Source organism: Zea mays, chromosome 8 (assembly GCF_902167145.1).
Source record: "Zea mays cultivar B73 chromosome 8, Zm-B73-REFERENCE-NAM-5.0, whole genome shotgun sequence".
Lineage (NCBI taxonomy): Eukaryota > Viridiplantae > Streptophyta > Magnoliopsida > Poales > Poaceae > Zea > Zea mays.
This window is the reverse complement of record NC_050103.1, coordinates 42,026,149-42,097,501: the sequence shown is the minus strand read 5'-3', so window position 1 is coordinate 42,097,501 and position 71,353 is coordinate 42,026,149. Positions and strand designations below refer to the sequence as shown.

General features: G+C 50.0%; 2 protein-coding genes across 4 annotated transcripts; one reads left to right on the top strand and one right to left on the bottom strand.

Moving 5' to 3' along the window:
- The first annotated feature begins 39,082 nt into the window (after window positions 1-39,082).
- LOC115072893 (uncharacterized) lies at window positions 39,083-41,130 on the top strand. Its single transcript, NM_001371076.1, has one exon. The coding sequence runs from the start codon at window positions 39,611-39,613 to the stop codon at window positions 40,964-40,966; it is 1,356 nt and encodes a 451-aa protein (NP_001358005.1). The 5' UTR covers window positions 39,083-39,610; the 3' UTR covers window positions 40,967-41,130.
- Window positions 41,131-41,424: 294 nt separating this feature from the next.
- LOC103635125 (uncharacterized) lies at window positions 41,425-49,550 on the bottom strand. 3 transcript variants are annotated; one of them, XM_020542822.3, is made up of 4 exons: window positions 49,235-49,490; window positions 44,805-44,902; window positions 42,368-42,421; window positions 41,528-42,273 (listed from the first exon to the last, which is right to left on the bottom strand). In XM_020542822.3, exons 1-4 carry the CDS (start codon window positions 49,334-49,336, stop codon window positions 42,207-42,209), a joined length of 321 nt encoding a protein of 106 aa, XP_020398411.1. In that variant the 5' UTR covers window positions 49,337-49,490; the 3' UTR covers window positions 41,528-42,206. The 3 variants fall into 3 exon arrangements, with proteins under 3 accessions (XP_020398409.1, XP_020398410.1, XP_020398411.1); XM_020542820.3 differs by having other exon boundaries at window positions 41,425-42,421; window positions 49,235-49,550; XM_020542821.3 differs by lacking the exon at window positions 49,235-49,490 and adding an exon at window positions 48,175-49,177 and having other exon boundaries at window positions 41,425-42,421.
- Window positions 49,551-71,353: the final 21,803 nt, after the last annotated feature.

The window sequence follows — 71,353 nt, the reverse complement described above, 5'->3', positions numbered from 1 at the left end:
GGAAAATGGTGATGAACTGGTTCGTTTTGCTGGAGAGGAGACGATTCCTGAGCCGAAAGAGGATGAAGTCGTAGTCTTCAAAAGCTTCTTCAGGGCTGGACTTCGGTTCCCCTTTATGAGATGATCAGTGAGGTTTTGAAGAAGTTCGAAATCTACCTACACTAGCTAACCCCCAATGCCATTGTTAGGCCCAGCGTGTACATTTGGGCTCTTCGAAGCCAAGGAAAGAGTGACAATGCTAAAGGGTTCTGTCGAGTGCACGAACTTCATTATTAGACGAAGGCAAGAGCCAATGATCTACACAAGAACTTCGGGTGCTATAACTTTGCATACCGAAAAGATACCAACGCCCCCGTGATTGGCTACCGCACTAAATGGCCGACCGGGTGGACAAATGAGTGGTTTTACATGAAGGCCGATGAGAATAAAAGGGAGAAGCTCATGAGCATGGTAATGAGTCCCTTGAGGCTGAACTTCAGTATGACCTAACCTTTGTGCAACATGCAGCTAGGGTCTCCTTGCCAACTGGCCGAAGTGGAGTTTAGGGTCGTGGCTGAGCACATCAGCACTAGAGACTTGGTGCAAGAATACTTAGCAATAGGACATTTCTAACCTCTTGCGGTTGGGGAATGTCGAAGAAAATGGAAGAAGGGAAAAAGTATGAACTTGTTCGACTTCCCGACCGGTTCAAGTTCCAAAAGAGATTTAGTAAACCGTGCACTGAATGGTTGGAGCTGATAGAAACAATGTGCAATGAAATTCTCGGGAATTACACAAAGAAAGAAGATCAGCTGATGACAGCTGTCTTCGGCACCCGTCAAAAACGAAGGTTAAATCGTGTGATGGATGCTCTGAATTTTGAGTACCCAGATTACGAGAGACTTGACGAAGGGGCCGGAGGAGCAAAAAGGACAAGAGTTGTTAGTGTTGGAACTTGCTGCCTGGTGCAAGGGGATCCAACAGGGGTGAGTATTGACGTAAACAGGGTTCTCGCACGAGATGGCAAAAGCTCTATTGATCTAGCCTCTCAAGGGCACTGTGCGGGGGTATTTATAGGTATTTGAGTGCCCAGCGTCCTGTGTTAAGCACGCATGTGCCCTCAGACACCTAGGTTATCCCCGGAATATTCCCATAAAGCGGGGTTACAGACCGTAATTACAGGGACGCCTTTACAAATTAGGACTGTAATGCGCAGCGGCCACGCAGGGCCTGTTACAATGGGCCGGATTACACGTGGGCCTCCATGCTGGAAGAGGTCACAAGATATGACGACCTCGTCATAGGTCTTCGTTCGGTGACGTATGGGACGAAGGGTGAGCCTGCCCGTTGTCTTGTCTCCATTGGTCCAGCGATTACGACGAAGGCATCGAGCGAAGGGTGGCATCTTCGCCTTCGCCCCAACATTTGCCCTCCGAGGGACCAGTTCGACTAAGTCATCTGGTGCCGAAGACGTCGCTAGATGGTGGAGACGCTGCCCTCGCTCGAAGTGGTTCCGTGGGGGTTTTTGACATGACCGTTGATTGACACCGTATTGTTGGACTTCGGGTTTCCCGAAGCGCCGTGCCCTGGGTATAAAAGGGGACGGGGGCGGCACGTTTTGAACTTTATCTTTCCGCGCTCCGCGAAAACCCTAACCACCTTTTCAAATCTCTTGCTACTCGTCTGCCCTCCTTGCTCTTGTTCGTCGGAGATCTGGCCCGTGTGAAGTAGACCGCCCGCCGCCTCCGACGGTACGTAGCGATGCCGACCTCTTCTTCTTCTGCTGCCGCTACGCCGCCGGCCGACGCGTCGTCTGAGGAGACGCTGAGCACTGTGGCGGCAGAGGAGTTGCGCGCCGGCGATACGGTGGATTTCGATGTGTCGCGGATGTCCTCGGTCCGCGTGCAAGATATGCAGCAGCTTGGTTACTTTGGCGGCGGAGTCGCTCGTGTCCCGAGGATGGAGGAGGTCCCCGAGCTAGAAGGCGAGTTGGTTGTGTTCGAGGCATTCTTTGCCACTGGTCTTCGCCTACCTGCGCACCGATTTGTGGGAGAAGTCCTGCGCAGATTCAACGTCCAGATCCATCAGCTGACTCCGAATGCTGTGGTGGCTCTGTCGAAGTATGTCTGGGCAACGACTTCGTACGGTAGACAGCCATCGATCGAGGTCTTCGCGAAGTACTATTGCCTGCACTGGCAGAAAAGGATGATCAGAAATAAGGTTGCCCAGTTTGGGTCCTGTACATTTACGCCGAAGACCGGCAAGACCTCGATGGAAGTGGTTGAGTTGGTTCCTTGCGCCTGCAATAAATGGGGCAACTGGCATGAGTTTTGGTTCTACGTTGCGGAGGGCACAATCGAAGACCATCCGGGGCTCCCCGTGTCCGAGATGTGCTCGCATTATTACTCAGCATACCCGCAGTTTGAAGTGGCGGAGGAGGATGCAAGCGAAGGGGCCCTTCGGTGCACGGCCGGCCTGAGCAGCGGGCGCGATTTGGTTGAGGAGTTTGTGGCGTACGGGGTGTGGCCTTTGGCGCATGGCTGGGCGTTGGGCGAAGTGTGCCCTCGCCAGATGCCTTCCCATGGTGGGAAGCTGGTGCGAAGTCCCGCCTTCATACTGGATCTGCATAACCGCGATCCGGCCGCCTTTGTGCGTGAGGCGGAGGATGGGGCGGTACGGATCGTTGGTCGGTACGTGCCGAAGACGGAGGGCCAGCGTAGCTGGGATATACGCGGGTCTAATGACCGCTTGAACAGGGTCTTCGAGTTAAACCGTCTGCCGTATGGCGGTTATCCCGGGCAAGACGATGTGGATCGTCGCGGGAAGAAGCCGGCGGTAGAGACTGGAGACGACCCCGTGCCGGCGGCCGCCCCATCTTCTAAGAAGAGGAAGCTAGGTATTGCTACGGGAGGACTGGGGGTTTCCGATGCTTTTGCTAGGGAATTGATGAGGACATGCGCGGCCCCAGGGGGAAGGATGTCTTCGCCCGAGCTCCGGGAGTCTTTGGCGCGGATGCTGAGGGTTACCGGGGGTTGGTGGCCTAAGAATGTTCCTATCCCCCGCGCGGCCGGTGAAGACTTTTTTACATCTCGCATGGTTCGTGATTGGAGAGTGTTTCCTTACGGGCGAAATATTGCTGCTGTTGTGTCGGCAGTGATGGACAAGGATCGTCAGGGAGCTGCGCAGAAGCGCCAGGCGGTCATCAGGCTCCATGAGGCCAGGCCGAAGAGGCCACGGGGGACTGCGAAGGCTGCTGCCCCCGGCGGGAGCCAGCCGCCGCTGGCGGCGAAGTCGGCCGCCCCTGGGTCCAGCAGGGTGCCAGAGGCTGCGAAGGCGGCTGCCGCCGGCGGTACTAAGTCTGTCCCGGCGGGAGCCGTGAAGGCTCGAGAGTTGCCGCCGCCAGGCAAGCGCGTTGCCGACTTCGCCACCGATATTAGTGTGGAAGATTATTTGGTTGGTAAGTCGTTGGCTCGAGTTTTTTTTTCTAAATCTGTTGATACGTCGCAGGGTCGGGCGAAGGCCAACTTGTTGTTGTTCCGCCCGCCGTGTCGACCGCGGCGGCTGCCGTGGTGCCCAGGGCGAAGGGTAGTGCTCTTAGTGCCGGTGGCGAGATTCCGGCACTCACTGCCGTCAGGGACGAGGCGGGCGCTGTGTCCCGCCGGCTGAAGGAGGCATTAAGTCAGGTACGTTGAGCTAGACTTCGGTTTTTACCGGCTTCGTTGGGGCTGTGGTCTTATGTGTGTCTTGTAGGCGGCTGACTTCGCAGACCGCGCGGCGTCGGGGGCCCTTACGGCAGTTGTGTCTGCCGAAGTCGAGAGACTTTGGGCGCAACATGCTGACGCCGTCCGGGAAAAGTCGGCCGCCGACAGCAAGTGCCGCAAGCTAGCGGATAAGGTGGCCGCGCTGGAGGGTGAGAGGGCTGACCTCCGGCGCCAACTGGCGGAGGAGAGGAAAGAGGCTAATGAGGCCCTCGCCAAGGCGCAGTCTGCGCAGGCGGAGGCCAATTTGGCGCGGGCGGAGGGCAGTCTTGCCAGGCAGCGCACCGAGGAATTGGAGGAGCGGCTCAACGCTCTGCAGACCCGTGTGGAGAGGACCGAGGCTTCGACGCGCTCGGAGGTTGAGCGAACACGCAAACAGCTTATGGACTCATACCATGAGCTGGGCGCGCGGACCGCTGACTTCGAAGTGCCAGACCGAGAGCCCGGACTTCGCTCCCTCGAGTGGCTACAGGAGGAGTTGCTGGCGCTCCCCGCTATCGTGGAGGGGTTCATGTCCTATGCCTCCCTGGTCACCTGCGAAGGGGCGATGAACGCGCTCTCCCACGAAGGGTGTCGGCACTATGAGGTCTTCGACCAAACGGATGAGGATTTCGAGCGCGATATTTACAAGGTTGAGGACCCTGTGGTGAAGGAATCCGCGGGAGCCCTCTACGACCAGATGTTGGGCCCTCACGGTCGAGAGGTGGTCAGGGAGCGGACCGAGACGGCGAGGGGTCAGGTAATGTTTGACTTTTGTTTGGTGTTTGTTGAATGTGGGTTATATGTGGGTTTGCTGAATCTGTGTGCTGTGTCTCAGGCGGCGCGTGGCGAGAAGGTGGAGGACTTCTGTAACACCTCAGGTGTTACCATGGCTAGAGCACACTTGGTGCTAAGGACTATGATCACATGTGGAAGAAACTTAAGGAGCAAAAGTGTAAGGGCTTTGGAAACTAGGTTTTAACCAAGAGATGTGAATGACCAGAAGCATTACCCTAATTGAGTGCAACTATCACTTTGGACAAGGGGGGAGAAAACCCTAGACCTCTCTTGAACCCTATCTCCCAAAGTCATGGATAAGAGGGGGGAGAGGGTGAGCAATTGTGCAAAACATGAGTAACCTTTAACCAAACCTTAAGTAACCTTATAACCAGCAGTTAGGGGATGGAAATATTGCAAAAAGGCCCCTAGAGAAACCCCAAATGCAATCCCTAAGTAGAGAGAGAGCTAGAGCTCTCTAATTTTCTCTAAGTTAAAAACTACACCTACACTAAAGATCAGTCGTGTTCACCTCCAAATCCACCTATGTTCTATACCAAAAATGTGGCATACCACCTAGGGCACCCACTGGAAAAAGCTGAGCCCGAGACCTTGACGTTTGACATGCCTTGGCATGGTTTTTGTCGCGAGGTGGGCAGAGTGACACACCCGATTTGGCGACCGAAGATCTCCCTACCTAGGCCATATCTGCCATGGCAGCTCACGGATGAGATACAGCCCTAGGTGCCAAGAAAAGACTCGCGCCGGATTTTTGCCAAGATTCGCACGTTTGCGACTTGGGCGAGCTGTTGAACACGGGCAGAAGGAAAGCTCCATGTGTTCGACGCGCTCTGTGTGCGCCAGAGCACGCCCGCGCGCGCCCCGCATCGCGCCAACGGCCAGCCGACGCCATGGCCCGCGCCCGCGCCTATAAAGCCCGCTCGGGCGTCGACCACACTCTTCCGCGCACACTCAAACCTCACCGGAGCTCAGCTCACCGTCGTTTGCCCATACGCGGCGTGTCCGCAGCCACCCGAGCCACTGCCATCGTAGACCGGCCAGCCCAGCCTTTCCCAACCCCGTCCGACCCTCCGAGACGAGTGAGCACACCTCAGTGAAGCTCCCCGAGCGAGGAATCGAAGCCTGCTTCGCCGGAGAGGCCAGTCCACGGTCGCCGGAGTGCACAACCCCGCCGGAGTGCGTGGACCGGGTAATCCACTAAACCATTTTCCGATTCCTCGTGCGCACGGTCTCTACGTCACCCCGTGAAGCTCACCGTGCCATTGGATTGAACCAGATCGCCGTGGTTTGGCCGGCACACCCGCCGCCGACGAGGACACCCGCCTGCGCACGTGGATCGAGCGATTCCAGCCATCCCCGCCGGCGAGCCGTACGTCGTTGTGACCGCCAGAACCTCCCCGAGCTAAACCTACCCCTCGCCGGACTTCTGTCGTCGCCGGTAAGCCGCGCCACCCCTTTCTTCTCTGCGGATACTGTTTACACCTGGGAGGGACCGCGGGTGAGAGGAAGAGAAAGTCAGGGGGCTTTTTGAACTGTCAGCGACTCAGGGGAATAGTGGCGCAGGGGTACATTTGAGTGGGTTGATTTAGTTTTAACCCAGGGACCTCGGTGCAAACTGCTTTTTCAGAAAACCTTATTAAACCTGATTTTAAATTTGAACAGAAACTTTGAAAATCCATAACTTCTGTTTAGTTCATCCAAATTGGGTCAAACCAATTTTGTCAGACTCTAAATAATGTGACCTACTTAATAAAAATATAAAACCTCCTATGTATTATAGAAAACTTTAAGGTTCTGATTTAATTATAGTTTTGGCTAAAAGCTCAATAATAGAAAGAAAAATAGTTGTACTATTTGGCTAAGGTTAGAAAAATTTGGAGAAGTTTATGTCCACTTATTGACTTAATTAAAAATGCTAAACCTCTCTGTCCACCCAATTAAGTTAGTTTTTACCCCTTATTTTACAATATGCTTAAGATTAAGAAAAATAGAAAATGTGATTTAAATAATGAACCAGAGGGCACCCCTATTTTTGTTGAGGTACTTATTCAAAATAGTTCACTAGAAAAATCTATTATACCCTGGTTTAGTATAAAATAAGTAGGATACCTTTTATTTTAATAAAACAAGGAAAATTTAGAAAAACCCTACAAAAATAACCCCAAGGTGAAAACACCCCAACCCTTGGGATAACTAATGTTTTGTTAGTAAGAACTTAGGAAAAATATGAAAATCTGCTGTTTGACATTTTTCAAATAATAATGTAGTGGAAAGTGCCTTTTTGGCATTTAACTTTAGAAAATCATAACTAAATGACCATCCCTTAGCTTTCTGTGATTTTTAGCACAGAAGCCCATTATTACTATTAGATGCCAACAAAAATAACCCTTAGGACAGAACTCACCTAATCAAGAGATGTAGTGTAAAGTGGCCTATTTTACACAACTCTTGTTATTTTTGTTTAAAGCATAACCTTTCTATTTTAAGCCTCAAATTCTTAAAACAGGCTAGAATAGCAAATGGCAACCCACTGTAATTTTTACAGAGTTTTTTGAAAATATTAAACCACTGTCGTAGTTCAAACCTACACTAGAAACCATAAGTAGAAAATAAAGAAAGGGAAAAGTGAATAATAGGAAATTAGTGTCATCCTAAAAACTCTTTATAACTTGTCCACTGAAGTATGTAAAGGCAATACCAATTCCCTATGTTTATCCTCAATAAAAACTTAAACCTAAAAGTGATAAGCATAACCCACTAAAAGCCCCGCATGACCAAGGAACCCTAAGTTACTCCTTAACTTAGTTTTCTCCTTTAGCATAATGTTATTAAATCCTGCGTAATCATGACATACATGTTCATTGCATTCGATAGACTGTAACCTTGCTGACGGAGAGTACGTCCTCGTGCCGGAGCAAGGAGCTGCTCAGGAGGTAGCCCCAGATCCAGCACCAGAGCCTGCACCAGAGGATCTGCCTGCCACTGCTTTGGAAGGCAAGCCCCGGTTTTATGCATAACCGTTATATATGCTATTTTACTGCACTTAATGTTTGTAGGCTTGTACCGTGCACTTAAGTGTAGGAGATGAATGAAACCCTAGTTGCATGAACTCAGGATTCCCTTTGAGATGGATACTAGTATGCTAGGTCGAGTAGCTGCTTTGCTAATTAGGGATCTCGGTAGAAGTCGAGCGATTTTTCTAACACTCGCGCGAGGTCAGGAAATTGGTTTTATCCACTTTCTTATCATAATGATGTTGGTTGGTGGACAACAATCCATGGGGATTGGTTGTCCACAGGATAAAAATTGGAATAAGGATTAAGGTGTGGTACCGTGTATCAAGCGTTTGAACGTACTAAACACATACCGAGAAATATGGTAAATCGGTAAGCCTAGTACCTGAGCGAACCTGCCCGCAGACTTTACCCCTCACGCGACCTGAGACGTGGTCTCCCATTCCGGTTATGGTGGGTACAAGTGCGGTCACTGCACGACGACAGTCGGGGTCAGTGAGGCATTGTACGCCAAGGCGGTGAGCCCTGATCTGTTGCCAGGGAATCGATGGGGACGGTTGATTTGTGTGGGGACAGAGTGCCCCTACATGTCGTGTGTTTAGGTTTACCTTGCAAGGATGAAAACTCGATTCGAATCGTCTGCTTCTCGCAGCTAATGAGACTGCTTGATCCATGCTGCTACATTGAGTAACAAGTGAAATTATGCTGAGATGATACAAGATGTTGATTGCTAAAAATGTTTGCTACTATGTATGAATAGATAGTACATCTTTAGCCTTAAGAAAGTCACACTTAATTTGACAAAGTTAAAAACTTGATTTAGAAACTCAGCTAGTGCTTTTGACAACCAAACCCCACAGCCAAACAGCTGCATGTCTAGAGGTAGAGGAGTAGACTCCTCACACCGGGTAAGTCTAGCTGAGTATTAGTATACTCAGCCTTGCTTGTGGCATAATTTTACAGGTTCTCTGGAGGACATGGTTGCTGGAGTGACTTGGCCGTCCATCTTGCCACCGGGTTGGACTGTCGAGTGGGACCCTGCCTCGGCTGAGGAGGAGCATGAGGAGTGATGGGACAGGCTTCCCCATCTCTCTGTTTGTTTACCGTTAGTTTTATTCCGCTGCACTTCGAACAATGATGACTACTTTTGCAAAACTCCGATGGTGATGTAATAATTTAATACTCCTTCATGTATGGTTTTATGCTTTATTGTATTTGCTCTGTGACTCACCTTCGAGTGAGATTGTGGTACATGATCCTGTCAGTGGCCGTGTCAGACTAGATCCGAGGGATTGACGGATTATTCCCATTTAAGTGTGGTCTAGCCTCTAAGGCAGGGCTCAGGCACTTAAGTTGGAATAATTTGGGCAGTTCCGCCACAGCTGGTATCGGAGCTTGTACCACCACAGAGGAAATCAATAAAATATAAATACCATCTTTTTCCAAAGTAAAACTTGATAGAAACAATGTTGGATAGATCGTAGGACGAGCAGGATAGACCTAGGACGTGAAGCCTTAGGATGATAGAAGGGTAGCTAGGTGGCTAAGTGATTAGGCCCTACAGGCCACCTTAAAGGATGGGAGTTCTTCCCTATCCCCTTTACATTGGTGAGGTCGTTCAGGACGAGCATACATGCATTCTTAAGTTAAACAAATGGATATTTGAGTAAAGACTTAAAAACAAGATGATAACCAACTAAGTCCCCAGTACCATTTTATTTAACTAGGGAAAGGCCGAGTCTTATTTTTCTTGTTCTTTTTATAATTCTTTTCCTTTTACTTACGCTTAACCGTACACAGATGACTTCCCATGGATCCTCAGACGACGGAAATGCACTGTCCCACACTGACGGGCTTGCACGAGAGGGCTTTCCTCGCATTTTGTGGGAAGTACTTCAGGGGGCCGGATACACGACACCCCCTCAGTACGCGGTGCAGCAGTTCGAGAAGCATCGAGTGTCCCGCTGTAGGGTGAGGATGACCTTGGAGCCTCATCCCCTGCAGCCAGGCTGGCGCTCATTGGACTCCGAGTCTTGGATACCGAGCTGAGGACACGATCGAGGCGATTGCTCTGCACGGGTTGACCACTTTCTGCGGATTCCATCCCTTGGAGCTAGCTACCCACCCCATTGGCTTGTTCCCCGCCGAGAGGGAGGACGACCCAATGTGGAAGGATCAGGTGGAGCATGCCAAGGATATCTGGGCCATCTACCCAGGACAGACTGTGCACTTGACCGTACGGTGCATGAATGCTCTGTACCGTCTACAAGTGATGCGCGGTGAGGCGATATCCCATCTGATGGCACTATTGGAGGCGACCAAGATCACTTTGGACAACAGGGAGGAGCTCGTGGTTGATTTGTCCACTGAAATGGTGGAAAAGGACTTGCAGGTGGAGCAGCTATCCACTGATATCCAAGAGTTGGAGGAATTAGTGGGCACCAGGGAGAACACCATCGAGGTTCTCGAGGATCAGCTCATTAACACTCAGCAGTAGCTTGCTAAGGCTAACGAGCACTTGGATATGCATCACCAGGAGATCCAGGATATTGAGGCCAACGAGGACGTCGACATCGAGGGAGGAGATGAGCCTGCCTCTAGTTTGGACACTGCTGGCTCAGGGAGACCACCTTCCCCCGAGTCGAGTGTTGCCTCGTTCGCTCACTAGGTGTCCGGGATAGAGTTAGACGTCGGTGAAGGCAGGACTCCTCGCAGCTAGCTTAGCTTTTGCACCCTTGGGGTACTAGGCTAGATAGAGTTGAGTCTTTTTGGGACCAATGATGTAATCGTGCTAAACTCTTTTGGAAGCATGGCTGATGGATGTTGTCAGTTTTAAATTTGGAAGGAAAAATTTATGCCTTTTTTAAATCCTTTTTGTTTAAATTGGAATCTATCATTTTGCTTTTGACTCTTTTCGCCGCAAGTAAACCTTGAACTTGGAAATATGGTGTTAAGTATATATGTGGTTTTTCAGATGGCCGGGAGGCAGCGTCGTGGCCAGAATGAGCGCGTTCCTCCACCGCCGCCACCGCCTCCCACTCTGCAGGAGCTAATGGCTCAGCAGAATGAGATCTTGAGGCAGCTAGCTCAGCGTCAGCCACCACCTCAGCACTATGGTGGTGGAGACCATCAGCGTCACCCCGCGACAGCTACCTACCAGGAGTTCCTCAGTACCCAGCCACCATTGTTCACAAGGGCAGAGGACCCACTTGATGCAGATGTGTGGTTGCGAGTAATGGAATCTAAATTCCCGCTACTCCATGGAGCTTGTTCAGAGGTCACTAAAGTCAGGTTCGCCACCCAGCAGCTTTGTGGACCCGCAAGGACTTGGTGGGACCATTTTCTTGCCATGCAGACAGAGGATCGAGAGGAGGAATGGAGAGAGTTCAAGGCAGCTTTCCGGGGACACCACATACCAGCCGGGATTATGGATCGAAAGCTCAACGAGTTTCTGGCACTCACTCAGGGCAACAAGACAGTGTTGCAATATGCCCAGGCTTTTAATGACTTGTGCCAGTATGCTGGATATCACGCAGATACAGATGAGAAGAAGAGAGACAGGTTCAGGAGGGGGCTCAGCACTAAGCTCCGTGACCGTCTCAACACCGTCAGGGCCAACAGCTACAATGAGTTGGTCAACATGGCTATCTCCCAGGAGGACTGCATTACAGCTTGACAGGCAGAAAAGAAGAGGAAGACCCCTGTGGCAGGACCTTCAGCTCAGCCACAGCGCTTCAGGATTGTGTCCGACACTCAGAACAGGGGACCCTAGCAGCAGCAAGGGAGATGGGTGATCCGACCACAGCAGCAGCAGCAGGCACCCAACCGTGCCCAGTTTCCAGCTCAGAGGAACAATCAGCAACAGCAGCAGTACCGCCAGGCAAATGACAACAGGTGTTTCACATGTGGCAACACCGGACATTATGCGAAGAATTGCCCCAGGAACCAGCAGAGGCAGGGGCAGAATGTTAATCCGAATCAAGGCAAGAGACAGAAGGTGCAAGTGAGGCAAGGCAGGCTGAACTTCACCACCATGGCTGATATTCCAGAGGGAGCCCGTCATGACTGGTATATTTATAGTTTTGAATTATCCTGCCATTATTCTTTTTGATTCTGGTGCATCGCATAGTTTTATCAGTGCCAAATTTAGTGCCAAGTGCCAGCTGCCCTTTCACCACACCGATGGGGGCATTACAATTTCAACACCAGGAGGCAGGGTTGCCACCTATCAAATCAACAGACATGTGCCCATAAAGTTTGGTAGTCTAATAATTAAAACCACCCTCCTCATTTTGGGTTTGGATAGCGTGGATATTATATTGGAAACTGACTGGTTAACCAGGCATCAAGCAGTTATTGATATTGCAGCCAGGGCCATTGAGGTGCACTCACCAACCTGTGATGAAACTACATTATATTTGCCCGACCAGGGATGTACCCGTTCCTGTGCCTTCGTTATGATAGAGTCCCCAGTGGAAAAGATCCCAGTGGTCTGTGACTACCCGGATGTGTTTCCGGATGAATTGCCAGGGATGCCGCCTGACCGAGATATTGAGTTCGCCATCGAATTGCAACCCGGGACTGCTCCTATCTCTAAGAGACCCTATAGGATGCCTCCCGCGGAATTGGCAGAACTGAAAAAGCAACTGCAAGAGTTGTTGGACAAGGGGTTTATTCGCCCAAGTACTTCGCCTTGGGGATGTCCCGCCTTGTTCGTGAAGAAAAAGGATGAGAGTTTGAGGATGTGTGTTGACTACCGCCCTCTCAATGCGGTGACTATCAAGAACAAATACCCACTTCCCCGCATTGATGTTCTGTTCGATCAGTTGGTAGGAGCCAAGGTATTCTCCAAGATAGACCTTCGCTCAGGTTACCATCAGATCAAGATCCGTGCCAGCGATATTCCCAAGACGGCCTTCTCAACCAGATATGGGCTTTATGAGTTTTTGGTGATGTCTTTTGGGCTGACCAATGCCCCGGCTTATTTCATGTACTTGATGAACTCAGTATTCATGCCAGAGTTGGATAAATTCGTGGTCGTTTTCATTGATGATATTCTGGTTTATTCCAAGAATGAAGCCGAGCACACCAAACATCTGCATACTGTACTTCAGAGACTGCGTGACCATCGGTTGTATGCCAAGTTGTCTAAATGTGAATTCTGGCTGAAGGAGATTAAATTCTTGGGTCACACAATTTCTCAGGATGGGATATCAGTTGATCCTGAGAAGGTACAAGAGGTGATGAATTGGAAACCCCCGACTACAGTGAGGCAGATTCGGAGTTTTCTGGGATTGGCAGGGTATTATCGACGATTTATTCCGGATTTCTCCAGAATTGCCAAACCAATGACTGAACTGTTGAAGAAGGGAGTCAAGTATGATTGGAGCCAAAAGTGTGAGGATGCCTTTCACACTTTGAGGCAGCATTTGACAACAGCCCCAGTGTTGGCTCAACCTGACAACACCAAGCCATTTGAAGTTTATTGTGATGCTTCTGGTACAGGATTGGGTTGTGTATTGATGCAAGATAACAGAGTCATTGCTTATGCTTCCCAAGCACTCAGACCCCATGAGCAGAACTACCCCACACATGATCTAGAATTGGCAGCTGTGGTTCATGCTCTTAAGATATGGAGACACTACTTGATGGGAGCTCACTGTAACATCTACACCGACCACAAGAGTCTCAAATACATCTTCACTCAGGCAGATCTGAACATGAGGCAGAGAAGATGGTTGGAGTTAATCAAGGATTATGATTTAGAGGTGCATTACCATCCTGGTAAAGCCAATGTTGTGGCAGATGCCTTGAGCAGAAAGGCCCAGTGCAATTGTATGAGCATGGATGCAAGAATTACCACCCTGTGCGATGAATTGTGCAAGCTGAACCTGGAAGTTGTTTCTTCAGGTGACTTAAGTTATATCTCGGTAGAGCCCACATTGCAAGAGCAGATAGTCAGGGCACAGATTGAAGATAAGGGTGTTCAGGTTATCAAGGAAATGACCAAGCAAAAGGCCGAAAAATACAGGTGCTTCCGGCAGGACAACAAGGGTATTCTATGGTTTGGAGATCGATTGGTTGTTCCCAAGGACCCAGAGCTTAGAAGGAAGATACTAGACGAAGCTCATCTTTCAAAATTCTCCATGCACCCTGGTAGCAACAAGATGTACCATGATCTCAGATCTTTATATTGGTGGACCAGAATGAAGAGGGAGATTGCCAAGTACATATCTGAGTGTGACACTTGCCAGAGGATAAAAGCTAGTCACTTGAAGGCAGCAGGCCCTTTGCAACCCCTTCCCATACCATCTTGGAAATGGGAGGACATTTGCATGGACTTTATTGTGGGATTGCCCAATACCTCCAAGCACCATGATTCCATTTGGGTCATTGTGGACAGATTGACCAAGTCAGCTCATTTCTTGCCAGTACACACCACCCACAGGACAGAAAAGTATGCAGAGATCTACATTGACCGGATAGTTCGTCTGCATGGGATACCAAGAACTATAGTATCAGACAGAGGAGCACCATTTGTGGCATGATTTTGGGAACAATTGCAGGAATCACTTGGGACCCATGTAATACGAAGCTTAGCATACCATCCCCAAACAGATGGCCAGACAGAAAGGGTAAACCAGATTTTGGAAGACATGTTGCGAGCATGTGCACTACACTACAGAAAGGATTGGGATAAGTGTCTATCTTTGTCTGAGTTTTCCTATAATAACAGCTACCAGTCCAGTCTAAAGATGGCACCTTTTGAGGCTTTATATGGGAGAAGATGCAGAACCCCGCTGGATTGGTCTCAAGCAGGAGAAAGGGAAATATTTAGGCCAGATTTGGTACTTGAAGCAGAGGCAAAGGTCAGGATCATCAAGAAGAACTTAGAAGCTGCTCAGGCCAGGCAAAAGAGCTATCATGACAAGAGGCGGAAGCCTCTACAGTTTGAGGTGGGAGATCATGTTTATCTTAAGGTATCACCCACCAAGGGTGTCCAGAGATTCGGGATTAAGGGCAAGTTAGCTCCTCGCTACATTGGACCCTACGAGATCAAGGAAGCTTGTGGACCAGTAGCCTACCAATTGGAATTGCCACCTCACTTGTCAGCCATTCACAATGTATTTCATGTATCTCAGCTGCGGAAATGTGTTCGCCTACCCACTGAAATGCTACCTGAGCCAGACATTGAGATAGAGCCAGACATGTCCTACCAAGAGTACCCTGTCAAGGTATTAGATCAGAAGGAGAGATCAACTCGGGCAAGGTCAGTCAGAATGTATAAAGTTCAGTGGAGTCACCATTCAGCAGAAGAAGCTACATGGGAGGCGGAGGATTTTCTACGCTCTTGCTTCCCCGACTTTCTGCCCAAAGGAGTCGGTACGTAACCCAAAGACCCCACCCCCACCTGCCCTTTGAATTCAATTATAAGAAAAACTTAGATAACAAGGATAGTCTAAGTTGTGGATTTAACTTAAAAAGGGCTTCCTTCTGAAGTTGCAAAGAGAATGACATTCGAAGAGCAGTTAACAAGAGAAACTTGAGTATAAAGAAAAAGAGTAGCACACCAACACAACTTCAAGCACCCCTCCAAGGGACTCTACCTAAAATCTCGGGACGAGATTCCTTTAAGGGGGGAGGGTTGTAACACCTCAGGTGTTACCATGGCTAGAGCACACTTGGTGCTAAGGACTATGATCACATGTGGAAGAAACTTAAGGAGCAAAAGTGTAAGGGCTTTGGAAACTAGGTTTTAACCAAGAGATGTGAATGACCAAAAGCATTACCCTAATTGAGTGCAACTATCACTTTGGACAAGGGGGGAGAAAACCCTAGACCTCTCTTGAACCCTATCTCCCAAAGCCATGGATAAGAGGGGGAGAGGGTGAGCAATTGTGCAAAACATGAGTAACCTTTAACCAAACCTTAAGTAACCTTATAACCAGCAGTTAGGGGATGGAAATATTGCAAAAAGGCCCCTGGAGAAACCCCAAATCCAATCCCTAAGTAGAGAGAGAGATAGAGCTCTCTAATTTTCTCTAAGTTAAAAACTACACCTACACTAAAGATCAGCCGTGTTCACCTCGAAGCTGGCACCAAATCCACCTATGTTCTATACCAAAAATGTGGCATACCACCTAGGACACCCACTGGAAAACGCTGAGCCCGAGACCTTGACGTTTGACATGCCTTGGCATGGTTTTTGTCGCGAGGTGGGCAGAGTGACACACCTGATTTGGCGACCGAAGATCTCCCTACCTAGGCCATATCTGCCATGGCAGCTCACGGATGAGAGACAGCCCTAGGTGCCAGGAAAAGACTCGCGCCGGATTTTTGCCAAGATTCGCACGTTTGCGACTTGGGCGAGCTGTTGAACACGGGCAGAAGGAAAGCTCCACGTGTTCGACGCGCTCTGTGTGCGCTAGAGCACGCTCGCGCGCACCCCACATCGCGCCAACGGCCAGCCGACGCCATGGCCCGCGCCCGCGCCTATAAAGCCAGCTCGGGCGTCGACCACACTCTTCCGCGCACACTCAAACCTCACCGGAGCTCAGCTCACCGTCGTTTGCCCATACGCGGCGTGTCCGCAGCCACCCGAGCCACTGCCACCGTAGACCGGCCAGCCCAGCCATTCCCAACCCCGTCCGACCCTCGGAGACGAGTGAGCACACCTCAGTGAAGCTCCCCGAGCGAGGAATCGAAGCCTGCTTCGCCGGAGAGGCCAGTCCACGGTCGCCGGAGTGCACAACCCCGCCGGAGTGCGTGGACCGGGTAATCCACTGAACCATTTTCCGATTCCTCGTGCGCACGGTCTCTACGTCACCCCGTGAAGCTCACCGTGCCATTGGATTGAACCAGATCGTCGTGGTTTGGCCGGCACACCCACCGCCGACGAGGACACCCGCCTGCACATGTGGACCGAGCGATTCCAGCCATCCCCGCCGGCGAGCCGTACGTCGTTGTGACCGCCAGAACCTCCCCGAGCTAACCCTACCCCTCGCCAGACTTCTCTCGTTGCCGGTAAGCCGCGCCACCCCTTTCTTCTCTGCGGATACTGTTTACACTTGGGAGGGACCGCGGGTGAGAGGAAGAGAAAGTCAGGGGGCTTTTTGAACTGTCAGCGACTCAGGGGAATAGTGGCGCAGGGGTAGATTTGAGTGGGTTGATTTAGTTTTAACCCAGGGACCTCGGTGCAAACTGCTTTTTCAGAAAACCTTATTAAACCTGATTTTAAATTTGAACAGAAACTTTGAAAATCCATAACTTCTGTTTAGTTCATCCAAATTGGGTCAAACCAATTTTGTCAGACTCTAAATAATGTGACCTACTTAATAAAAATATAAGCCCCCTATGTATTATAGAAAACTTTAAGGTTCTGATTTAATTATAGTTTTGGCTTAAAGCTCAATAATAGAAAGAAAAATAGTTGTACTATTTCGCTAAGGTTAGAAAAAATTGGAGAAGTTTATGTCCACTTACTGACTTAATTAAAAATGCTAAACCTCTCTGTCCACTCCATTAAGTTAGTTTTTACCCCTTATTTTACAATATGCTTAAGATTAAGAAAAATAGAAAATGTGATTTAAATAATGAACCAGAGGGCACCCCTATTTTTGTTGAGGTACTTATTCAATGTAGTTCACTAGAAAAATCTATTATACCCTGGTTTAGTATAAAATAAGTAGGATACCTTTTATTTTAATAAAACAAGGAAAATTTAGAAAAAACCCTACAAAAATAACCCCAAGGTGAAAACACCCCAACCCTTGGGATAACTAATGTTTTGTTAGTAAAAACTTAGGAAAAATATGAAATCTGCTGTTTGACATTTTTCAAATAATAATGTAGTGGAAAGTGCCTTTTGGCATTTAACTTTAGAAAATCATAACTAAATGACCATCCCTTAGCTTTCTGTGATTTTTAGCACAGAAGCCTATTATTACTATTAGATGCCAACAAAAATAACCCTTAGGACAGAACTCACCCTAATCAAGAGATGTAGTGTAAAGTGGCCTATTTTACACAACTCTTGTTATTTTTGTTTAAAGCATAGCCTTTCTATTTTAAGCCTCAAATTCTTAAAACAGGCTAGAATAGCAAATGGCAACCCACTGTAATTTTTACAGAGTTTTTGGAAAATATTAAACCACTGTCGTAGTTCAAACCTACACTAGAAACCATAAGTAGAAAATAAAGAAAGGGAAAAGTGAATAATAGGAAATTAGTGTCATCCTAAAAACTCTTTATAACTTGTCCACTGAAGTATGTAAAGACAATACCAATTCTCTATGTTTATCCTCAATAAAAACTTAAACCTAAAAGTGATAAGCATAACCCACTAAAAGCCTCGCATGACCAAGGAACCCTAAGTTACTCCTTAACTTAGTTTTCTCCTTTAGCATAATGTTATTAAATCCTGCGTAATCATGACATACATGTTCATTGCATTCGATAGACTGTAACCTTGCTGACGGAGAGTACATCCTCGTGCCGGAGCAAGGAGCTGCTCAGGAGGTAGCCCCAGATCCAGCACCAGAGCCTGCACCAGAGGATCTGCCTGCCACTGCTTTGGAAGGCAAGCCCCGGTTTTATGCATAACCGTTATATATGCTATTTTACTGCACTTAATGTTTGTAGACTTGTACCGTGCACTTAAGTGTAGGAGTTGAATGAAACCCTAGTTGCATGAACTCAGGATTCCCTTTGAGATGGATACTAGTATGCTAGGTCGAGTAGCTGCTTTGCTAATTAGGGATCTCGGTAGAAGTCGAGCGATTTTTCTAACACTCGCGCGAGGTCAGGAAATTGGTTGTATCCACTTTCTTATCATAATGATGTTGGTTGGTGGACAACAATCCATGGGGATTGGTTGTCCACAGGATAAAAATTGGAATAAGGATTAAGGTGTGGTACCGTGTGTCAAGCGTTTGAACGTACTAAACACATACCGAGAAATATGGTAAATCGGTAAGCCTAGTATCTGAGTGAACCTGCCCACAGACTTTACCCCTCACGCGACCTGAGACGTGGTCTCCCATTCCGGTTATGGTGGGTACAAGTGCGGTCACTGCACGACGGCAGTCGGGGTCAGTGAGGCATTGTACGCCAAGGAGATGAGCCCTGATCTGTTGCCAGGGAATCGATGGGGACGGTTGATGTGTGTGGGGACGGAGTGCCCCTACATGTCGTGTGTTTAGGTTTACCTTGCAAGGTTGAAAACTCGATTCGAATCGTCTGCTTCTCGCAGCTAATGAGACTGCTTGATCCATACTGCTACATTGAGTAACAAGTGAAATTGTGCTGAGATGATACAAGATGTTGATTGCTAAAAATGTTTGCTACTATGTATGAATAGATAGTACATCTTTAGCCTTAAGAAAGTCACACTTAATTTGACAAAGTTAAAAACTTGATTTAGAGACTGAGCTAGTGCTTTTGACAACCAAACCCCACAGCCAAACAGCTGCATGTCTAGAGGTAGAGGAGTAGACTCCTCACACCGGGTAAGTCTAGCTGAGTATTAGTATACTCAGCCTTGCTTGTGGCATAATTTTACAGGTTCTCTGGAGGACATGGTTGCTGGAGTGACTTGGCCGTCCATCTTGCCACCGGGTTGGACTGTCGAGTGGGACCCTGCCTCGGCTGAGGAGGAGCATGAGGAGTGATGGGACAGGCTTCCCCATCTCTCTGTTTGTTTACCGTTAGTTTTATTCCGCTGCACTTCGAACAATGATGACTACTTTTGCAAAACTCCGATGGTGATGTAATAATTTAATACTCCTTCATGTATGGTTTTATGCTTTATTGTATTTGCTCTGTGACTCACCTTCGAGTGAGATTGTGGTACTTGATCCTGTCAGTGGCCGTGTCGGACTAGATCCGAGGGATTGACGGATTATTCCCATTTAAGTGTGGTCTAGCCTCTAAGGCAGGGCTCAGGCACTTAAGTTGGAATAATTTGGGCAGTTCCGCCACAACTTCGGGGCTTTGAACAGCGTGCAGCCTGACTCGGAGTTGAACCCAGTGGCAGCTGTGTCCGAGGGCGTCCCGGAGCCGCCCCCGGAAACCGTCGAAGGCGTTCCTGATGCCCCCGCAGCCACTGCGACCGACGGAGGCCCGTCGCCAACTGCCACGCTGAGGGCTGAGGATCCAGTGAAGATGGCGGCGGAGCCGGCAGCGGAGGATCCCGCGACGGCTGGGTCTTCGCAGGTGGCTTAGTGGGTGTGGGTAGTTAGGCAATTTTGGATATGTTGCTGAACCTTGGTTGCTGCGCAGGTTCAAGATTTTGGGCCTGCGCACGCAACCGCTGCTGCTAATTTTTTGGCGGCTTCGACCGTGGATGATGGGAATAAATCGGATGAGTCTGCATCTAAGTTTTCTGATTTCGGTGACTCTGGGAGCTCGGTTGAGTGGACTGAAGAGTCGTCGGATGAGGACTTGGACTACTTTGCGGCCTTGGATGTGGCAGCGGCGGAGGCTTCGCCGCATGCTGCGGATGCTGAAGTTGTGCCTGGTCCGAGCGCTGGGCGCAGGCGGCGAAGGGCGGTTGCGAAGCGTAGAGTGAGTGAGGCGGACTGTGGCCGGCTTCGTGTGAGTAGGGCTGGCAGGCGGGAATTGTTGTCCTTGCCGGCCGCTGTGAGTGCGGGTGAGGGGGAGCTGCGAAGTCTTTTTGCGGGTGAGGAGCTGAGTATAATGCTATTTAACTATAGAGAGATGGGAATTATTCCGAAGGTTGAGCCGATGTAAAGTGTGATGCCCTCGCTTGTACATATGTAATAGCTTGTATGATGAGGTTGTGTGCCTTCGCACATTCGGCTTTGCTCACGAAGGCGTTACGTACTTGGTCTGGTGTATTTGTTATGTTGGTCTGGTGCGCATGTAGTCGGTCTTTGCGCGGACAGTTTGGTGTAGTCTTTTTCGCACTTGTTAGGCTTGGTCCGGCTGCACCCTTAGGCGACCGTTGCACGGATAGTCTTCGCTGAAGACTTCGATTTTTCGCACTTGTTGTGCTAGTCCGGATGCACCCTTAGGCGACTTTTGCACGGATAGTCTTTGCGAAAGACTTCGATTTTTCGCACTTGTTGTGCTGGTCCGGCTGCACCCTTAGGCGACTTTTGCATGGATAGTCTTCGCGAAAGACTTCGACTTTTCGCACTTGTTGTGCTAGTCCGGCTGCACCCTTAGGCGACTTTTGCACGGATAGTCTTTGCGAAAGACTTCGATTTTTCGCACTTGTTGTGCTGGTCCGGCTGCACCCTTAGGCGACTTTTGCATGGATAGTCTTCACGAAAGACTTCGATTTTTCGCACTTGTTGTGCTAGTCCGGCTGCACCCTTAGGCGACTTTTGCACGGATAGTCTTTGCGAAAGACTTCGATTTTTCGCACTTGTTGTGCTGGTCCGGCTGCACCCTTAGGCGACTTTTGCACGGATATCTTTGCGAAAGACTTCGATTTTTCGCACTTGTTGTGCTGGTCCGGCTGCACCCTTATGCGACTTTTGCGCGGAGTTGTCGCACGCGAGGGTAGCTAGCGCTGGGCCTCGCGGTGACTTTGTATTGGTCGAATGTCGAAGACCGTCGGCGCGGTCTTTTTTCGACGTAGATTTTTGCGGGGGATTTTTCACTTGTATATTACATGACTCCGCCTCGTTAAAAACTTCACCCCCCAGGAGGAAAAGAGTGCGGGCCAGAATAAAATTGTTTTTGCGAATTACAAGGGCGAACTGGCCCTGATGAGTCAAACAAAAAATTTGCGGAGATTATCGATGTTCTAGGAGTGCTCCAAGTCTTCGCCGTTTGGCGTTGCGAGCCTGTATGCGCTGGGGGAGGCCTTCGTCTTGACAATGAAAGGGCCCTCCCACTTGGGCTCCAGCTTGCCCCTGGACTCTGTCCGAGCTGTTCGGACGAGTACGAGGTCCCCTTCGCTGAATTCCCTCGGGATGACTGCGTGGTCGCGCCATGCTTTTGTTTGGGCTTGGTATTTATTTAGAGCCTGTAGGGCGAAGACTCGGTCTCCATCGATGAGATCCTTCGAAGTGGGCTCGTCCACGTCGGGGACAGCTGACGAAACTATTCGCGGGGACCCATGTTTTATTTCTTGTGGGGTCATGGCCTCCGATCCATATAGATGGCGGAAAGGGGTGAACCCAGTCGCCCTGCACTCAGTCGTGTTTAGCGCCCAGACCGCCTCAGGTAACAAATCGGCCCACCTGCCCTTTTTCGTCGAGGAGCATATTTTTGACAGCTGTGAAAATTTTTCCATTGGCGCGTTCCACAACTCCGTTGGACTGCGGGTGATATACTGAGGCGAAGGCAAGCTTGGTGCCAATGAAGAAGCAAAAATCTTTGAAGTCTTGGCTGTCAAACTGCTTGCCGTTGTCAACTGTTAGTTCGGACGGTACTCCAAAGCGGCAAACAATGTTTTGCCAAAAGAATTTATGTGCAGTCTTTGATGTTATTGTGGAAACAACCCTCGCCTCGATCCATTTGGTAAAGTACTCGACAGCGATGAAGGTGAACTTGAGGTTCCCCTGAGCTGTGGGCAGGGGCCCGACGATGTACAGGCCCCAGCGCTGGATAGGCCATGTGTGGGCGATCAGTTTTGTGAATTGCGAGGGGCTGCCTGATCGAGGAGAAAACTTCTGGCAGGCTTCGCAGGACCTTGTGACCCGATTTGCGGCACAGATCATTGCGGGCCAGTAGAAACCTTGGCGGATCACCTTTGCGGCTAGGGCCCTTTGCCCTGCGTGAGAGCCGCACGTACAACTGTGGACTTCGTGCAAGATTTGGACGCCTTCGGTCTCGGTGACACATTTAAGCATTGGCTGACTGACCCCCTTCTTGTAGAGTTGGCCCTCAATCAGTGTGAAGTCTCGGCTTCGATGTTTGAGGCGCTTGGCCTCGTGTAGGAACAGGGTTATTGGTGCCCGCCAGTCTTCGGTCATAATAAGGTTGACTATGCGGTGGCCCTCGCTGTCATTGGTTATTTGGAGCCCTTCGGGGCTCCGGACGGCTGGCGTGCCGATAACATGGTACAACACGTCGGAGGGCAGGAATTCGCCTCTGGCGGCAGCCTTGGCCAATGCGTCGGCTTCTTCATTCTTGGCTCGGTCCACATGCTGCAAGGTGAATCCCTTGAATTGTCTCTCGAGACTTCGGATGGCCATGAGGTATTGCATAAGTGTGGGGTCCTTTGCTGCATAGTCTTTCTCGACTTGGCCGACAACTACCTTGGAGTCTGTTCTGATAATGCAGGTGGTGACACCAAGGGCCCTCAGCTTGCGGAGGCCGAGGATGACTGCTTCGTATTCTGCTGTGTTGTTTGTGCATCTGTCAGATTCCAGAGCGAAGCTAAGGCGTGCCGCATATCGGTGCTTGACCCCGGCAGGTGAGGTGATGACTGTCGCGGCGCCTGCCCCCGCATGGCACCATGCGCCGTCGCAGTGGATCGTCCAAACCTTCTCTGCGGACGGGTCCGGCTGTGTTATTGGCCCAGTCCAGTCGACGACGAAGTCTGCCAGAACTTGTGACTTGATGGCTGTCCTGGGCTCGAAATTGATGTGGTAGCCGGAGTGTTCGGCCGCCCACTTGGCAATCCTGACCGATGCCTCCGGGTTTCTGAACAATTCACCTAGTCCCCTATCTAAGGTGACCCAGACCTTGAATGCTTCAAAATAATGGCACAATTTGCGCGAAGACATAACAACTGCATAGGCAATCTTCTCCAGTTCCGTCATGTTACATTTGGATGGTGTTAGCACTTCGGAGACGTAATAAACTTGGCACTGCCTGATCACGCCATCAACTGTCTGCTCCTGTACCAGTGCCGCGCTGACTGCATGCGGCGAAGCCGCAACATAGAGCAACAGGGGTAGCGAAGAGTCGGGGCTCGTAAGGACTGCCAACTCCGATAGGTACTGTTTTAATGAGGCGAAGGCCGCTGCCTGCTCTGGCCCCCAAGCGAAGTCTTTTGCGCCACGGAGAGTTTTGAGGAAGGGTAGACTTCGCTCTGCGGATTTGGAGATGAATCTGTTAAGGGCGGCCAGCCTGCCCGTCAGGCGCTGGACGTCTCTGGCGGACTGCGGAGGCGTCATGTTGATGATGGCCTGAATTTTGGTTGGGTTGGCCTCGATGTCGCGGCGTGATACCAGGTAGCCCAATATTTTCCCCTGGCGAACGCCAAAGACGCACTTTTCGGGGTTCAGGCGAAGTCGTGCGTCCCGCATGTTCGCGAATGTCTCGGCGAGGTCAGCAAGATGGTCCTCCTTGCTCCTGCTGGCGACGACGATGTCGTCCACATATGTGAATATATTTCTGCCGACTTGCCCCTCGAGCACTGTTTTGGTAAGCCGGGAGAAGGTGGACCCGGCGTTCTTGAGTCCCTCCGGCATTCTGATGAAGCAATATGTGCCGAAGGGTGTTATAAAGCTGGTGCTAGCCTTGTCTTCCTCCTTCATATATATTTGATGGTAACCGGAGAAGCAGTCGAGGAGTGACATGACTTCGCATTCGGTCGCGCTATCGACTATTTTGTCGATCCGAGGCAGCGGGAAGTTGTCCTTTGGGTAGGCCTTGTTGAGACTGGTGAAGTCGATGCACATTCGCCACTTGCCGCTCTTTTTCTGCACCATCACAACGTTGGAGAGCCACGTGGGGTAAGCCACTGGCTCGATAAATTTGGCTTCCAGTAGGCGATGTACCTCGGCCTTGGCGGCTTCTGTCTTTTCGTCGGACATTTTGCGGAGCCGCTGTTTTTTCGGTCGCACCGAAGGGTCGATTCCCAAGCTGTGCTCAATTATGGATCGGCTGACCCCGACCAGGTCGAGGGCTGACCAGGCGAAGACATCTTTGTTCTTGGACAAGCAGCAGAGGAGTTTCTCCTCTTCATGCGAAGTGAGGTCTTCACTGATGGTGACTGTCTGCTTGGGCGTGGCCTGGTCTAGGGGAACAGTCTTGGTCCCGTCGTTGCTCTGCAGCTGTGCCTTGTCGTGTTCTTTGTTGGTTGGGCTGACAGACGCAGGGACCTCGCGCTGGGCCGTGAGGCAGTGCACATTTCTTTGCCCGGGGACAAAGTCCCGCTCTATGTTGCGCGTAGTCTACTGATTGCCGTAGACCGTGATGGCGCCTAACGGACCTGGTATCTTCATGCACAGGTACAGTCCGTGAATGGCTGCCTCAAACATGTTGATAGAGCCCCGGCCCATGATGGCATTGTACGGATACACCATATCGACGATATCAAAGGTTATTTGCTCACTTCGGGCATTGGGTGCTACACCGAAGGAGAGAGGCAGTTCTATTTTGCCGACAGGAAAAGTGCCCTTGCCGCTGAAGCCATACAACGGGTTGTCCGAAGGCTTGAGCAGGCTGTGGCTTATGCCCATGCGGTCGAAGGCATGGAGGAAAATGATGTCTGCTTGACTGCCATTGTCGACTAGGACTTCGTGCAGGTCCCAGCCTGCCACGCTGCAGTTGATAACCATGGCGTCGATGTGGGGGGCGCTGCGCAGCTCGATGTCTCGTGCGTCGAAGGTTAGCGGTACGTGGGACCACTTTGTTTGCACGACCGGGCCAGTGATGGCGACGTGGTTGATGCTGCGGTAGTGGTCCCGCTTCTGCCGCTTTGTGTTGAAGTCGGTGCTGGACCCCCCAGTGATCATATGAATGACTCTGCGATACAGCTGATCGGCGAAGTCTTCTTGTTTTGGGGCGTGGGGGTGAGGGATGTTTTGTTGTTGCTGGTGTGGAGGTGGGGGTGGGGGAGGTACGATTTGTACTTCCTGGTGATGTTGGTATGCGTGGTGCGGTGGATGCGGGGCGGGGGCGTGGATGTATGGTGGAGGGGGTTGCTGATAAGTGTGCGCGACAACTCTAGGGTTGTCGGCTGGCTGCGCCCGTGCCATCCTGTCTCTGGTGGCCTTCGTCTCTGGGCAGTCTCTGGTTTGGTGGGCGCAGTCTTCGCCATGAAAAAGACAGTAGAATCGGCGCGGCGGCTGCGCACGCCCCCGACCCCTACCACGAGTTCCATTTCCGCGGCCCTAGGGGGATATTCCTGGCGGCGGGGGGCGTCACCAGCGGGGTGTTGGTTGGCGATGTTGTGCACCTGCTGCTGATTGCGGCCGTCTCGACCGGAGTCTGGCTGCTGAGTCCTCGTCCACGTGCGGCTGGACTGTGGAGCATCTTTGGGTTTCCTGTGAGACTCAACCTTGCGCTGGTGGAGCTCTTCGGATTTGGCATATTTTTCAAATAGCTGATATAATTCCTGGAGGTTCTTGGGTGGATCTCTGATGCAGTGGCTGTAAAGGACGCCGGCGCGAAGGCCACTGATGGTGTAGTGGATGGCGATCTGGTCGTCGACTGAGGGCACCTGTGACTTGAGTGTTAGAAACTTGCGGTAATACTCCCGCAGAGTCTATTTTTCCAGCTGCTTGCAGAGTGAGAGTTCGGCCAAGGCGTCGGTGTCTGGGCGGTACCCTTGGAAGTTGAGCAGGAATTTGTCCCGGAGGCTTCTCCAGGAGTCAATGGACAGCGTGGGCAACCTGGTGAACCAGGTGAGAGCTGGGCCTTCGAGGGCGATGATGAAAGACTTGGCCATCGTGGCGTCGTCCCCTCCGGAAGATGCAACGGCGACCTGATAACTCATGATGTACTGTGCTGGGTCAGTGCTGCCGTTGTACTTGGGATAGGTCCCTGCCCGGAAGTTGGCAGGCCAGAGTGTCACTTGCAGGTGTGGCGCCAGGGGACTTCGCTCGTCGAGGTAGTTGACCCCTTGGAATGGAGCGGCGTGTGGGAAGGCGTGGTCGCGCTGGGGGAAGTGTAGGTCTTCCATTTGCGCGCGCTGTTGCAGGGGTGGCCCGTGCTGCAGGCCGAGGTGTCCTTCGCGTATGTCTTCCAGTTGTGCGCGCTGTTGCGGGGGTGGCCCGTGCTGCAGGCCGAGGTGGCCTTCGCGCTGCATCAGCGCGATCTCCCGCTCGAGGTCCTGGGCCTTCTGCTCTTCGTCACGTATCATTTGCCGCACCTTGGCTAGTGTAGACACACGCTGGCGCTTGGCCTCCAGTATCTCTTTTTGCCTCTGGAGATTGCGGTTCTTGATGCGCAAGGCGCGCAGCTGTAGCTGTTCTTCCACCGAGACGTCGAGGACTTCGCCGTCCTCGGTGAGGTCCGCGCCCTCCGGGGGGGCGAAGCCTGGGGAGGTACGATTTGTCCTTCGGGGCCGCAGGTGCGGAGAGCGTCGTCTTCGCAGGTGCGGAGAACGTCGTCTTCAGTAGCCTCTTGGTGGGTGGAGTGGGTGAGGGCGAGGGCCTTGCCCTTTTTTGTGGCTAGCAGTGCTGCCTTCGCAGCCTCGTCAGCCTTCGCGCTAGCTTTCTTGGGTGCCATCGCGGGTGGTTTTTTCGTAGCACGAACGGTGGGCGCCAAATGTTGGAACTTGCTGCCTGGTGCAAGGGGATCCAACGGGGGTGAGTATTGACGTAAACAGGGTTCTCGCACGAGATGGCAAAAGCTCTGTTGATCTAGCCTCTCAAGGGCACTGTGCGGGGGTATTTATAGGTATCTGAGTGCCCAGCGTCCTGTGTTAAGGACGCATGTGCCCTCAGTCACCTAGGTTATCCCCGGAATATTCCCATAAAGCGGGGTTACAGACCGTAATTACAGGGACGCCTTTACAAATTAGGCCCGTAATGCGCAGCGGCCACGCAGGGCCTGTTACAATGGGCCGGATTACACGTGGGCCTCCATGCTGGACGAGGTCGCAAGATATGACGACCTCGTCACAGGTCTTCGTCCGGTGACGTATGGGACGAAGGGTGAGCCTGCCCGTTGTCTTGTCTCCGTTGGTCCAGCGATTACGGCGAAGGCATCGAGCGAAGGGTGGCGTCTTCGCCTTCGCCCCAACAGTTAGCATTCTGAACAGACAGGCCATCCAGTCAGTCAAGGAAGACCAGAAGGCCATCAAGAAGCAGAAAATTGTAGTCGAGCCGAAAGATTCGGCTCCTAAGAAAGGAAAGTTCGCCAGGATATCTCCTATAAAGACGAAGGTACAAGATGTGCCAGATAAAGCTACAGGCGCTGTTTCACCTTCTTTTGCTGATATTTCGGAAATTATGAAGGTAATGACTGAACCCATCCCATTTGCACTACTAAGTCCTCTAAGATCAGATCTGACTAGCCTATTGCAGTCAAAGGAGACCGCTTTGGCTACCGAGCGGAAAGCTGGGGGACAGAAGAAATGGTGGATGATGAACGTGACGCAAGCTATTGAACAGACCCCGCCCCTAGCTTCGATGAAAAAAAGCTATTATGCATGACGATACTGAAGATACTGCCGGGGCCGAAGCTAATGAAGCTACGCCTGAAACCGATAATCTTGCTACCACAATGTTGGAAATTGACAGACTTATATCAGATGTGGTTCCTGAGAAAGATGTTGCCGAAGCGGCAATTGATAAGGGAAAGGAACTGAAGAGACCTCTTCGGAAGATAGAAATTTTGACCTTCGGCCTTTGGGTGGCCAACAACTTTCCGAAGAGGATATATCGGAGCTAAAGGAATTTGCCATATCTTGCGGGTATCAGCACGAATCCATGCTTTTTGGCGGCGTCGACGAAGAGATTTTAGGATGTATTTGCGACCGCGTCAGAGCTAAAATCATAAGTACATTATCAAAGAGCATCGGATTCCCGAAGTTGGAAAAGGACATTAGCTGCTATAGAAGACAACATATTATTGGCAGCTTATTTTACTAAAACTTTAAAGTTAAGTTCATTTGCTATCTTTTCTTTCACCATGTCGATTTAAGTATTTTGATAATGAGATTCTAACTTTAATTCATCTTTCAGAGTCTGTTGTTGAGCAAGGCCTTGAAAATGCAATAGGATCACGAAGACAAAAAAATGAGATCGTTATCGAAGGCTTGGAAGATAATATTAAAAAACTTGAAACTTCTTTGAAAGAAAAAGACAACCTGCTGCATTTAGCTAAAGGCTCCCTTGCCGAAGCTCAATCCCGAAATGAAAATTGAGCAAAGAGCTGGAAGAAGCTCAAACACTTTTGGCAAGGAACTCGGATCGCTTCAATCGCGAGTCCGAAGCACTGAACGCGACGATCAAGGCCGAGGTTGAAAAGAATATCAAACTAAACGAAACAGTTAAAATTCTTCGAGATAAATGCTTTAGTTTTGCTACTCAATGCATTGTTGGGCGAAGGGTATCTTCAATTATGTTGGAGCCGCATCTGAAGAAGTTACCCTTTCTGCTGAGGATATTTCTGGGCTCTTGAATGTGTTGAAAAAGAGGTTGACGTCCTCAACAAAGTCATAACTGGCCATAGTGATTTCTATGCGCTAGTGGCTTTTCGTGGCACGACTGCTGCTTTCATGAAAGCCGGATGTAATCATGTAAGAGTCGTTAACAGGCCAAACTTCAGTCTTTCGCTGTCGGACCTAGTTGATATTCCAGCCAAAGCTCGAAGCATAGGCAATAGATTTATCACCCAAATCTGGGCGAAAGGCGGTCGAGAGTTGGCTGGAGATGAAGCTCGAAACCTGCTTAACAAAGTATAGAAAATATCTTTTCCTTTATGCTTTTATTTTATGTTTTTCCTTATCATATTCCTCAATACCCTTGCTTTTGTCATTCTTCAGGATGATGGTGCCAAAAGCTAGTGAGCCAAAGCTAGTTCTGAAGCGTTGAAGAAGACTTCGGAAGCTCCTTTTGTTAATATCTGTAGAAACACTTTTGGAAGCTCTTTGTGCAAGAAGGTGTATTGTTTGATAGAGAATTGTACTTAAATGTGAACAAATTGTTGTAAATATTTGCAAATGCTTCATAATGCTACTTTACCTTTCACTCGTGTGTTGTCTACTTTGCTGTGGACGAAACCAATGCTCGTAGCTTTTTTAGCCAAAGGCGAAAAACACCTTCCCTTCTTTTCATTCACATCAAAGCACCTTTTGAGCTAAATAAAAGAACGACCCCCTCATATACAACGAAGTGTTTTCCTTTCTTTTTCTGAAAAAACACCTTCATTTGAGACAAAGCATCCTCGTTTATAACGAAGCATTTTCTCGTTGGAGGCAAAAAACCCTCGCCTTTCCTGTTAATGCCCTTTGCTTTATGTCATGATGCGATGATGCGATGAATCTACAGATGCCTAATGTATGTTCGTATGAATGGAAAAGATGATGTGATGAAGTATGCAAATGTATGCCGAAGGTAAAAAAACTCACGCGAATACACACCCAGAGTGGTGTGGCCCCTCCATCCGCGCCGATTGTCCACTCCACCACAGCGGATGGCGCCCTTGTCGATAGGTTGTTGAACACCTTCACGGACATTTTGCCAAGCCGATCGGCCTACCTCTGGCTCGAGGCTGCGACCACTACATCGTCCTCAAGCCTGGCTCATCCCTTGAGGCGGTATGACCGTACAGGTACCCTGCGGCTCATAAGGACAAACTTGAGCGACAGTGCACTACCATGACCGCACAGGGCATCGTCTGCCGCAGCGACTCGGTGTTCTCATCTCTGATCATCCTCGTCAAGAAGCCGGACGGATCATGGTGCTTTTGTGTCGACTACCATGTGTTGAACACGCTCACAGTCAAGGGCGCATTTCCAATCCTGGTCGTCGATGAGCTCCATGGGGCACGCCTCTTCACCAAGCTGGACCTACGGTCGGGGTACCACCAAGTATGGATGCTGCCGGAGGACATCCATAAAATGTCCGTACCCACGACAGCCTCTACAGTGTTCCTGGTGATGTCGTTCGGACTGTGCAACGCCCCGACAACATTCCAGGCTCTAATGAATGATGTATTGCGCCCCTACCTTTGCCAGTTTGTGGTTGTCTCCTTTGACAAAATTTTGATACACAACACCTCTTGGGCAGACCACCTATGTCATCTCCGTGCCGTCCACGACACCCTCTGCTAGCACCGCCTCTTTATGAAGAGGTCCAAGTGCTCATTTGGCGTCGGCTCTGTCACCTACCTGGGCCACGTCATCTCAGCGGAGGGTGTCACTATGGATCTTGCAAAGGTCTAGGCCATCCACGACTGGCCCCAACCACGGTCAGCGCGGGCCATGTCTGGATTCCTCAGCTTGGCGGGCTACTACCGCAAGTTCGTCCACAACTATGACACCATTGTAGCACCCCTCATGGCCCTCTAGAAAGAAGGAGGGGTTCGCATGGTCTGACGAGGCGACCACTGCTTTCAGCGCCCTCAAAGGGGTTGTGACGTCCGCACCAGCGCTGACATTGCTGGACTTCACCAAGCCTTTCATTGTCGAGTGAGACGCATCTACCCATGGCTTCAGGATCATACTCATATCAGAGGCTCATTCGATCGCCTTCTTCAGTCGACGCCCCGCCATCGCTCTCTAGCGGCCTATGAGCAGGAACTCATTGGGCTTGTGCTTGTCGTGCGTCATTGGGGGCCGTACCTATGGGGGTGCCGCTTCGTCGTCAAGATAGACCACTACAGCCTCAAGTACCTCCTCGACCAGTGTCTAGCCACCATTCGTCAGCATCATTGGGTGGCAAAACTTCTCGGTTTTGACTTCTCTATCGAATACAAGTCGGGCGCAACGAACACGGTGCTCGATGCCCTCTCGCGCCGCGGCACCAAAGAGGACAACACGAGGGCTCTATAGGCAATCTTGGCGCCCCGTTCGACTTCATCAGCCGGCTCCGCCATGCCCAGGCCAGTGACCCCGCCCTGGCTACCATCCACGATGAAGTCAACGTAGGCACACGCGCTGCTCCATGGGCAGTGGCTGACAACATGGTCCTCTATGATAGGCGTCTGTACATCCCACCGTCCTCGCCCCTTCTGTAGGGAATTGTGGCAGTTGTCCACGAAGATGGACATGAGGGCATCTAGCGCACCCTACACTGGCTCCAACGTGACTTCCATTTTCCCAACATGCGTCGTGCTGTGCAGGACTTTGTGCGGGCATGTCCCACTTGCCAGCGGTACAAATCAGAGCACCTTCATCTGGCAGGTCTCCTCATGCCCCTACCAATCCCCACCATCGTCTGGGTGGACATCAGCATCGACTTCGTCGAAGCACTGCCATGTGTCAACGGAAAGTCGATGATCCTCTCCATCGTCGACTACTTCAGCAAGTACTGCCACTTCATCGCCCTCGGCCACCCGTACAACGTCGGCTCCATGGCGCAGGCCTTCTTCATCGACATTATGCGCCTCCATGGCATGTCACAATCCATGGTTTCCAGCCGCGACCCGGTGTTCACCTCACCATTCTGGCATGAGCGCATGTGACTCATGGGCACTAAGCTGCACATGTCACCCGCCTTCGACCCCCAATCGGACGACCAGATGGAGGCGGCCAACCATGTCATCATTATGTACCTCTACTGCTTCACGGGCGACCGTCCTCAAAAATGGTTTCGCTGGCTACCATGGGTGAATATGTGTACAACACGGCATACCAGTCCTCGCTTCGGGAGAGATTGTTCCGGGTGGTGTACGGTTGTGACCCGCCTTCATTCCGCTCGTATGATCATGGGGAGACGAGGTTTGATGCGGTTGCACGTGACATGGAGGAGCGCAAGGCCTTCCTCATTGATGTGCGCTATCGCCACGAGCAGGCACAACTAGTGCAGAAACGCCACTATGACAAGCAACATAGGCCAGTGACCTACGCGATCGGTGACAGGGCGCTCCTTCATCTACACCACGGTGCCCCATCCTCGCTGCCACAACAGACAACGGGCAAGTTGAAGCCTCACTTCCTAGGGCCATACCGCATCATCGAGCTCATCAACGACATCACCATTCGCCTGGAGCTGCCCCCACAGGCTCGCATTCATGACGTATTCCACGTGGGCACCTTGAAGAAGTATGTGGGGACACCGCCATCAGCCCCACCACCCATGCCCGACATCCATCATGGGGCGGTCGTTCCAGAGCTGGCTCAGGTCGACCATGCTCGATTGGCGCGTGGTGTTCAACAGGTGCTGGTCCATTGGCAGGGCGAACCGACGACTTTGGAAACCTGGGAGGACCTCGACAAGTTATGTGACACGTACCTAGATTTTTAGCTCAAGGACGAGTTGGACCATAAGGGGGAGAGATGTCATGTGGGGCCGCACCTATGTGCGCCAACAGTGAGCCCGCGACACCAGGAGAGCTGAGGCGCGGGTGTCCACAGGTGGGCGCGAACAACAGCTCGCCTAAGGAAGGCATGACTAAGAAAAGTATCACCTCTAATCTCCTATCTCCTTGCATTCTTTAAGCCTATGGCTAAGGAACACCCCGCGGAGAAGACGGATAGCGACTACGAACTATGTAGCCACGGTCCAGCTGCTCGAGGGCTCAACACACTTGACATTAAGTCCATCCTTCTTCGGGTCGTCCATCAACTGCATCTTGTGGTTGGCACCACATCACTTGCACGATCATCATCTCTCAGTCCTAAATGATATGCAGGATGCATATGTATGAATATGATGGAAAATAGCACAAGATACTCCAAGTACACACTAGCGAACTATACATTAACTAGTCAGACACGTAAATGACTATACACAAACGCTAGTTATCTATACGTCATCGGGCACACGAAAACAACACCACTGGAAAGACGAAAGACACGTCCTATACTTAACCAGCTCAAACACGACATCACAAGTACAAGCTTTTACCCCATTCACTTTAATCATTCATTGGTTACTTAATATTAAACTAGTTAAGTACACATAAATTTCCTATAACTTATATATAGACAGGCTTAGTTAAAAAGAAATAGTCACTTAATCGGGTTTTACAATCATTCACAATATTCTAATTCAAGCATACACCCAAGAGATCACACATGAGGAGATAGTTTAATCACAATTAAATATTATATTACTTTAATGTGGTTGGTTACTTAGTAACATCCGGGATTAGCAAAAAGCTAAAGAGAGTACATTACTCATTTTGTTTCTCCAAATATATAACTGCACTTGCTAAGTGTTGATTAAGCCAAGCTACTTATTAGACCTTAACAAAATTAGTTCACTGACTTAGTGAGACGTGTACTACTCACTTATATATCCCTAATTATATTAGTCACTATCATTATTACTCATGTTCAATCAAAATCAAACAAGCAAGCAGTCTACTGAAGACAAACACGATGGAGTGGAGCAATCAATCACAACCAACATGTTTAGGACAACAGCACTGCAGTTACTTGTTTCAATCATAACTCACAAGATATTCATCCAAAAATAGTGAACCAATACTTTTTGGAGAGGCTGAGAAATGCTCTTCAACTTTGGTATTGTCGTCTCAAGGTGATTAGACACTTAGCAAGGTTAAATAGTGATAAATGACAGCTCTGTCCAGATTTGGATAGATTCGTACTTGCGAGTTCTGAAATTCATAAGTAGAGACTCATGCATCCAAACCAAGTGATCCTAAACTTTCTAGAAAGCTAATGAAATTGTTTACAATTAATTTGTGAATATCTCAGGTTGATTTAATATGTATCAAGGGTAAAAAAGCACTATGAAGGCCTTGGTGTCTATATTTGGACAGAATCAGTCTTCACACTCTAAACATCTATAACTTGACCTTTACACAACAAAAAGGATGATTTAAGACTTTTTGGAAAGATTAGTAAAAGTACTACATAAATTTTATAATCACCAAGAAATGGTTCCAATTTTAATCAACCTAAACAATATAGTTTTCGAAATCTATTCAGACAGTGGACAGAACACAACAATCAATTTGAAAAATTCACAACTCTTAAACTATCAGGCCTATGGTCATGAAATTTTAATACAAGCAAGAAAATAAAGTTATCTATAACTTTCCAATGACCATCGAGAACTGATTCTAATATTAACTTAAGCAAACATGCAATTTTCGAAATCTATACAGAATTTGTACAGATTCAGGTTCTGAACTTGTGATAAGCACAACTTCCAAACTATTAATCCCTAGCTCATGAAATTTTAGGAAGAGCTAGATATACAAGTTTGCTACAACTTTTATATACCATACATCTATATAAAACATGTTTTACTTTACTCAACTACCGGCGTAATTAGAATTGTATGTGCAGTCCAACAACAAGTATTTTGACTTAACTTCTAGTTATCTTCTATAATTATCATGTGCTTGACACTTCAAACAATATAACACCTTATATTAATTTAGAGCTGAAACCAACTAATATAACAAGGCATTTATATTACCAAATGATAGGAATATACATAGTAACACTAATAATTCTTACTGATGAAATACTAGAAGAACTAAACATATTCTTTGCACTACAAATTTTACCAAACTCCTTATAATTCCAGCATTATATTAACCAAAGAGGAATGCCACTTTCTTTAGTTTAGTAAGTAGAGTATTACTTGTCATGATACAATTCTATCACTATACCTTTAGAGCAAAAGACCTAAAGTGCATATATGCTAAATGCAAATGGGCTAAGAAGACAATATGAGTAGTATGGACATCATCATTCATGAAGTATATTTTACCAACACAATATTTATTCACTTATACTTCTCTAGTTGTTTTAACATTCAACCATAGTCATACAATAGGTGGCGTGATTTCTATGAAATCATGTCATCCATTCTCCATACAATCCACATTAACAAAACAATTCTAATCGAACTCGTCAACTAGTCAATTGCATTCTAACCTGTTTTTCATACCAACACTACACCACATACCGCATGCATAGAATGACTCATTCACATTTCACATATATCTATACCCAACATTCTCCGCATCGTTTGCAACTTAAACCTAAGATTTACTACAAAAACATAGGACATCTACTTCAATCACGAATATCATCATCACACCACATCGACTCGATTCAAAATAACCATACATGTTTATCATATGAACATAGCATTTCAACAATCATCCTAAAACAAACTAACTTCATCACACAACTTGCATTACGAACCTACTTGACCACCCGAAGCATCTACTTGAAATCGTGAACACAACCATACTATGACACACCACCGAACATTCCAACCATATCCATTCAATCCATTAATCAAGCCGATCAAGAGGGACATGCTTCGGCTCACCATAGACAAACCCAATCGATGTTTGTAAGAACGATGATGATTTCGATTTGCGCATAGCTTCGAACACCAGACGAGCGTAGCACGGCTTGCCTTCTTCTCCACATAAAACACGGGGTTCCTCTCTCCACAAAATACACACATACACATAATTAATATATGGAAATGATGTCGATGTGGAATCGAACAAGGAACATCATGGTCTCATCGGGGGTGAACGATGTTGTGGACGGGGCTGTCCACAATACAAAGATGACGATGGGTCCTAGGCTGCATGAATCAACAACGTTGTTGTCCATGACATAGTGCATTGATTAAAAAGTTAGAAATCTTTCTTCATCAGCTTACTACTGATGCATTTATTAAAGTTGGGATCTTTATTTGGGCAATAAGGAGCCAAGGACTAGAACTAGATGCCGATTGCTTTTGCAATATTCATGAGTTGTACTACCAGATGAAGGCCACATTAAAAGAGCAATATCATAATAACTTTGGAGGTTATACCTTCGTGTATCGGTCAGATGCTAGGCATCTCGTGCCAACCTTTCGGAACAAGTGGCTAGGTAATTATTAAATGAGTACATGAATATACATGGAATATAAAAGAGTTCATACATAACAACTCGATCAAGATATCTCTCAAGATATCTTCCTTCCTGATGTATTTCTATTAACTTTACAATTGTACCTTCGGTAATTGTAGAGAGAGAATTACAACAGAGATGTCGTGGAGAGAGAATTACAGAGCAATTGTATCGTCCACCAAAAAAGGTGCTTTATGCAGGGCACTGTTCATCTATTTATAGGGAGTCGTACAGCTTCATACGATATTACATTCATGCCCTCATAGATTACACACAAAGATTACAAATATCACTTGGACAACACTGTCATTTACTCCTAGCAACTTGGATAACACATTCTCCTTGTATCATCTTCCTGCGTCGTTGTAACAAAGCTGACTTCGTTGTGCTTCCACCGTTTTGCGTCGAAGCTATTCTGATTTCGAAGTTCCTGTAACACTTAGTAATATGCTGATAACAAATGATTAGCAATGTTTTTAAGGACCTTCGGAAGACGAAGGCCCCCAACAGTCACGAGAATCTAAAGACCAACTTCGTACCTAGAATCTGAAGTCTAAGGCAAGTTGTGCCCCTGATCACTCTTTTTTACCTAATAATGTTCTCTATTAATCACTGTGACTTGCTGAGGATAATGTGATGGGACCTAATAGGTTTCCCTAGCTTTGTTTACCCCACCCCTTGCAGACAAATGAATTATTGGATAGACTTACTATTGCTCTACCTGTTTTTGTGATTAATGTTACATTTGAATTATGATCATGTTCCAATTATGTTGTTGTTTTAATTATTGTTCATGACAAGATCATTGTGTTAATTGGAATATGGAGCTTAACTTGAGATAACAGTGCTACCACAAGGGTGGTATGGGACATCCTTGGCTGACTAATTAGGAAAGCTAGTGGAGGACTACCTTTTCCGAAAGGGGCAAGGGCAGTAGAGGAGTTGTGGTATAGAGAGGTTCTCGGATCGATCATGCTATGATGGCTTTTCGGATGAGGGATTCCTATATTGCCCTTCTCAGAAACCGTAGTGGGTTTTCTGAAACTAGTGGAACTTTGTAAAGGCCTCGTATAGTGCTACCCTGCCTCGTCTCCTCGGCAGAGATGAATGGAAAGTCGCGATCCCTTGGCAAATGGGTAACACAACTTGTGGGTAAAGGGTGCAACCTCTGCAGAGTATAAAATTGGTATATCTGTCGTGCTCACAGTCAAGAGCCACTTAGAACTCTCGCATGATTAACTTATAGAACTAAACTTAATCTGTCATATGCATTGCATTGTGGGTGTTATTATTAATTGTGATATCTTATTTAATTGAGTTGGTATCTACTTATACTTAGAAACTGCTAATAAAATTTTGACTAACTCTAAAAGCAATGCTAAGCTTTAACCATATTATTTGGTAAGTCTTACACTTCACATGAGCCCCCACAGTAAGTGAGTGTATCCACATTATTCTCCACAACTTGTTGAGCGATGAACGTATATGAGCTCGCCCTTGCTGTACTCACATTCCCCCAGGTCAAGGACAGATACTACAAGATGAGGAACATGAAGGATGTTGTGATGAATTCGTGAGAGGTATAGCCCGTCGTCTCCCAGTCAACTATGGTTGTTGAATTGTTGTCTTCATATGATGTATTTATTTATCTATTTTATACAGAACTCCATTATATATTAAAGATGTGATATTCGTTTATTTAGCATGAGTCATCATATGAGTGAGACTTGATACCAGCACACATTTGATTCACGTCCGGGTTTTGCACCTTAATTCCGAGTGTGACACATATTTTATTTATAACCCAACTATTATATATTTTCTTCTCTATATTATTCATATATAGTACTACACGGTGACTAGATAGATTGGGGTGAAATTAAATTACGCTTTATATGGCGGGCAACTGCTCTTACGTACGGAAGCATACAGAAACAGATAGCGTGCATGGCTGCAAGCTTATATTGTCTGTATATGTGTATAGGGCTGTTAGAATGAGTTTTACCGGATACCACTGCAAATAGCCTAAGATTACAGTGGCCCATCATCAAATTAATATAACCACTAGATCTAAAAATAATAAATCATCCAATAATTCTAGTAGGAGGTGGCTATTAAACTTCGGGTGAGAGCCATGTTTTTCATTCATCCGCTCTTTTATAGATTAATTTTTTTACAAGCATATAATTTATTACACGTACTCACATGTTAGCTGTTTACTAAAAGCGTCTCTGGTCCTATTCAGCTCCATCTCTATACCATTTCTGATATCCAAAAAAAAATTCACTATGCATGCTAATTATATTATCAGTTCTGATCTTATAAAGCCGAGAAATTTTGGATTAAAATATGGGAGATGCATTATCGGATCCCGTCTGTTTCCATTACTGAACTTTTTTAGGGCATGTTTGAATGAAGGCAGGAACTGTTGCAGATGATCAATTATCATATAAATTAGACAATCATTTCAGGTGCAAATCGTTTCAATGAATAAATCCTGAACAAACGAACAAACCCTTTGGTCTTATTTGACATTAGTATTCACCGTAATCTATGTGTATTAAGGTGGATTATGGTATAACTTAAACTAGTTTACACCTTAATACATCTGGACGGGAGTATTCAAACATGGCCTTAGTGAATAATTGGAATGTCAGTTGCCATTTGTCTCCCCAGCTGAGCTGGTGAGGTCGATTGGCTAACGGAGATGATGAATTGATGGCTCACATAATAAGGAAATATCACAAGTACCAGAGAGCGAGGTTTGCATATGCATACACAAATTCAAAATAAATGGAAGAACACAGCGATTTAATATAACAGCACGAGATTGTTAATTCCATGTGAAGCAAGCAATTACAGAATGATCAGTCTACAGGTATTAATAGCCTGTTACAATCACATTAGCATCCTACGACTACGACCATGCATGTCCTCTCACTCTCAGCCCTCTTCGTTCAGGTTTACAAAGGTGCCCGCTGCATTTGGAAAGTTATACCGCGTGATCGTCCATGCCGGATCTCCTCGCATTAATTGCGTCGCGAGCAATCCAGCCTCCGATCCGAGCTCAGCTCAGACGATCACCTCCGGGCAATCAGCTGCTGGACGCCTAGCTGCCTAGGCAATCATCATTACAGAAAACCCGTTGAAAGACCGTGAGAGCGAACTGCCTAGGCAATCGGTAATCGCCGGAACATGCATGGAAGCCTACGAGGCCTAGCCCCTCTAGCCCCTAGCCATGTCTCGCCCCACCACCGTGTTGCGTTTGATCCGCCGGCCGCCGCGGCACGCAGCGCCTCCTATATACACGCCGCCTCGCCTCTCCTCTTGCCTGCATCGCCAGACTCGCGAACTACTCCTAGCTAGCATCCGATCACTAGCACGGCGAGGGAACAGGGACCGTGCGGAGGAAGATCCCAATGGGCCGCCGCAAGGTTTCCATGGGGATCATCCCGAACCGGCGCCTGCGAATCTCCACGTTCGGCAAGCGGAAGGAGGGGCTCAAGAAGAAGGCGAACGAACTCGCCGTGCTCTGCGGCGTCGAGGTCGCGCTCGTCGCGGCCCCGGCGGACGGCGATGGCGGCGCGGCGGACGTGTGGGAGTCCAAGGAGGGCGTGCTGGCCCGGTACCGGGAGCTCGACCCGGAGGTGCGCGCGCGGCACACGTTCCGGGAGTACCTCTACGCCGAGCTGAGCAAGGAGGAGGCCAAGCTCGCCCGCGTGACCCAGGCCGGGCCCGACGGCCTCGACTGCTGGGACAAGGCGCTGGACGGCGTCGACACCGTGGAGGAGGCGCAGAAGCTGCTCGAGACCATCGACGCCGCCATACGGGACGCGGACGACAGGAGGAGGGCGCTGGGCTTGCCGGTCGACGACGACGACGACGAGGACGGCGGCGCTGGGATCGTGCTCGAGGGGATCGCCCCGCTCAGCTCTGCAGCCGTCGAGGACGGCTACCTGCTGGACGCGTTCGGCGGCAACGGCGACGCCAACGACCGGGCCATGGCCACGTGGGGCAATAACGGCTTCCAGGAGCCGTGCAGCGCCGCCAACATGCAGTACGGCTTCCAGCAATTCAGCAGCAGCAGCAACGGGGCCACGGTGGGCTACGACTACGACCTGCAGATGGTGCTGGACATGTACAACAACGGCGGCCCCGCCACGGGCGCCTACTACTACCAGACGCGCGATGCGGGCACAATGCAGGACGGCTACGGCTTCCCGTGCGCAAGCACCAGTGCCAGGTACTTCGGCATGCCTTCTGCCTACCAGATGCAGCCGGTGGTCGGCAGTGGCGCTGCCGAGCCCATTCTGGGCATGTCGAGCGCCGGCGAGCCATGCCACGCCATGGTACCCGTGCCAGTGGAGTACCCCTCAGCCCACACTAGCCTCAACTACGTGGACACGCAGGCGACACACGGTGTCCACGGCAGTGGTGGCACGTCCTTCGCTATGGAAACTAGAGGTAGCTTCATCAACGCACCACCAGCCTTCTCTGTCGCCACGAGCACCGGTGGTGGCGGCGGCAACTTCGTAAGCGCGCCACCAGCAGCACCCTCCCAAACAATGGGCGGCACCGTCGACGACTACACGCGAGCCCAACCCCTCCCTATGAGCCGCGGCACCGTCGACGACTTCACGCGAGCCCAGCCCCTCCGCATGAGCTACGGGGACGATATGACAATTGCCGGCACGTACGCGATGCAGTCCGGCATCGAGGAAGTGCATTACCTCAGTGACCTAGCGGACAGTCAGCTGAACCTATGGGGAAACTAACCTTTCATCTGCTGATCTGCTCGAGTAAGTACGTACTAGTGTAGTGTCTACTGTCTAGCGTCGTAGTAGGGTCAGATGCGCCACATCAGGAGTCCTGCAATTTTGGGTGACACAAGTTTGGCCGCCAGGTTCTGCTGATGCCCGGCCAGCGAGCAAGGGACAGGGTCCAGGCATATATATATAGGCAGCCCGTCCGTCATCACCAGCACCAGGTGAAGACGACGGAGACTTTGTCAGTTTGCCTGCCAGGCTAGATTAGAATCAGGCAAAACTGTCAGTTTTGCACCTCTGCTTGGTTGATGGATGGAGCAGACGATTTTAGGATTCAGGGGGTTTAATTTGTTAGCCTGCAGAGTTGCAGAAAATTTTGTACCCTAATCTCCGAAGATTATCCTGGCAATCATTCAAATGTGATATACAAATATACAATTATACAATCATACACACCCCTTTGTCTCTTTCCCTCATCAAATGCATAGCTTCAACAATGAAAATAGACACCGAACGATAAACAAATCCAAACAATATCTGAACCTTGAAAGTGCAAGTGACAGAGACTGCTTAACTTCTTAATCTAATCATAATAAAAGCACTGATATCATCTACATCACATTGCATTTCTAAGATCAAGATTAATTAGTGTCCCATCTTCTTACAACCTAGTGTCACATAAGTTCATCGAACGGGGCAGGCCACCACTAGAATACTGTTAATGGTTACTAAATTACGAACGGGCCATGCAACATGCTCCCTCCCTCCAACCCAAAATAGTATTCGTTTTAGGGTGTCAATAGATCCGCCAGGACGAACAATATATTGGGAAACAGGGAGTATTATTTATGGTCATCCAAATCTACGCAAAAAATTACCAGATATGTGATGATCCTCGACAAACTTTGACTGGTCACACCGTAATCTGATCCTCAACAAAATCCGCGTCATCAGTGTATAGAGCTCTGGCACTTAGCATCCTGGGTTGACTTTGGACAAGAGAGAGGCCTTTGGTCCAGCTGTACACCCACAGCTTCTTTCTGATCCTGTTGAAGCTCGTCAGCATGTACATTAGAACGCCCTTGTTCTCGTTCATGCACATCACATGGATGGGGGCTCTGCACCTTCATTTGAACTGACCTCAGAAGTGCGGTTCGTCTCAGATCTCCACCATAGCACATGTCATTAGGTGAGGATGGGATCCAGCCTTCCTGTTCAGTGCCACAACCACGGCGAGCAGGGGAGCAGATCACTGCTGGGAGGGAGCAGCTTGGGAGAGGGTATGGACTTGCAGAAGAGAACCAAGTGTGTGGCCTCTGAAAACGGTGTGCAGATGAGATTAGACTAGTTGAGGGATTACCCAGTACATCTGTTTGATTCCCATTGGTGTTTACTTGAGTGTCATAGTACCTATAATCATCTGACTCTTCTGACATAGGTGAGTACTGCATACTCATCTCATCCCTACAAGGATGCAAATAGAAGTCTGATATTGTAAACCATAAAAATGCAATTGATAGAATTGTAGTTAAAGTAACACAGCAATTGGAGTAAAAGAAGATGCATGCAAAGTTCAGTAATTTTGCCAACACAAGCAGAGATACATTTCAAAGATATTTACAACATCATTGATAGCATGAAGGATATTCTGAATTGTAATATATATCGAGTTGGTTTGAAGTACCAGTAGAAATACCAATATGTTTAAGTATTCAGTCCAGAGTTATGCTGGTAGGTGCTTTGCAGAGTTATGCCTTTCAACGGGTTTAGTATAGAGAAGTGCTAGGCCAAAGTACGATGGGTCAAGTTTATACCATATTGAAGGAATTATACTTAATATGTTGTTAACAGTAATGCAAAGAAATCTAATTGTCAACATTTATGACTGTCCAACAGGACAGTGAAAGAACTAAGTATTGCATATAATGCATGGATGTAATGCATTGAGCCCTTGGGCGACACAAATTGAGTTCAAGACTTGGGGAGCAAGATGCCCCAAATACATATGGCAATACACGATTAAAATATCCTTAATACCAAGTATACTCTATAACATCTCCCACAGTCATAACAGGAGCGTCACAAATGATCAGACTAGCTAGAGAAGAAACCAAAGACTAAACTCTCCCACAGTCATAGCAACATTACAATGTGGATGCTGTGACTGGAGTAGAAACCAACAAGTAACTCATGCAGATATAGCTCTTTTAGTCATGGAAGTAGTCAAGATCGAGGTGGACATTGTTGAAGCCATAGAGGGAGGCGCTAGTCCAAAACATCAACAGAGGCACACGAGTATACATAATCAACAGCTTCTCTCTGACAACCGCAGCAAGACAAAGAGACGGTCAGATGGCAAAGGTAGGCCATGCTACTCGAACACATTGACAAGCACTCACATGTCCATCTACAACACCAACAGCGTCATCCTGGAGGTGGCAGCAGTAGGAACAGACTCTAAGACTCAGGCTGAGACTGAGAGCCAACCAGAGTAACGAGGACCAACAGTATGGATGGCTTCCTGGATTGGTGGTAACCAGGAAGATGGCTGAACCACGAGCAGTGTCCTGAGAGTCAACAATCAAAATGTCGAGGGATCGGCAAACACGGCAATGCAACCCCGATCTTTGGACAGGGAAAAAAATAAAAGAACACAACAGCGTGACAACCAACCACCACAGTGGCGACCGTGCGTCCTCAACCACGGTGCCCTGACAGCCCCAATGGAAGCAGCTCCGTGTCCCCAAGGGCCTCCGCCGCAGCTATGCGTTCATGCTTGTTCATGCTCAAAGGCAGCAGCAGTCGCGTGCCGAGGAGGGCTGAGGCAGATCAGGCACGGCTAGAGAGGGTGTGGCAATTCCCGACGATGGCCACTTAGCAGGACAGCGTAGAGAATCAACAATGACAATAGTAGCGTGGTAACCCATGGATGACGGCGACTTGGCGAGCCATCCTGATGATTTGTTGCTGCTCGACAATAAGGTGGCAGATCGATTATTGGCGTATTGGCAGTAGTGGAAGCGTTGACTCAGGATCAAAACCTAAACTCGTGGTTAGTGAAAGCAAACATGATTGTGTATAATGTGTGGATATATTGCATTGAGCCCTCGGGAGGTATAAATGGAGTAGAAGACTTAGTAGGTAAAACACCACCTCAAAACACAGGATTTCAATATCCTTACCAAATATATACTCGAACACACAGGTTTGAAATATTGGAAGCCGGGGCCAAAAGGTATATCCATCTCAAGAAATAATGAGCTGTGCTTACATTCCCCCATTGCGCACACACATGTAATATTGCTATGAGATTAGCTGACCCTTACTGCCATGGTAATATCCAGGTCTCACAGGCTTGGCCTTACCCAGGCTCAGTGCTTCAATGGCTAAACCAAACCATGTCAACAATGTTAAAGGAGTAACATGTTGATTGGATTGCTAATGTTAATTGGGTAGTGCTGGTGAAGCTCCTTTTCACTCTACCGTACCACATGTAATAACATATACGTAGGACAGCTTCATAATCCCACCATTGAGAGCCAATCCAAACAAAGCCCTTCAAGGAACTAAAAAGGCAGTGTTGTTCATTAACTACAGACCCCTTCTGTTCAAATAAAATTACCAGTGAAACTCAAAAACAAATTCTCTCTTTTGTATGACCTAGAATATGAACCTGACCTGAAGAGTTCCAGTTTTTATTATGATGAAATATATAATCAGCTTTATAAAGTTACTAAATAGTGAAAATGTGACACATATCAACTTATAAGGATAACGTGTGTGATAGGACAAATAGAGAAAATTTTCTTAGGTAACGTGGATGTATAGAGAATTAAGGTATGAATACCTAATGCAAGAAGCATTCTCCACTCTCATTGGGGACCCCATGATATTGTCAGGAACTGAATCTCCAACGGACAAGCCATTCATGCTGGATGCCATTATCTGCAAGAGCCCATGCAACAGTTACCTGATGAAGACTAAAAACTGAAAAGGGAAATAGGAGAAATAAAACTCCGTCTATGTTGTCTCAATATAACAGGTCACAAGCCCCGGTAAAGGAGTAGGGTTGTGATAGGCTTGGCGAGACAACGTTAAAACTAACCATTTTAATAGGGATGAAACATGAAAGAAATCCATTAGGGAGTAACCCTCTTAGCAATGCGCCATATCAAAATCTAGGTATGGTGTTAAATGGGCAAGGGCTTGGTCAGCACCCACTTGGTGATGCATCGTCTCATGATCTGGGCATGGTGTCAAGTGAGCAAGCATCGGATTGTTACTTCCTTAGTGGTGTGCTACATCGGCACCCAATATAGTGAAAAATACGCAAGGGTCTTGACATCGACGATGGGTATGAAATGTAAGGAAGCTAGTCTAACAAACTAGGATCCTTTTAGATAGTTGGAATGTAGGGCCGCTTATAGGTAAGTTAAGTTAGTTAGTTGAAGTTAAGGGAGTTAAATGAGACAATGACTAGGAGGTGTCTAAATATCTTATGCGTCCAAGAGACTAAATAGAAGGGTCAAAGGCGAAGAAGGTAGACATTACCAGCTTCATGCTTTGGTACATAGGGACAATTGCAAATAAAAATGAAGAGTTTTAATTGATAACAGACTCAAAAACGGTGTGGTGAATGTGAGAAGGTGAGATAGGATTGTCTTAGTCAAGCTTGACGTGGGTGATTTGGTCTTGAACATAATTAGCACGTATAACCCCAAGTAGGTCACGATGAGAGTGTTAAGAGACATTTCTAGGAAGCCTTAGATGGAATGTTTGAAACAGACCCTAGAGCTATACCTATTTTTGAGAAGCTTTTCATAGGTGAAGATCTCATGGTCATGTAGGCACAATAAGTGCACATTTTGAGGTAGTTCATGGAGGTTTTGGTACAGTCGCAGGAATCATGAGGGATAGGGAGTCTTAGGGTCTGTTTGGTTGGGCTATGACTGTGAAAAAAGCTGATGTGAGCTATAAGCTGTGAAAAAGCTAAAAACTACTTGTGGAAACCACTAAAAGCCACTAAAAGTTTTTCTATATATAATTTCACAGTTCCATCCAAAAGCCGCTAAAAGCAAGTCCAGAGGTGCTTTCATTTTTGCACTGTGAGAAAGTCGGCTTTTAGAAAAAAAAACTGCTTGCTTGATCCAGCCCTTTAGTTTGGCTTTTAGGGGGCAAAAGCCAAAGCCAAACCAAACACACCTTTAGACTTTTGGGTAGCTTTTAACATATTAACAGCCAACACTTTCATTAAGAAGAGAGAATCCAATTTAGTGACCTATAGTAATGGTCAACACTCTAGTCAGATTGACTTTGTCCTCACAAGAAGAGAGGATAAACGAGCATGAAGTGTGTTGTCTCTCAACATAAGCTTGTGATGATAGTTTTTCGTTTTCAGGTGTATGTCCATAGAGATAAAAAAAGCTAAGATCATGAGAACAAAGTGGTGAAAACTAAAAGGAGAGACGACAAAAGTCTTTAAGGGAAGGACCATAAAAGACGGCAATTTGAAGGAAGAAGATGAAGCAAATAACATGTGGGAGAAGATAACAACCTGCATCAAAAGGTGGCCTTAAAGGTGTGTGGAGCAACAAAAGGGAGTGGAGGCAAAGATAAAGATACTTGGTGGTGAAACGAGAAAGTCCAATGGACTATTAAGGGGTAGAAAAAAAAGCTATAGACATGTGTATCATGATAGGAGTGTGAACAACATAGAGAAGTACAAGACAACAAAGAAGATTGCAAAGTGAGCTGTAAGTGTGGCAAAGGGTAGAGCGTACGAGGATCTTCACAACGAAGGAAGAAGACAAGAACATATATAGGATGGCTAGGGCCTGTGAGATGAAGTCAAGGAACTTCAACCGAGTTAAGTGCATCAAGGATAAAACAGGGCACGTCTTGGTGAAGCAGAATGAAATCAGACATAGATGGCGGGAGTATTTTGACAATTTGTTAAATAAAGAGAATGAGGATACAATCTTTCAGTTGGATGACTCTTTTGATGACACCAATAAACACTTTGTGCATAGGATCCAAGAATACGAGGTAAAAGAGGTATTAAAAACGATGAAAGGGGATAAAGCAAAGGGCCTTGATGGTATCCCAATTGAGGCATGGAGATGCCTCGGGGACATCGTTACAGTATGGCTAACCAAGTTATTCAACCATAACTTTCGGTCGAACAAGATGTCTGACGAGTGGAGAAGTATATTGATACCAATCTTCAAGAACAAGGAAGATATTCAAAGTTTTGCTAGTTACTTGGAATTAAGTTGATGAGCTATACTATGAAGCTATGAAACCGAGTTATCGAGCATCGTCTAAGAGGAATACCGAGGATCTCTACGAACCAATTTGGTTTCATGCCTAAAAGATCAACCATGGAAGCCAGTTTATTAATAAGACAAGTGGGAGCAGTATAGGGAGTAGAAGAAGGGTCTACACATGATTTTCATTGAATTAGAGAAGGCTTATGACAAAATACCAAGAAATGCTATATGGTGATATTTGGACAAATATAAAGTTCCAATGAAGTACATTATACTCCTTAAGGACATGTACAATGATGTTGTGAGTTGTGACTAGTGTTCGAACAAGTGAGGGAGACATATGCCTTTCCGGTTTGAATAGAACTGCATTAACTTACAACTTTGAGCCATAACCTTTTGTCTTGATGATTGATAAGGTCACAAGGGACATACAACAGGATAACTCTTGGTGTATGTTTTGTGCTAGTCTGTGAAATTCGAGTAGGACTAAATAGAAAATTAGAGTAGTGGTGGGAGACTATAGTCCAAAGGTTTTACAATAAGTCAGCAAGTAGAACTAAAACCGAATATATGAGATGTGACTTCGACACTATTACACATGATGAAGGAGTTGTTAGTTTGTAAGATCAAGTGGTGCCTAGAAAAGATATCTTTCAGTATGTAGGATCAATACTACAAGGAGACGATGATACTGATGAAGATGTTAACCTTAAAATCAAAGCGGACTAGATCAAGTGGCGTCAAGCATCTGGCGTTCTATATGACAAGAGGGTGTAATCGAAGCTAAAAGACAAGTTTTATAAGGCAACGATTAGATCTGCTATATTATATGGTGCAAAATATTGGCTTAAAAACACAACATGTTCACCAGATATATGTTACAGGATGGATATGTTGCATTGAATTTGTGGCATACAAGAAAGAATTGAGTCCAAAACAATGACATACGTGATAGACTAGGTGTATCATCAATTGAAGAAAAGCTTATCCAACACCGGTTGAAATGGTTTGGACATATCCAACGAAGACCTCTAGAGACACCAGTGCGTAGTGGATCCTAAGGCACGATAGCAATAGAAAGAGAGGCAGAAAAAGGTTGATGTGGATATGGAAAGAGACAATAAAAAAGACTTAAAATGATGAAATATACCCAAATATTTAGCCTTGAACATAAGTGTATGAAAAATAGTTATCTATGTGCCTTAGCCTTGACTAGTGGTTTCAGTTGGATTTTAACTCTAGCCTACCTCAACTTACTTGGCACTAAAAGGCTTTGTTATCGTTGTTGATGGAATAAGAGAAACAATTGAGGATTTATAGTAAAATGCAGGAACCTGTGAATGTCTTCAGAATGTATAAGATCTGATGCTAAACAAAATCCTAAAATGTCAATGGTTAGCCATACTTTTTTGGCAGCTAAAGGACACTTATAGCCATGGAAATTTGATCTGTATGTATTGACTTTTATTGAAACAGCAACATATCTCTGTATAAAAGCTAAGATTGTCTAGAAATACGCCAATTGTGTGGTATTTTCAGAATGACAATCGCCTTTATTGATGAATCGAAGAAACATACACCTCCGTCGTTCTGCTTAACCTAACTATGGCCTAGAATACAAGGTGAGATAGAGTTCGGCCCTGATATGATTTCCAACGACCAAACAGGATGCTGGAATGGAGCTAAGCACTTAAGCTCAGTCAAGTGTACCCGCAGCAAACGATACAGATGATTTGGATGTCCTTCTGCAAATCATGAAAAGCGGCAAATTATAGGGGTGGCCTTCCCCACCAAATAGTGACGGAGAAATTCAGTAGGCATCGAGAAGATTAGCAGCGGCACGACCCATGCTCATCCTGTGCCCCACCCACGCGTTACAATCTCCCTGTTGGTTCGTTCGTAGACCCGAAATGTGTGGGGACTGGGGAGAATAGATGGCTCACTTCGTGCCCAATCGCGGAACCAAGTTGCTCGCATGAGACAAACTGCCAGAGAGAGACGGACGGACCTCGGTGAGGTAGCGCTTGTGGGAGTGGAGGTTGTCGACGTAGACGTCCTCCTCCGGGTCGGGAACCCTCCCGCGCTTGCCGCTGCTGGGCGCCGGAGACATTGTGGCCTTGCCTGCGCCGCCGCCGACGATCTGTGCAGTGGAACTGTGGAACTTTGGAAGTACAAGCTCCCTCTGGGTCCGGGCGAGCTGTGAACTTGTGATGCAATGCAACAAAGCCGCTTCCCGTTACTAGGGGGCCTCCCCGCCGCTGTCGCTCCTCTTTTCTATCCTGTCCCGTGTATTGAGATGCGTCGACGTGTCGACCGCGCGTGGGGCGGCAAGAATCAAGGGAAAGGCCCGTCTCGCTTTTCTCTTTTTTTCCCCGCCGTGTACTCGTGTCGAGCAGACGAGAGGAGCTCTCTACGTGATTGAATTGATGAAATGTGAGCTGCTTTTCTGCATCCAGGATCTGAAGTTCGCCGTCAGTCGTCACGTTCGCTCCGAACTTGTTGTTACCGCTGGGAACGTGGACCAGGTTTTTTAAGCCGGTATGTACATGAGCTCAAAGCACGATCTAGCGTTAAATAATATAGACTGGCCTAGTACGATCTAAAGATAAACTAGGAACGTGCCCGTGCGATGCCATGGAACACAAATTGTGCCCCTCCTATGGACTTAGGGCCCTGGCGATGAACGGCGTAAGTACAATAATGACGACAAAATCTATGATTAAACATAGATACAGAACGATATAAATATGTCTACCCAAATAGATTGAAATGAAATCACACAAATAATTTTTAAAGAGTAAATATATAATGCTTAATCATAAGCAAATATGTTGACAGCTTGTACACTAATCTAATCTTTTTAACAATATGTTTTGTCGGCGTTTCGAGATCGGGGGGTCCCTGGGCCGACGAGTGAAATGTCGCCGCGTGCCCCATCTCAGATGGGTCGGCGCGAGACGGAGCGCGAAGGGGAAAAAGACAGCCGGAGCGAGAGAGAGGTGGAAATCCCGCGGCCTTCGTGTTCGTCCCGCGCCCAGGTCGGGTGCGCTTGCAGTAGGGGGTTACAAGCGTCCACGCGGGAGGGAGGCGAGCGGCCTCGCGCAAGCGCCTGTCCCGTCCTCTTCCCCGCGCGGCCAACCTTCTCTAAGAGGGCCCTGGTCCTCCCTTTTATAGGCGCAAGGAAAGGATCCAGGTGTAAAGTAGGGGGTGTAGCAGAGTGCTAACGTGTCTAGCGGAGGAGAGCTAGCGCCCTAAGTACACGCCATCGTGGCAGCCGGAGAGGTTTTGGCACCCGGTTCCGTGTGGTGTCGTGGCCGTCGGAGGAGCGCTGGAGCCTGGCGGAAGGACAGCTGTCGGGGCTGTCGAGTCCTTGCTGACGTCCTCTTGCTTACGTAAGGGGGCTGAGAGCCGCCGTCGTCATAGAGCGTGCGGGGCGCCATCATTACTTGTCTGGCGGAGCGAGCCAGATAGGACACCGGTCTTGTTCCTCGTAGCCTGAGTCAGCTTGGGGCAGGGTAATGATGGCGCCTCCTGTTGACGTGGTCGGTCCGTGCCCTAGGTTGGGCGATGTGGAGGCTCGTCCGAGGTCGAGGTCGAGTCTGTCTTCCGAGGCCGAGGTCGAGTCCGAGCCCCTGGGTCGGGCGAGGCGGAGACCGTCGGCGGAGGCCAGGGCTAAGTCCGAGCCCTGGGGTCGGGCGAAGCGGAGTTCGTCGTCTTCAGGGGCTGAGCCCGAGTCCGAGCCCTGGGGTCGGGCGGAGTGGAGTTTGTCGTCTTCCGAGGCTGAGCCCGAGTCCGAGCCCTGGGGTCGGGCGGAGTGGAGTTCGTCGTCTTCCGGGGCTGAGCCCGAGTCCGAGCCCTGGGTCGGGCGGAGCGGAGTTCGCCGTCTTCCAGGGCCGAGCCCGAGTCCGAGCCCTTGGTCGGGCGGAGCGGAGTTCGCCGTCTTCCGGGGCTGAGCCCGAGTCCGAGCCCTAGGTCAGGCGGAGCGGAGTTCGCCGTCTTCCGGGGCTGAGCCCGAGTCCGAGCCCTGGGTCGGGCGGAGCGGAGTTCGCCGTCTTCTGGGGCTGAGCCCGAGTCCGAGCCCTGGTTCGGGCGGAGCGTAGTTCGCCGTCTTCCGGGGCTGAGCCCGTGTCTGAGCCCCGGGTCGGGCGGAGCGGAGTTTCCTATGGTGCCTGAGGCCGGGCCTGGCTACCTGTCAGCCTCACTCTATCGAGTGGCACAGCAGTCGGAGCGGCGCAGGCGGCGCTGTCCTTCTGTCAGGCCGGTCAGTGGAGCGGCGTAGTGACTGCGGTCACTTCGGCTCTGTCGACTGGAGGACGTGCGTCAGGATAAAGGTGTCAGGCCACCTTTGCATTAAATGCCCCTACGATTTGTTCGGTTGGCGCGGCGATTTGGCCAGGGTTGCTTCTTGGCGAAGACTGGGCCTCGGGCGAGCCGGAAGTATGTTCGTCGCTGGAGGGGGGCCTCGGGCGAGACGTAGATCCTCCGGGGTCGGCTGCTCTTGCCCGAGGCTGGGCTCGGGCGAGGCGTGATCGAGTCCCTCGAATGGACCGATCCCTGACTTAGTCGCACCCATCAGGCCTTTGCAGCTTTGTGCTGATGGGGGTTACCAGCTGAGAATTAGGAGTCTTGAGGGTACCCCTAATTATGGTCCCCGACAGTAGCCCCCGAGCCTCGAAGGGAGTGTTAACACTCGCTTGGAGGCTCTTGTCGCACTTTTTTGCAAGGGGACCAGCCTTTCTCGGTTGCGTTTTGTTCCGGTGGGTGCGCGCGAGCGCACCCGCCGGGTGTAGCCCCCGAGGCCTCGGAGGAGTGGTTTGACTCCTCCGAGGTCTTAATGCCTCGCGCAATGCTTCGGCTGGTCTGGTCGTTCCCTCATACGAGCTGGCCGTAGCCCGGGTGCACGGTCGAGTCCCAAGTCCTCGGGCTGGTATGTTACCGCTGTCAACGGTTTGGCCGGAGTCAGGTTTGCGAGAGCAGCCCCCGAGCCTCTGCACAGGGCGAGAGGACGGTCAAGGGCAGACTCGACTTTTTTACATACGCCCCTGCGTCGCCTTTCCGCAAGGAGGAGGGGGGAAAGCGCCATGTTGCCCTCGGAGGGCGCCGAACATGGTGTCTCCGGTGAGCTGCTGGCGGGTAATCCGAGTGGACGCCCGTGCCCCATTTGTTAGGGGTCGGCTAGAGGCCCGGAGGCGCGCTCAAAAGTACCTATGGGTGATCTGCCGGACCCGGTCCCCTGTCGACGGGGTCCGAGGGCTCGATGCCTCCCTCTGATGGGATTCCGTTACAAGATCGTTCCCGCTGGTCTCAGAAATGTCCTAGGGTACCTCGGGAGCGTAGCCCGAGCCTCGGTTATGTATCGAACGTACCCAGGGTCATCCCTCGCTCTATGTCTGAGGCGGCTGTGAACCCTTCGAGGGCCAGCCTACGAACCCCTGATCAGTAGTGGGCGCGGAGCCCGAGTAGCCTGAGGCGGCCGTTGAACCCTTCCGAGGGGCCGGCCTTCGAACCTCTGACCAGTAGTGGGTGTGGAGCCCACGCGCTCTGAGGCGGCTGTTAAACCCCTCCGAGGGGCCAGCCTTTGAACCTCTGATCAGTAAGGAGGCTCGGAGCCTGTTTCCTTCACGGAGAAGGATCCTTTTCGGGTATCCCCCTTTCTCGGTCCCTGTTGTAAGAGAGAGAAAGAGGAAAAGGAAAAGGATACGAAATCGAATGACGTCGCGTATCTTTTTTGACGCGGTCATCATGGCGAAGGCGGAGCGTCGCTCGCTTCTCCTGCCAGAGGCGCCGCCTGTCCCGTCGCGGAGTTAATGCGACGGGGCGAGCGGTTCGCGGGGCGGCCGTTGCGCGTGCGTGAGCCGTTCGAGGAACGGAACACGGGCGCGCCGTCTTCACGCCGTGAGAGAGGGTTCTCTCACTTCCCCAGGATGGGACGTAAGCTTGGCTGACGACGTGACCGCTGCTCCCGCCCGCCTGCCACCGCCATTACTGCCGGCCCATTTTTGGCCGTATTGACCGTCGCGCCTGGCTGGCACTGCTGGGTCGTACGCAGGGTTGCCTCGAGTCGCGGTACTGGTTCCGCAATCGAGGAGGCGTGGCAGTGGTGTGAGTGGCGGTGCAGTTGCTTGCACGTAGCGACTGGCGCGCCGGTTGCATGACGCGTGGGCGTGGGCCCCCATGCTGGGTGCGTTGGAAGTCGGAGGGGCGCGCCCACTTGGCACGGTTGCATGCCGCCTGCATGGTTGCCCGCCCTTTCGCCCGCCGGTCTGGGCGAAAGCGGAGGAATGCTCGTAACCGCTGGGCGGTTGCATGCACCGCGCGCGGCGGTTTGGCTTCTTCTGCTCTGGGCCAGCTTGCATGACGCGTGGGACCCAGCCCCCGCGCCGTAGGGGGAGGACCTCGGAGCGTGTTGGAGAAGACTTAGCCCACGACGGCTGGGGACGCAAGTAGGGAGAGTCGCCTTTAAAAGGAGGGTGACCCCCTTGAAAGGCGACCATGTCTTCGTGCTCCCTTATGCATCATGTCTTTCCACCTTCCAAGCCCCCGGATGGGGGACACCCGCAATCCTTCCGCCTTGTCGTTGGAGGAACGCAACTCCGTGGGAGTTGGTACCTTTCAGCCATCGTTCGGCTTCAAGGATTTTCATCATGCAGCCCGGCTGCACCCTTCCGCCGCCGGTCACCCAAGACGGTGACCTCCAGTTCGATGGCGAGGGAAAGCAAGCCGGGCTGTGGCCTCTGCCCCTCCCTCAGCCTCAAGGATTTTCATCATCAGTGCTGGGGAGGGGAGTGTGCCGAGTTGGGGTCGGCCCCTGCGCGGGCGGCGGCCCGCTCCTTCCCTCAGTGATCGGGGGGAAGGGCGTTCGCCGTTCGTGGCGCTGGCAGCTGCCGCGTGCCTGGCTCTCTGACCCAAGTGGCTTCGGAGCCGCTCCCGGCGCCGTCTTCCGCCACGGTAGCTGGAAGAGGTTCGTCCGCCGACGATATAGCCGGGGCCGCCCACGGACCGACCTCCAACTCTACGGCCTTCTGCCCGTCCTTGCCTCACGAGTAAGGGCACGGGCGAGGGCCTCATGGCAGCAGCATCCGCCCTGAGGTCATCGCTGCTGCTGTTCGGCCCCCTGGAGCAGAAGTCGTCGTCGTCGCCGCTGCTGGAGCGGGCAACGGCGAGCTGTTCGTCGGTCTTTTGTTGCTCCGCAGGCCCCCCAATCGTGTGGGGTTGTTCGTACCTGCGGAGGTGGAAACGGAGTTCCGTTTGTAATGGCACCTTGAATGCCGGTCTTTTGTTCATTGTGGCTGTCGGGGCCTGAACGTGTATGTATTTTTGGCGCGGAGCCGTGTTTTTTCCTCATTTTCGAGCACTAAGACTCGCCTGTTGGTTGTCTGAACCGCTTCACCAAGCGTGAGTCGCCCCGTGCAAAGGTGACGAGTGAGGTATCCGTATCCCGGAGGCGTAGGAGTCCCTCGGCTCGGTCGGCCTTGCTGTCCGAGGCTTCTCTTGCTTAGTTAAAGGAACCCCTCGGCCGCTCTTCGACGAGCCGAAGTCAGGGGTAGCGGTGTCAGCACGGACAGAGGCAGAGTTGGCTCGAAAAGAAGACTTGGTCGGCAGGAGCCTGGCCGGGTCGTCCGTTAGCGGGACCGACGCCAGAGTTGATCTGCCGAGGCCTCGGGCCGGGCTGATGTCTTCGGGGGACAGCAGGCCGAGGCCTCAGGGTGACCAGCCGAGCCGCCTGCTTGAGCCAGATTCTTGGAGGAGACCCTAGCGGCGATGGCCCGGGCGTGATGATGACGTCGTCCTTCAGAGTGGAGATCCTCGGACCGCGTCGCCGTCCGAGGCTAGGTCGGACCTCGCCGAAGGTGTAGTCGACGCCGAGGGTGCTGCTGCTCCCTTCAACTATCGAGATCCGAGCCTGCAGGATCGGATTATCTTGTAGCGTGTGTTTTCTGCGGCCGCCGAGGCCCAAACACGCCATCGCCGTGTTGTAAAGCTGCGTTTCTTTTCCTCTTGTTTCGAGTATCTGGACTTTTTCGTCAGTAACAGATTTGTCTGTGCGAGCGAGAGTTGCTTTTCACGGATGGTGATGAGTGAGGTATCCGTATCCCGGAGGCGTAGGAATCCCTCGGCTCGATCGGCCTTGCCGCTTACGCGCACTCTTGCTCGTCCATAGGATTCTGTCACCGACGCAGTCGAGAAGGCCTGGAGAATCGCTTCGGTAGAGGAGCTTCCGAGCGTGAAGACTTGTTCGGTCCGCGGAATCACTTATCCGAACGCGAGTTACTTATCACAGAAGGTGATGAGTGAGGTATCCGTATCCCGGAGGCGTAGGAGTCCCTTGGCTCGGTCAGCCTTGGCTGCTTACGTGTACTCCGTCGTTTTCAGGATCCACTTTCGAAGTAGTCGAAAAGCACGAAAGACATTCTGGCAGAAAGGATCTTTTTTCGAGGAAAATTTCGACGCAGAGGGGGTTCCCCCCTTTTAGCCCCCGAGGGAGGGTCGGGCTTTGCCGAGGCAAGGCTGACCCTTCCTTGATGACTAAACTTTGCGTGGGAGCGAGGTATATGAACAACTTGAAAGCATCTTAAGGGTAGAAGCGACGTAGCTGTTGGATGTTCCAAGCGTTGCTGTAGACCTCGCCTTGACTGTTGGCCAGCTTGTACGTTTCGGGCTTTAGAACTTTGGCGATGACGAACGGCCCTTCCCAGGGAGGCGTGAGCTTGTGCCGCCCTCGGGCGTCCTGTCGCAGCCGAAGCACCAGGTCGCCCACCTGGAGGTCTCGGGACCGGACCCCTCGGGCGTGGTAGCGTCGCAGGGATTGCTGGTACCGCACCGAGTGTAGTAAGGCCATGTACCAAGCCTCTTCCAGCTGGTCCAGCGAGTCTTCTCGACTAGCTTGGTTGCTTTGGTCGGCGTAGGCCCTCGTCCTCGGGGAGCTGTATTCTAAGTCTGTGGGCAAGATGGCCTCGGCCCCATAGACTAGAAAGGACGGCGTGAAGCCCGTGGCTCGGCTCGGCGTTGTCCTCAGGCTCCAGACCACCGAGGGGAGTTCCTTCATCCATCGTTTGCCGAACTTGTTGAGGTCGTTGTAGATCCGAGGCTTGAGTCCTTGTAGAATCATGTCGTTGGCACGCTCTACTTGCCCATTCGTCATGGGGTGAGCCACGGCGGCCCAGTCCACCCGGATGTGGTGATCTTCGCAGAAGTCCAGGAACTTTCTGCCGGTGAACTGGGTGCCGTTCTCGGTGATGATGGAGTTCGGGACCCCAAAACGATGGATGATGTTGGTGAAGAACGCCACCGCCTGTTCGGACCTGATGTTGTTTAGGGGTCGGACCTCGATCCACTTGGAGAATTTGTCGATGGCGACCAACAGGTGCGTGTAGCCCCCGGGTGCCTTCTGTAAGGGGCCGACGAGGTCCAGACCCCACACAGCAAAAGGCCAGGTGATGGGTATCGTCTGCAGAGCCTAAGCGGGCAGGTGGGTCTGCCCCGCGTAGAACTGACACCCTTCGCAGGTGCGGACAATTCTAGTGGCGTCGGCCACCGCCATCGGCCAGTAGAAACCTTGTCGGAAGGCGTTTCCAACAAGGGCTCGAGGTGCTGCGTGATGGCCGCAAGCCCCCGAGTGTATCTCTCGTAGGAGCTCCTGACCTTCGGCGATGGGGATGCATCGCTGGAGGATGCCTGAGGGGCTGCGGTGGTAGAGCTCCTTCCCATCCCCCAGCAAGACGAACGACTTGGCACGTCACGCCAACTGCCGAGCTTCGGCTCGGTCGAGGGGTAGCTCTCCTCGGTGGAGATATCACAGGTACGGGGTCTGCCAGTTTCGATTAGGCGTGACCCCGCTTCGCTCCTCCTCGACGCGCAATGCCTCACCCTTGGGGGCCGAGGGTACCTCGGGCTGAACCGAGGGTGCCTCTGGCCGAGCTGAGGGTGCCTCGGGCCGAGCCGAGGGTGCCTCGGACTGAGCCGAGGGTACCTCGGGCTAGGCCGAGGGTGCCTCGGGCTCGGGCGTGTCGTCGATCTTGACGGAGGGTTGATGCAGGTCTCGGGAGAAGACGTCCGGGGGAACCGTTGTTCGCCCCGAGGCTATTTTAGCCAGCTCGTCCGCAGTCTCGTTGTAGCGTCGGGCGATGTGGTTGATTCAAGCCCGTAGAACTTGTCTTCCAGGCGCCAAACCTCATCGCAGTAGGCCTCCATCTTCGGGTCGCGGCAGTGGGAGTTCTTCATGACTTGGTCGATGACGAGTTGCGAGTCACCGCGAGCGTCGAGGCGTCGGACCCCTAGCTCGATGGCGATGCGCAACCCGTTGACCAGAGCCTCGTACTCAGCCACATTGTTGGACGCCGGGAAGTGGAGGCGTAGCCCGTAGCGTAGATGCTTTCCGAGGGGCGAGATGAAGAGCAGGCCTGCGCCTGCTCCTGTCTTCATCAGCGACCCATCGAAGAACATGGTCCAGAGTTCCGGTTGGATCGGAACTGTTGGGAGCTGGGTGTCGACCCACTCAGCCACGAAATTCGCCAAGACCTGGGACTTGATGGCCTTCTGAGGGGCGAACGAGATCGCTTCGCCCATAATTTCCACCGCCCACTTTGCGATTCTACCCGAGGCCTCTCGGCACTGGATGATCTCCCCCAGGGGGAAGGATGATACCACAGTTACCGGATGAGACTCGAAGTAGTGTCGCAACTTCCGTCGCGTCAGGATCACCGCGTACAGCAACTTCTGAATTTGTGGGTAGCGGATCTTGGTCTCGGACAATACCTCGCTAATGAAGTAGACTGGCCTCTAGACGGGCAAGCATGCCCCTCTTCTCGTCTCTCAACCACAATCGAGGCGCTAACCACCTGAGTGGTCGCGGCGACGTAGATCAAGAGGGCTTCTCCGGCAGCGGGAGGCACCAAGATGGGCGCGTTGGTGAGGAGCGCCTTCAGGTTCCCGAGGGCTTCCTTGGCCTCAGGGGATCCAAGTGAAGCACTCGGCCTTCCTTAAGAGGCGGTACAGAGGTAGGCCTCTTTCGCCGAGGCGTGAGATGAAGCGGCTCAGAGCCGCAAGACATCCCATGACTCTCTATACGCCTTTCAAGTCCTTGATGGGCCCCATGCTGGTGATGGCCGCGATCTTCTCCGGGTTGGCCTCGATGCCCCGCTCGGAGACAATGAACCCCAAGAGCATGCCTCGGGGAACCCCAAAGACACACTTCTCGGGATTAAGCTTCACGCCTTTCGCCTTGAGACATCGGAATGTCACTTCAAGGTCGGAAAGGAGGTCAGAGGCTTTCCTCGTCTTGACTATGATGTCATCGACGTAGGCCTCGATTGTCCGGCCAATGTGTTCGCCGAACACATGGTTCATGCACCGCTGGTATGTCGCACCCGCATTCCTCAAGCCGAACGGCATGGTGACATAGCAGTACATGCCGAAGGGTGTGATGAAAGAAGTCGCGAGCTGATCGGACTCTTTCATCCTGATTTGGTGATACCCTGAGTAGGCATCGAGGAAAGACAGGGTTTCGCACCCAACAGTGGAATCCACGATTTGATCGATGCGAGGCAGAGGGTAGGGAACCTTCGGACATGCTTTGTTTAGACCAGTGTAGTCTACACACATCCGCCATTTCCCTCCTTTCTTTCTCACAAGCACAGGGTTGGCAAGCCATTCGGGATGGAATACCTCTTTGATGAACCCTGCCGCCATTAGCTTGTGGATCTCCTCGCCTATGGCTCTGTGCTTTTCTTCGTCGAATCGGCGCAGAGGCTGCTTGACGGGTCGGGCTCCAGCTCGGATATCCAGCGAGTGCTCGGCGACATCCCTCGGTATGCCAGGCATGTCCGAGGGACTCCACGCGAAAACGTCGGCGTTTGCGCGGAGAAAGTCGACGAGCACTGCTTCCTATTTGGGATCGAGCTCGGAGCCAATCCGGATCTGCTTGGAAGCGTCGCTGCTGGGGTCGAGGGGGACGGACTTAACCGTCTCCGCTGGCTCGAAGTTGCCGGCGTGGCGCTTCACGTCTGGCACCTCCTTAGAGAGGCTCTCCAGGTCGGCGATGAGGGCCTCGGACTCGGCGAGGGCCTCGGCGTACTCCACGCACTCGACGTCGCATTCGAACGCGTGTCGGTACGTGGGGCCGACGGTGATGACCCCGTTGGGGCCTGGCATCTTGAGCTTGAGATAGGTGTAGTTGGGGACGGCCATGAACTTCGCGTAGCATGGCCTCCCCAATACTGCGTGGTAGGTTCCTCGGAACCCGACCACCTCGAACGTGAGGGTCTCCCTTCGGAAGTTGGAGGGTGTTCCGAAGCAGACGGGAAGGTCGAGTTGTCCGAGGGGCTGGACGCGCTTCCCGGGGATGATCCCGTGGAAAGGCGCAGCGCCTGCCCGGACCGAGGACAGATCAACACGCAGGAGCCCGAGGGTCTCGGCATAGATGATGTTGAGGCTGCTGCCTTCGTCCATGAGGACCTTGGTGAGCCTGACGTCGCCGATGATGGGGTCGACAACGAGCGGGTATTTCCCCGGGCTCGGCACGTGGTCGGGGTGGTCGGCTTGGTCGAAGGTGATGGGCTTGTCAGACCAGTCTAGGTAGACTGGTGCCGCCACCTTTACCGAACAGACCTCCCGACGCTCTTGCTTGTGGTGCCGAGCCGAGGCGTTCGCCGCTTGCCCACCGTAGATCATGAAGCAGTCGCGGACCTCGGGGAACTCTCCTGCCTGGTGATCTTCCTTCTTGTCGTCATCGCGAGCCCTGCCACCCTCCGCGGGTGGCCCGACCCTGTGGAAGTGGCGCCGAAGCATAGCGCACTCCTCAAGGGTGTGCTTGACGGGCCCCTGATGATAGGGGCACGGCTCCTTGAGCATCTTGTCGAAAAGGTTGGCACCTCCGAGGGGTTTCCGAGGGTTCTTGTGCTCGGCGGCGGCGACAAGGTCCGCGTCGGCGGCATTGCGTTTCGCTTGCGACTTCTTCTTGCCTTTCTTCTTGGCGCCGAGCTGAGTTGACGCCTCGGGGGCATCCTCCGGTGGGCGGCCCTGGGGCTGCTTGTCCTTCCGGAAGATAGCCTCAACCACCTCCTGGCCAGAGGCGAACTTGGTGGCGATGTCCATCAGCTCGCTCGCCCTGGTGGGAGTCTTTCGACCCGGCTTGCTGACCAGGTCGCGGCAAGTGGTGCCGGCGAGGAACGCGCCGATGACATCTGAATCGGTGATGTTGGGCAGCTCGGTGCGCTGCTTCGAGAATCGCCGGATGTAGCTTCGAAGGTCCCAGGAGTTCCCAGGGCGCACGTACGTGCCCTGGAAATTGCCGGCGAAGGCTTGGACTAGGTCGTCCCAGTTGGAGATCTGCCCCGGAGGCAGGTGCTCCAACCAGGCGCGAGCGGTGTCGGAGAGGAACAGGGGGAGGTTGCGGATGATGAGGTTGTCATCGTCCCTTCCACCCAGTTGGCAGGCCAGCCGGTAGTCTGCGAGCCACAGTTCTGGTCTCGTCTCCCCCGAGTACTTTGTGATAGTAGTCGGGGTTCGGAACCGGGTCGGGAACGGCGCCCGTCGTATGGCGCGGCTAAAAGCCTGCGGGCCGGGTGGTTCGGGCGAGGGACTCCGATCCTCCCCGCTATCGTAGCGTCCCCCACGCCTGGGGTGGTAGCCTCGGCGCACCCTTTCGTCGAGGTGGGCCCGACGGTTGCGGTGATGGTGCTCGTTGCCGAGGCGACCCGGGGCCGCATGGGCTGTGTTGCGCGTGCGCCCGGTGTGGACCGAGGCTTCCCGCATGAATCGGGAAGTCGCGGCGCGATGCTCCGAGGGGTACCCCTGCCTTCGGGAGGCGGAGCTTTCGGCCCGTCGGACCACGGCGCCCTCCAGGAGATTCTTGAGCTCTCCCTGAATTCGCCGCCCCTTGGTGGTTGATGGCTCCGGCATAGCGCGGAGAATCATTGCCGCTGCAGCCAGGTTCTGGCCGACTCCACTAGAAGCGGGTGGCGGCCTCACCCTGACATCGTCGGCGATGCGGTGCTGGATACCCTGGGGTAGATGGCGCACTTCTCCGGCCGGAGGTTGGCCCGCCCATTCCTGCCCGATGTCCCGGCGGATCGGCTCAAGTGTTCCTGCTCCCTCGTCGAGCCTGGCCTGCACCCCGCGGATTTGCTCGAGCTATGGGTCATGACCCCCCCGCCTGAACGGGGACCACAGCTAGCTCCCGTAGGATGTCAACGCGAGGCACAGGCCTAGGGAGATCACCGTTCTCCGGCATACCAAGATGGTTGCCTTCGGAGGGACCCCCTAGATCGACGTGGAAACATTCACGACTTGGGCCGCAGTCCTCGTCGCCGAGGCTGCGGCTACCGTCGGAACAGTCGGAAAGGCAGTAGTCGCATGCGGTCATGAAGTCCCGCATGGCACTGGGGTTACCAAGTCCGGAGAAATCCCAACAGAAGTCGGACACGTCATCTTCCTCGGACCCCGAGGGCCCGTAGGTCGAGACGTCCGTCAGCCGGTCCCAAGGTGACCGCATACAAAACCCCAGAGGGTTTGGACTCGCCTCTACGAGAGCGTCCGCCAAAGCGAAGTCGCTTGGCGGGTCGAGGCTGAACCCAAAGGGTGTGAGACGGGAATCGGTGGGTACCTCTTGGTCGACGGGCGGTGACAAAGTTACGACAGGGACTAACTGCACCGTCGTCTCAGGTACGAGGGTGACGCCCAGCAAGCCTTTCGCGAGCGTGCTAGCGTCGTCTGTTTGCTTGGAATTGGCGTGTTGCGGGGAGACGACGCTTGTCTTCGTCTCAAACGCGAGGTCGATGCACGACGTGCCCCCCGTTGGGGCGCCGGCGCCGTCGACTCGCTCGACAGCCGACGAGGTGCCGCCTCCTGCTTGGCCTTGGTTGCCACGCCTCCTCCTCCATCGGCGGGGGAGAGGGCGGGGTGAGCTCGAATGTTGTTCTTCCACCACGCGGGGAAGACGTCGTCGATTCCGCCGCCGACGGGCGGGCTGTCGGCCGCCATTGTCGCTGTCGCACGGCGGGGGAAGGAGTATCATGTCGTAGCTGCCGTCGAGGGACATGAACTCAAGACTCCCGAAACGGAGCACCGTCCCGGGCTGGAAAGGTTGCTGGAAACTGCCCATCTGGAGCTTGACGGGAAGCTGTTCGTCAACACGCAACAGACCCCTACCTGGCGCGCCAACTTTCAGCGTTTCGAGACCGGGGGGTCCCTGGGCCGACGAGTGAAATGTCGCCGCGTGCCCCAGCCCAGATGGGTCAGCGCGAGACGGAGCGCGAAGGGGGAAAAAGGCAGCCGGAGCGAGAGAGAGGTGGAAATCCCGCGGCCTTCGTGTTCGTCCCGCGCCCAGGTCGGGTGCGCTTGCAGTAGGGGGTTACAAGCGTCCACGCGGGAGGGAGGCGAGCGGCCTCGCGCGAGCGCCTATCCCGTCCTCTTCCCCGCGCGGCCAACCTTCTCTAAGAGGGCCCTGGTCCTCCTTTTTATAGGCGCAAGGAAAGGATCCAGGTGTACAGTGGGGGGGTGTAGCAAAGTGCTAACGTGTCTAGCGAAGGAGAGCTAGCGCCCTAAGTACACGCCATCGTGGCAGCCGGAGAGGTTTTGGCACCCGGTTCGTGTGGTGTCGTGGCCGTCGGAGGAGCGCTGGAGCCTGGCGGAAGGACAGCTGTCGGGGCTGTCGAGTCCTTGCTGACGTCCTCTTGCTTCCGTAAGGGGGCTGAGAGCCGTCGTCGTCATAGAGCGTGCGGGGCGCCATCATTACTTGTCTGGCGGAGCGAGCCAGATAGGACGCCGGTCTTGTTCCCCGTAGCCTGAGTCAGCTTGGGGCAGGGTAATGATGGCGCCTCCTGTTGACATGGTCGGTCCGTGCCCTAGGTTGGGCGATGTGGAGGCTCCTCCGAGGTCGAGGTCGAGTCTATCTTCCGAGGCCGAGGTCGAGTCCGAGCCCCTGGGTCGGGCGAGGCGGAGACCGTCGGCGGAGGCCAAGGTTGAGTCCGAGCCTTGGGGTCGGGCAAAGCGGAGTTCGTCGTCTTCAGGGGCTGAGCCCGAGTCCGAGCCCAAGGGTCGGGCGGAGTGGAGTTCGTCGTCTTCCGGGGCTGAGCCCGAGTCCGAGCCCTGGGTCGGGCGGAGCGGAGTTCGCCGTCTTCCGGGGCTGAGCCCGAGTCCGAGCCCTGGGTCGAGCGGAGCGGAGTTCGCCATCTTCCGGGGCCGAGCCCGAGTCCGAGCCCTTGGTCGGGCGGAGCGGAGTTCGCCGTCTTCCGGGGCTGAGCCCGAGTCCGAGCCCTGGGTCGGGCGGAGCGGAGTTCGCCGTATTCCTTGGCTGAGCCCGAGTCCGAGCCCTGGGTCGGGCGGAGCGGAGTTCGCCGTCTTCCGGGGCTGAGCCCGAGTCCGATCCCTGGGTCGGGCGGAGCGGAGTTCGCCGTCTTCCGGGGCTGAGCCCGAGTCCGAGCCCTGGGTCGGGCGGAGCGGAGTTTCCTATGGTGCCTGAGGCTGGGCTGGCTGCCTTTCAGCCTCACTCTGTCGAGTGGCACAACAGTCGGAGTGGCGCAGGCGGCGCTGTCCTTCTGTCAGGCCGGTCAGTGGAGCGGCGAAGTGACTGCGGTCACTTCAGCTCTGTCGACTGGAGGACGTGCGTCAGGATAAAGGTGTCAGGCCACCTTTGCATTAAATGCCCCTGCGATTTGGTCAGTTGGCGCGACGATTTGGCCAGGGTTGCTTCTTGGCGAAGACTGGGCCTCGGGCGAGCCGGAAGTATGTTCGTCGCTGGAGGGGGGCCTCGGGCGAGACGTAGATCCTCCGGGGTCGGCTGCTCTTGCCCGAGGCTGGGCTCGGGCGAGGCGTGATCGAGTCCCTCGAATGGACCGATCCCTGACTTAGTCGCACCCATCAGGCCTTTGCAGCTTTGTGCTGATGGGGGTTACCAGCTGAGAATTAGGAGTCTTGAGGGTACTCCTAATTATGGTCCCCGACATGTTTATATTTTGTAAAACATATCTTGTAATCGGATCTGGAATGCATATCTTGTAATATCTCCTCCTCAAAAAAGCGGTGACAGAAAATATCCCAACGATAAGGAACTGGTGTAAGATAGAAAAGTAACTACAAAAAGTGATTAGTTCAATTCCATCAATTCAACTTCAGCTCAAAGCAACTTTGGCGTCGTTGGCCAGTTCATGAGATAAAAAACTCAGTTGAAGGGAAAAAATAGGCATGGTTAGACTAAAATAATAACATGATTGATCACACAAACAAGAGAAATATTACTGCCAAGCAGCTCATGAAGTGTCTGACTCTCAATTGTAATTCGAACAAGAACAAAAGGCTTACGTTTGATAATAAGCAAAGATAAATCAAGCAGCCTTAAAAGAAATATGAGAAGTAATTGAAACTTGAAAGATTCAAAGTAGGTTCAGTGAGCAGTAAACATTTGTCAGTTAGTTTACATGGTACTAGCGTAGTTCATGCTGGCAACTATACACTGATTAGTAGCTTAAAAGTTAAATCCATTGTTTTCCCTTACAAAAGATATCACTTTGTATCATGAAGCCCTATTATGAAGCATCGAAGCCCTTGCTGTGCGTCAAACAAACAAGAAGGCAATTCCAGGATACCATATCATACTGAACTAATCACATGGAAGTTTTAGGCAAAATGAATTTAAATCATCAGAGCAGAAGTTTTTTAGCAGCCTCGTAGATCTTATCAACTATATCTTTATATAAACCTTTATTTCCCATAAGGTTTTGCAAGATGATTAGTCAAATAGAACAATATTAGCCCTATGTTTAGAATATTGAACGGAGAAAAGAAAGCAAGTGCCACAAATAAGATAAAAAATTTAAGCATACAATGCAACAAAAACTTCAAACAGTTGAAATAAAAATGGAAAGCCTGGTCCATGCGCATGGAATTCATTTGTGTTAAATAGTAACATACTTTCAACAAGTTTATTCCTTTTAATTTTTAGTAGGGCACTAAAAATAAAAAAACTAACATTTTACAGTAAGCTGGAGAGCAGTAAGCATTTTTCTGGTGAAGGCATATGTGCAGCAGCTGGAGAGCAGTAAGCTGAAGGTTGCACAACTGGAGCAGTAATACCAGAAAAGCTTAGGGATGGTGGTAATGGATCACGATCCAAATATTTCTTCACAATTCGTTTGAGCCCTTAATTAATTTTAGTTCAAAAATGAATATAAATAGAGCAATATCCAAATATGATCCAATCTTTAAATTTTACAGTGTAAAATTTGGAGCCCATTACCACCCTTACATATGTCGGATCATCATGTTAACGCTTGCAAAGCTGCGGTACAGAAGTACACAACAATACAGATACATTCCATCCTTTTATAACGTGAACCAAAGTGGCAGTTTTTATCTAAGCCTACCATGGAATGAATCACGCCACGCTTACAACAAACAATCACGCGAATGCACCCACAAAGCCACTTCATTCATTCCTAATTATTTGCAAGACTATGGTCGAATTCTTCACAATAAGTAGCAGATGGGTCACTAATCAAAGCAGATATTTGGTTCTCACATTACAAACAACATTGAGAAGTAATCTGATCTTGATGTTTACACAAACCATCTGATCTGAACAACAAACATATTCATCCTAAGCAACTCCACTAACGTACAGCAAGCAAACAGGTTTGCCTGAATTATCGTGTGAACACTTCGCAAAAACGGTAATACAATCGCTTCGCGTCCATCCAGAAGACAAATCGGGGAGGCAGTGTTCAATGGCCCATCGGTGATTGCGCCGGCGTGGTCAAATCCGGCGCAGCGAATTAGCGAGCGGGAGCCAAATCGACAGGGATGGGGGGGAGGGCGGCCGGGGGTTCGTACGAACTGCTCGGAGTGCCACGAGAGGCCGCGGTAGACGTTGACGGGGAAGGTGGCGGCGAGGTAGAGCGTGGCGACGCCCAGCCCAGCCGTTAGCGCCTTGAACGCCAGGTCGCCCACCGCCATCGCGCCGCTTCTTCTCGTCCTGGGTCCGACTGGAGCAGCAACAAAACCCTCGCTTGGAATGGGGATTTCTGTCACGGTTCTCGACTCTGTCGAGACGCGAGGCGAAAGCTAGCAGCACCGCTTCACCGGCGTGGGAGGGAGCTGGGCCTGCAGGTGGGCTTCTGTGGTGGGATGGAGGTGGGCTTCTGTGCGTGCATGGCGACGGGTGCGGGAGCGGGAGCGCATGGCCGGGGTGGCTGCGCGCATGGCGAGAGCGAGGCAATCGGACGGTTGGGATGGAGGCGGGATTGATCCGACAATCGGACGGTCGAGATGGAGGTGGGAGCATGGTTGTGCCTAGTCTACACTATTGCCTTAAGGATTAGTAGAGATTTGGATAGAGCTTAAATTTTGGCCCGTTAGACTCCAGACATGACCCGTACACATGGGTTAAGTTTGAGTCGGCACGACCCAATAAAACACATATTATTATTTTTTTTTAATTTAGTAAGATATATACTTTATATTGTTGTAATATTTGAACTATATGTCAAATAATGCTAGCATTATTTAATATCTTTAATATAGTAAGCAACTGACTTTATTTGTTGTAATATTTGGATTTTATATGATTCAAATATATGGGTTGGGCTTGGGCCGGCACAGCCCAACAAAAGCACGACGTGTTTTAGGGTGGGGTTAGGTAACTGTTTCTACTCTTTGTGCAGGCACGACACAGTCCAAAAAAATTTTGAACCTCTTTTTGGTCCAAACACATTTAGCTCGAAGAACAATGAGCTTGGACCAAGCTAGCCTAGCCCAATTCACAGCACTACTTTTGTCAGGGCCTAGAGGGGGAACAAAAATGTGACCAAACAGTGACACCGACGTCGACGCCGCTTGATTGCCTGATCTAGCGTGACCGTTTGTCCGGTTGTGTGCCCATCGTAGAAGACAAGAGACTATTCTGTAAGGTAGCTCCCAAGCGTTTGACATTTCGGGATCACTTAACTCATCCTTTTTAAAAACCTAGAGCTAATAGTTAGTGAGCTAATAAATTATTAGCTAAATTGAGACAAACTAATTAATTATTTGTTAGTTGTAAGTTAGCTAGTGCAACTCCAACAGTCTCACCATCCTCCACTGGGAAGTATGTGTTGGTCACTTATTTTCAATTGTTATATGACATCAGAAACAAGGCAACACAAAATTAAGAGACATGAACCTTCGCCCTCAAGGTAATACACATTCGGTGTAACAACTTGAGGGCGAAGATTTTAATATATAACAAAAGACGAAGTTGTTGAATACTTGATTTCAATCCTTTAAAGATGTTGAAAATCAAGGCAACACATATTAAGAAATAAAGACCTTCGTCCTGAGGTTGATACTCTTTCGGAGTATAAGTACGAAGGACAAATGTCTTCGAACACGAATTCATAACAGAAGCAAAATGTGATGTAAAGAGGCAAATGAATTAATACATGAGAGCTTATCTCTATTGTCTTAACATTTTCAGTATGTCTCTCATTACATTGGATGATTTTACAAACATACCTTCGGCTCCTGAATAGTGGGATGCACGAAGGTGATTCAAAGGCTAAGCTCTAAGTTATGGCTCTTGGAAAAAGTACTTTATGCAAGGTACTGTTCATCTATTTATAGGAGAGACAAGCTACTTTTGTACAGATTTACAGTAATGCCCATCAAGACTTTCATACACTGTTTACAAATGACATAAGGATAATATTTTATTTTCTCTATCTTTGTCTTTGCGGGTCTCAACCTTCGTTATTCAGTGAATTCCTTCTTGACTCATGCTCGAAGCCATTGCCTTCGGCCGCCGTCTGTGCTGCTTACTCATAGATGAAGTGGCTTTATTTAATGCTTCAGCCGAAGGTTAGCTTCTTTTGTAAGAAGAAACGTTCCTAAAACACATTTACTTATGGTGAAGCCATGTGTTAGTCAGCTGACTGTCTCTTCATCAGCAAGTGATCTTCGGCATGGCTTTTGTTGTATCCTTAAGGCAGTCATGCAATACAATTAATCAGAGGACCTTCGGCAATGTAGGTCCGCAACAGTAGCCCCTTGAGGGATGAGTTTGTTGCTTCATAACAAGCTTAGAGCGCAAAAATTATAATTGGGAGGCCTTGTGCCGAAGGTCCAAAAAACACCTTCCCAAAGCTCGTTATGAAAACGACAACACTGCATAGTTGGACCCAGTGGTCATTGAGTGCGACGGTTAAAGTCAAATGGTTTGCGCGTATAAAAGGGGTGGTACCCAGTGTTATAGGGCACGACTCTTGCTATTTGTATTCGCTGTTGTTAGTGCCTGCTCCACCTTCGAAGTTAGTTTCGAACATCTTTGCATGTTTTTGAACCAGCCTTGGCCAGTTTAGATATTACTTGCTCTTCCCTTAGAGTGCTGCAAAGATGTCGCTGACACCTTCGACAGATGTGCTAGAGGCACGGGCTAAGGAATTTGTTTCAGTGGTGGGAGCCACCACTTCTCAGGCCGAAGTTGGTTCCTTGAATTAGTCAGAAGACAGTGACAATATTGATATTGAGGACGACAGCACGATCATACGCCCCATGAAGCCTAGCCATGTGGACTTCGGCAAGTCCAAGATCAAAGGACACATTGAGGTACTTAAACGCTTCGGCTACATTGACAATATTGAGAGGGTGCGGTTAGGAGGTGATGAATTAGTACCGAGTCAAAGGGAAGACGAAGTCGTTGTGTTTCGGTGTGTTTTGAAGGCTGGTCTTAGATTCCCTTTACATAAGACGGTAGTCACAGTGTTAAAGAGGTTTAACATTTATCTTAATCAGCTTGCCCCAAACGCTCTAGTGCGTTAGGAATTTTTATTTGGGTTGTTCGAAGTCAAGGAATTGAACTTGATGACGAAGCTTTATGTGAAGCTTTCAGTCATATTCATGAGCTGCATCTCCAGACGAAGGCGGTGAAGGGCTTGCATAATAATTTTGGTTGCTATAAATTTGCGTATCGAAGGGGTTTGATATTCCTGACTCTTGTTTACTGAAGCATGTGGCTGAATGAATGGGCGAAGGAATGGTTTTACATGAAGAATGACTTGACCGTGCGAGCTGATATAACAGACATTATTCAATCTCCTATTGTCACAAGTCTTGGTTTTAAAAAACCAACGTGCTATATCAACTTTGAAGCCCAGGCTGCTATAGTTGCTTTCAATATTTGTTGGTCACTTGTTCTCAAATGTTGTGTATCAAAAACAAGACTTTGCTTTCAACAATATTTGTTGGTAACTAGTTTGCAATTATGATTGATGTGCATAGGTTACTTAGAATTAAACCAATTGAAAGACTTTGCACATATGTCTAAGAATAATCGTGATTGCTTTCTTCTATTTAACATTTTCGACCACATTTGCACCACTTGCTAGTTTTTGCAAATATTTTGGAAAAATCTTTTCAAATTCTTTTGCAAATAGTCAAAGGTATAAGAATATGATTTCAAGAAGCATTCTCAATATTTGAAATTCCTCCCCCTGTTTCAAATGCTTTTCCTTTGACTAAATAAAAGCTCCCACTAAAGAAATTCTCCCCTTAACTTTTCAAGAGGGTTTTTGAAATGATTTTCCTTTTTTGGAATAGATACCAAATGAAACTACATCAATTAAACTTCTTATATTGAGTGAAATTTTGAAGATACCAATTTGAAAAACAATTTCAAAATACCAAATGAGATACCAATTGAAAATCCATTTTGAGGCTAACTCAAGTACCAATTGAAATAATTTCTTCCTTTAGTTTTAGAAAATTTTAAAATGGTGGTGCTGTTCTTTTGCTTTGGGCTTAATACTTTTCTCCCCTTTGGCATTAATCGCCAAAAATGGAGAACTTGAGAGCCCTTGTTAATTCTCCCCTCTGTGGGGCCTAATACTATCTCCCTTATTGGTAAAAGAAATATGAGTGAAGAGTTATACCAATTGAGAGTTTTCAGAGTAACGACAAAGGATAAATGATACCGTCAGAGTTGGAGTGGAAGCCTTGTCTTTGCCGAATACTTAATTTCCCTTTCAATTTAAGACCAAGCAAAGAAATACACTTGAAAGCACATTAGTCTTAACCTTGGCACAAGAAGAATAAGAAATATGCATTTGTACCATATGAAAGAGACATGATCAAATGTATATGAATTAGCTATGTGTGCAATGTTTCAATCAAAGTTTCGAGAATCAAGTATATTTAGCTCATTCCTAAGTTTGCTAAAGGTCTTTTCATCTAGTGGATTGGTAAAGATATCGGCTACTTGGTTGTGGGTGCTAACATAAGCAATTTCGATATCCCCCTTTTGTTGGTGATCTCTCAGAAAGTGATACCGGATGTCTATGTGCTTAGTGCGGCTGTGTTCAACGGGATTATCCGTCATGCGGATTGCACTCTCATTATCACATAGGAGAGGGACTTTGCTCAATTTGTAGCCATAGTCCCTAAGGGTTTGCCTCATCCAAAGTAATTGTGCACAACAATGGCCTGCATCAATATACTCGACTTCGACGGTGGAAAGAGCTACTGAGTTTTGTTTCTTTGAAGCCCAGGACACCAGGGATCTCCCCAGAAACTGACAAGTCCCTGATGTGCTCTTCCTATCAATCTTACATCCAGCATAATCAGCATCGGAATACCCAATTAAATCAAAGGTAGATCCCTTGGGATTCCAAAGCCCAAACTTAGGAGTATAAACTAAATACCTCATGATTCTTTTCACGGCCCTAAGGTGAACTTCCTTAGGATTTTCATGGAACCTTGCACGCATGCATACAGAAATCATAATATCCGGCCGTGAAGCACATAAGTAGAGTAAAGAACCTATCATCGACCGGTATACCTTTTGATCTACGGATTTACCTTCCGTGTCGAGGTCGAGATGCCCATTAGTTCCCATGGGTGTTTTGATGGGTTTGGCATTCTTCATTCCAAACTTCTTAAGTATGTCTTGAATGTACTTAGTTTGGCTGATGAAGGTGTCCTCTTGGAGTTGCTTGATTTGGAATCCAAGGAAATACTTCAACTCCCCCATCATAGACATCTCGAATTTTTGTATCATAATCCTACTAAACTCTTCACAAGATGACTTGTTAGTAGACCCAAATATAATATCATCAACATAAATTTGGCAAATAAACAAGTTTTTAGCAATTGTTTTAGTGAAGAG

What these genes read in the sequence shown, in the direction of transcription:
- LOC103635125 (XM_020542820.3), bottom strand. Translation starts at nt 49,336, where the DNA reads ATGTCTCCGGCGCCCAGCAGCGGCAAGCGCGGGAGGGTTCCCGACCCG. An exon ending in ACAAGCGCTACCTCACCGAG is followed by an intron (nt 44,903 to 49,234) that starts GTCCGTCCGTCT and finishes GGGCTCTTGCAG; the next exon opens with ATAATGGCATCCAGCATGAA. An exon ending in GAGAATGCTTCTTGCATTAG is followed by an intron (nt 42,422 to 44,804) that starts GTATTCATACCT and finishes GCATCCTTGTAG; the next exon opens with GGATGAGATGAGTATGCAGT.
- LOC115072893 (NM_001371076.1), top strand. Translation starts at nt 39,611, where the DNA reads ATGGGCCGCCGCAAGGTTTCCATGGGGATCATCCCGAACCGGCGCCTG.